This window comes from Callorhinchus milii, unplaced genomic scaffold, assembly GCF_018977255.1.
Source record: "Callorhinchus milii isolate IMCB2004 unplaced genomic scaffold, IMCB_Cmil_1.0 Scaffold1, whole genome shotgun sequence".
Classification (NCBI taxonomy): Eukaryota; Metazoa; Chordata; class Chondrichthyes; order Chimaeriformes; family Callorhinchidae; genus Callorhinchus; species Callorhinchus milii.
The window spans coordinates 8,394,888-8,465,884 of record NW_024704742.1 but is presented as its reverse complement, the minus strand read 5'-3'; the positions used below and the strand labels follow the sequence as shown (position 1 = coordinate 8,465,884).

The 70,997-nt window shown below is 45.3% G+C and overlaps 5 protein-coding genes and 1 non-coding gene across 8 annotated transcripts; 2 read left to right on the top strand and 4 right to left on the bottom strand.

Moving 5' to 3' along the window:
* Window positions 1-12,814: 12,814 nt before the first annotated feature.
* LOC121849702 (apolipoprotein L3-like) lies at window positions 12,815-13,535 on the top strand. Its single transcript, XM_042338259.1, is given in 2 exon segments — window positions 12,815-13,021; window positions 13,023-13,535. Coding segments are annotated over 2 exon segments (678 nt in total). The 5' UTR covers window positions 12,815-12,856.
* Window positions 13,536-19,873: 6,338 nt separating this feature from the next.
* On the bottom strand, window positions 19,874-30,909 carry LOC121849701. Its single transcript, XM_042338253.1, has 4 exons — window positions 30,860-30,909; window positions 28,850-28,938; window positions 25,771-25,795; window positions 19,874-20,972 (listed from the first exon to the last, which is right to left on the bottom strand). Exons 1-4 carry the CDS (start codon window positions 30,907-30,909, stop codon window positions 19,874-19,876), a joined length of 1,263 nt encoding a protein of 420 aa, XP_042194187.1.
* Window positions 30,910-38,715: 7,806 nt separating this feature from the next.
* Window positions 38,716-38,787, top strand: trnav-cac. Its single transcript has one exon. It is a non-coding gene; the product is annotated as a tRNA-Val (tRNA).
* Window positions 38,788-40,570: 1,783 nt separating this feature from the next.
* LOC121849467 lies at window positions 40,571-41,303 on the bottom strand. Its single transcript, XM_042336759.1, has one exon. The coding sequence runs from the start codon at window positions 41,219-41,221 to the stop codon at window positions 40,595-40,597; it is 627 nt and encodes a 208-aa protein (XP_042192693.1). The 5' UTR covers window positions 41,222-41,303; the 3' UTR covers window positions 40,571-40,594.
* An 80-nt stretch (window positions 41,304-41,383) lies between these two features.
* On the bottom strand, window positions 41,384-47,672 carry LOC103190599. The gene is made up of 5 exons (XM_042338227.1): window positions 47,618-47,672; window positions 46,528-46,591; window positions 45,721-45,745; window positions 42,891-43,519; window positions 41,384-41,424 (listed from the first exon to the last, which is right to left on the bottom strand). The coding sequence occupies exons 2-5, from the start codon at window positions 46,547-46,549 to the stop codon at window positions 41,384-41,386; spliced, it is 717 nt and encodes a 238-aa protein (XP_042194161.1). The 5' UTR covers window positions 46,550-46,591; window positions 47,618-47,672.
* A 6,692-nt stretch (window positions 47,673-54,364) lies between these two features.
* On the bottom strand, window positions 54,365-60,178 carry LOC103172254 (apolipoprotein L4-like). 3 transcript variants are annotated; one of them, XM_007885051.2, is made up of 4 exons: window positions 60,119-60,178; window positions 58,042-58,069; window positions 56,844-57,019; window positions 54,365-55,402 (listed from the first exon to the last, which is right to left on the bottom strand). In XM_007885051.2, exons 3-4 carry the CDS (start codon window positions 56,879-56,881, stop codon window positions 54,745-54,747), a joined length of 696 nt encoding a protein of 231 aa, XP_007883242.1. In that variant the 5' UTR covers window positions 56,882-57,019; window positions 58,042-58,069; window positions 60,119-60,178; the 3' UTR covers window positions 54,365-54,744. The 3 variants fall into 3 exon arrangements, with proteins under 3 accessions (XP_007883242.1, XP_007883241.2, XP_007883244.1); XM_007885050.2 differs by having other exon boundaries at window positions 56,956-57,019; XM_007885053.2 differs by lacking the exons at window positions 56,844-57,019; window positions 58,042-58,069; window positions 60,119-60,178 and adding an exon at window positions 55,768-55,789.
* Window positions 60,179-70,997: the final 10,819 nt, after the last annotated feature.

Genomic DNA, 70,997 nt, shown 5'->3' with positions numbered 1-70,997 from the left:
GGAGCGCTCAACAGTGCGGAGTCTGACACTGAGTCAGGGACAGAAGGAGGATGACCGTAGGGATGGTCAAAAAGGAAGGTCTTCAGGTGTTGCTGGGGGGGGGGGATGGTGTTTGGCGGGCTGGTCAGTGGGCGGTTGTTAGGGGGACTAGAGTGTGGGGGTGCTGATGTTGAGGGGACTGGTGTGTGGTTAAAAAAAAGATTTTCGCGGAAATTTTTCGTTCGAATTATTGATGAGACATTGCGTCTGTAGAGGGGGAGGGACAGAGGAAACATCTCCCTCTACAGAGGCAGTGTCCTATCATTAACAAGGCCGCCCAGGCCTGTACAGAGGGACATGGTTCCTCTGTCCCTCCCCCTGGGCCACCTGATTGATTCACTTTCCTGTCGCACTGTAATTTTACTAGGATGTCGTAATTTATAAGGATGTTCCCAGGGATGAGTGGATACGTCTATCAGGAAAGACTAGACAGTTTGGAACTTTTCTCTCTCGAGTTGAGATGATTGTGAGTGAAGCTAATGGAGGGGTTTTAGATTATGAAAGGATTTAATAAGTTAGATGTTGATGGGTTGTTTTACCTGTTAGTAAGTCCAAAACTACAGATTATAATCTAAAATTGTCAGCAGGAGATGTTAAACAGAGTTTAGGGGGGATTTCTTCACACAGAGGATTGTGAGCTATGGTTGCAGCAGAAAGCATCAATCTATTTAAGAGAAAACTTGATTCATACATGGGAGAGAAAGGAATAGGGCTATAGGAGAGGGGAAAGGAACAGGCAGGTTCATGTACTTCTCTCATACGCTCAAATGTTCACTCACTCACTGCCTCCCTCCCTCCGTCCCTGATTCCCTCACTCACTCACTCGCCTGCTGCCTCATATATTCACTCACGCACTGACTCATTCATTTGCTCACTCACTCACTGTCTCACTCACTCACTCACTCCTCACTACCTTGAGCGGTTCAAATGAACAAGTCCCTTCAGCCCACATAATTGCATCCTCAGGACTAGTTCGGTTGTGTGACCTGTTTCTGTGCTGTATCATTCTCTGTAATACCTTCTAAGTGGTTATAAATCTTTTCATACATCATTATTTCATCCTCTATCTGATTTTCATTTCTATTTGGCAAGTTCTGTCCCAGATCCCTCTGCAAGTTCCTTTGATTCCTTTACTATAGAATAGACATCCCATGCAAGGAGTTCTGAATCAACTGTGAGTCTGCAGTGTGCCTAATGTCTGTTTGCTTGTGGTTCTGCACATTGCTTTGCTCACTGCTTTGCTCACTGCTTTACCTGCAGCTCTTTCTACTGCTTTATTGGCTGCTGTCTTTGCTGCACATCTCGCTGCTTTGCACACTTTAGAAAGAACCTTCACTCTTTTTGCTAAGGTTTCAGCTATCGTCTCAAACGTACATTGGGAACCATTGCATATTGCATATTGCATATTGCATATTGGGAACCATTGCATATTGGGAATCATTGCAGTGATGTAAGAATTGAATAGTGTTAATACACTGATTGCAACAATCTGCCATTTCTGTACTATCCTTTTTATATTGTTCCATGATTTCAACTTGTTTCTGTTAATATTATACATACAATTAGATCTGTTGTTCCCACACAACTCACACAAGTGATCAGTGACTTAGAAATTGAGGCATTTACCTCTGTGCCTTCCTTAAAATATTGCCTGTCGCATTTGAATGTATTTTCTATCTAAATTACATGCATTACTCCTTCCCCATAGATTGTAATAATAATATTCATTGTTTCATTTGATACAGAGTCTTTCAAGTCTTTCAAAGCGTATGTGGGATTCTATGTTTTGTGGGTGAATGCTCAGCCAAGTTGGACCAGGCAAGGTCCCATGAACAGCCATGGACTGAATGAACAATTTTACCCCCCGCCCCATCTGCCTTACCATCGCTATTTTGTCTCCCCAGCTCTCAGGAACTCTTTCCCTGAAGTCCCTCCAACTCCCTCCCTCCCCGCTTTCAAACAGGTCAACAGGGCCAGATTAACGCGGGAGAGTTTTAGGGGCTACAGCCCATAAAAGAAGTGAGTTGTGACAACGGGGATACAGCAGCAGCACTGCACAGTGTAACGGGAATGGTAGGCCACCTAACCATGTATATCGGCTAAACTAGATGAATAGCAATAATAATATAGCACTTTATCACATATTCAAGACATGTCAAAGCGCTTCACAGAATGTACTGTAAAGTGAATTGACTGTGTATTTTGTGGGCGAAACGCAGCAGCCAATTGCACACAGCAGTGACCCACAAACAGTCATGGATTCAAATTATTTTTTTTGCAAAAGCAATGACTAAAAACCGGGTTCCTACTTACTGCTAGGTAAAAAGTAAGGAAGTAAGGAAACTTGCCCAAAGCTTTGCCCTGCCCGGGAATCGAACCTAGGTACTCTCACTTACGAGACAAGTGCTCCAACCACTGAGCTACACGACTGCAAACAAGTATAAGGTAAAGCAAACAGGAAATGCGGTAGACATGTCCGAGCAAACAACTTTGAAAAAAAGACAAGATAATGTGCTAAAACACACATACTTTTAGGACACGTGAGGCATAGGTATCTGATGTATATTTCACTGCCACAGGCTTTTGTTTTCCTCCAGGGTGCTAGCTTGGGTCATTTGTTGATAAAAGTGTGGGAGCGATTCCATAGGGGACATTGTCCCAAAAATGGGGTCCATATGGGTCATCCTCGTGATAGTGGTACACCTCATCATCCAGACCATCCCAATCTATGTCCCCATCAAAATCTAACTTTTGTTTGTAACTTTCTGCTACTGCTCGGGCTTGGAGGTTCCATCCCTTTCTTCCTGAATACTTCTCTGATGATGTCAATGATCAGCCGGACGTTCCACTGGCTTTCTCAAAGCCATCCGCAGCACCGATTGAGCATCGTACAATTTTTCTTATACTTCCCTTAACTTTTCCTTAAGGTCTTCATTTTCTCTACATCCATTTGCAAAGGCTACACATCGTGATGTGGCCAGTCCTAACTGGCTCTGCAACTCTCCGATCTTTGCACTTAACTAGAATTCTACTACACTAGCTCCATGCTGTAGGAGCTTAAGGCTGGAATTTTCAACCTAAAGTCTTGCACTCTGATAGGGATGATCCCCCTTCATTATGGGGATCAAGCCTTCCTTTCCGGCTATTTTGCACAAACCCCTCGCCTTTATATCACTTGTGTCTTACTGGGCTCCTGGCTGGTTCGACAATTTGTAAGAGATTCAGATGGAGACGACCATTACGGTGGTGCAATAATCCAAGGTTTATTAATTTATATTGATTCCACTGGGAAGTGCGATGACCCCCTACACATCTCCAACTATTTCAGTTACATCTTTCTTTTATGTGTTTCTAACTCCACCTCCCCTCGTCGCAGAGATAGACCCCACCCTTCACAGGCTGCTTTGCAGAGAGAGAAATATGAACAACTTCTCAGCAGCCTTCCGCAGCCTGCTTGTTTTTCAGCCTTGAGATAGGCAGGTGTTGAGGCGAAAGCCATTCAATCAGAAACTGACCTCAACTGGTCCAGCGAAGCTACTTTCTAACCCCTGCTAAACTAGTCATTAAATCAAACAAATCTTATTAAAGGATTGTGGGTAGGTTACATTTTAAATGTATATAAAGATTAATTAAAAGCCTTAAAAAACATTAAACATCAAAAGTATAATCTTACACTCGCAAGACATGTGCTCTAACCACTGAGCTACAGGACTGCAAAAAAGTAAAGCAAGCAGGAAATGTGGTAGACATGTCAGAGCAAACGACACTGAAAAAAAGACTAGACAGTGTGCTAAGATTATTATTAGGCTCTGTGTGGAGTAAGGAAACTTGCCCAAGGTTTCGTCCTGACTGGAATTGAACTCAGGTCTCTCATTTGCAAAGCGAGTGCTCTAACCACTGAGCTACAGGACTCCACATATAATATACATATATATATATAAGAACTCTGTAGAGAAAGGAAGGACTGGAGAATGACCAATGTTATAACTATTTGTAAAAAATGGTGGTAAAGCTAATCCAGGAAACCCAAGGCCAGTGACTTGATTGTGAGCAAAATGTTGGAATCTATAATAAAAGATAAAGTGACTAGTAATCTAGTAGTTAGAGGAATGAGCTGGACAATCAGTGATTTGGACCTGAGCCAGGAGTGGGACCAGGAAGAGTGGAGGGCAAAGGTAGGAGAGTGACTGAAGGTGCAGTTGAAGAGGAAGGTCTTGAGATATGCCTTGAAGGAGGGAAGACAAGTTGGGAAGACATCCTAAGGTACCGGACAGTCAGAGTTTTGGACCCAAGCTGGGAGTTGGGATCAGGGAGGGTGAGGGCAGGGGGGAAGCAGAGGCTAATCGAAAGCACAGTCGAAGAGGAAGGTCTTGAAATGGGTCTTGAAGGAAGCAAGGGAGGGGACGAGGCAAAGGGACTGCCGGATGGAGTCGCAGAGAGTGGAGACAGAGTGTCAGAAGGCCCGCCCGCCAATGGTGGGGTGAGTGAAGTGGGGGGCATGAAGTAGGCCGGAGCCCACTGAGCGGAGGGATCGGGCAGGATGGTAGGGGGTTAGGAGGTCGCAGAGGTAGGGGGGAGCAAGATCATGGAGGGCTTTGAAAGTGAGGACCAGGATCTTGAACTGTATCCTCTGTATGATGGGAAGCCAGTGGCGTTGGGCGAGGATGGGGGTGATAGGGTCACGGAGCCTGGAGCGGGAGATAACACAGGCTGCAGAGTTCTGGTTGATCTGCAGCCTATGAAGGGAGGAGTTGGGGGCCCAACAAGCCAGGAGTTTGCAGGCATACTTTTTGGCTCCCATCAACATCTTCACTCCTGCGGATCTAAACTCCTCAACCTCCCTGGGCTTTCCCTCATACTCACCGAACCAGTGCACAATCTAGGCATCCGGTTCGACCCTCAGCTGTCCCTCCTCCCCCAAATCTGGTCCCTGACCAGGACCACCTTCCTACACCTCTGCCACATTGCCCATATCCAACCGTGCCATACCCCAAATGCAGCCGAATGTCTCGAGCATGCGGTTGTCGCCTCCTGCTTGGATTATTCAAACGCACCCCTCGCCGGTCTCCCCAGCTCCACTATTCAAAAAATCCAGCTCATTCAGAACTCTGCTCCTCACATATTGACCCGGACCAAACTCAATACCCACATGTCACCAGTTCTGGCCCAGAATCAACTGGCTCCCCATCACCGAACGGATCGACTTCAAGATCCTCACTCTCGTGTTCAAATCCATTCACTCCCTGGCACCTCCCGACCTCTCTGACCTCCTCACCTCCCAATCCACCACCCGGCACCTCCGCTCGACTGGCACTGGCCTCCTGCTCGTCCCTCGCACCCTCCGCTCCACCATCGGAGTTCGCATTTTCAGCCACTATGCCCCAAAACTTTGGAAGACTCTCCGTCAATCCCTCCGCATTGCCCCCTCTCTCCCATTTTTCAAGTCCCACCTTGAAACCTTCCTTTTTGACTGTACTTACGGTCACCTACCCCCACCCCGGCAGGGAGTCAGGCTCCATTATTGCTAAGTGCTCTGAGATGCTGTCCTGCGTGGAGCAATATATAAGTGCATGTTGCTGTTGTTGCTGTAGTTCTCGGACTCATTAGGCCGACTCTTCTTGTGGATGGACATCACAATTGGAACACTGAATGTTTTTGTGCCTCAAAAAGAATCATGTAGACCAGCACTGGGAGGGCAGGTCCAAGGCTAGTTGGAGGTTCCTGGCTTTGATCTTCACTGCATCCTCCCCCTGACACCCCCCCCCCCCCCCCCACCCCCACCCATGTCCCTGCATGTTTATACATATAGAATATATTTGTTTGGCTGCAGTTGTAAATTGTAGGCTACATTATAGAATAGATATTACACTATGAAGAGGGTGCAGTGTAGGTTCCGAAGGCTGCCAAGGCACTATATCAAATGCAAGGAATATTATTATTATTCACTGAGTAACTCCTTTCACATTTCATTACCAGCTTTGCTTACTTTGTAAATGTTTATGGAGTCACATGTTCATTTCTGTTGGTTACAGTGAAAGTGAAAGGAATGATGAGCTATATATTTGCTGAATGCTGCTTCTTGAACTCATTGCAGCTGACTTAGAATTCTTCCATTGCATCACCAGCCAGTTGGTCATCCAGTGACCCAGCCAGTGACCCAGCCAGTCACTTTGTGACCAGCCAGTTACCCAGCCAGTGATCCACCCAATGATCCACCAGTGATCCACCCAGTGACAGAGTGACCCAGCCAGTGACCTCACCGTTAACCCAGACCAAAGGAAGAAGATTTGAGGTGAGATTGAAAGTTTCAGACTGGATGTGTGGCAGGGATTCTGGGATTAGATCAGATTGTCTCAAGGGCTTTTGTCTGAACCTGTCTCAAACTGTTCCAAACCACAACGTGTCACATAGCTCACGTGCAGACGTTGGCTTGTGTCTCTTCTGTGTTTACTTTACTATCCTGGTCTTCGTGTCTGTCTTGTGCGGGTGCTCAAATTGGACTATTGCACTGTTGTGTCTTCATTGTGTGGTTATCCACACATTAAAGCATTTACATGTTTAAGTCCTGTTTCTCTCCATCACAGAGAGTGAGTGAGGGTTCTCTCTATCACGGAGAGTGATTGAGGGTGTGATTACTGATACTTCAGTAAATGTGAGGCTGAGCAAGAGCAAAGATAATTCCCCAATATCTGAGAGTCCACAGGACACAGTACTAGGCTGACATCTCAGGGTATTTGAGGAAAAATCAAAGGAAGTTGATGTAACCTTGTGTGGGTCACTGGTGAAGAGACATGTTGAATATTGATCACAATGAGGGATTTCTAAACACATTCCATTTCTTGAATAAGAAACAACATTGTAATGTTCTGAAATGAATCCCACTCAATGTCTCAAAACTAGAAACAACCAAACCAGGCTGAGAAGCTCTGCCCGTCCTCTAATCCTGCTCAGTGGGCAACACTTTAAGGCTCTAAAATGACCTTTCTGAGTAACGCAGTGAATCGTGTTTGGCTCAATCTGAGTGAGCACTGTCCCATCAACAATAACAAAAATAACAGCTTGTATTTATATAGCCCCCTGAGCTGATGATAGCCCAGGTAGCCTGATCGGCAGGACCGGTTACTGGGTGCAGGGATTCTCCTCAGAATTAGGTGAACAGGATGCATCCCTCCAGGGAGAGAGTGCGCATTCCATTCCAACAATCTATCTCTGGGGTTTCCAGGGGTTTGGGTTTGAGCCTTCACTGGGTTGATAGAAGGTTCCAACAACTCTCTGCGAACTTCCTGATGGGCAACACAACTCAGCATTAAAAAGTGGAAAATGTGTGAGAGCATTGCCACCATCTTGCTAACCACAATTCAGACACACATCCCTTCCTATTGATCACTGATAAATTCAAGCTTAAATATAGGAGGTGATTGACATAATGATCAGAATGACTGTGTTTGTGTCACTGATGATGGGGAGAGATTGGATTCACATTGTTTTTCTTAATTTCAAAAGGTTGTTCAGAAAAATCATTGACCACAGGAACGGTTCACACAATGGCAGAGATTTGCAAACCAGGTAATTAATCTATTGGAATTGATGACAATATTAACTTTTTATTTTAATCCTGTGTCCACTGCACCGAGTGAGATAACAACCTCCTGCCGTCCCTCTGAATCAGGGACACCGTGTTTCTGTGTGTGTGTGTGTGTGTGTGGTGGGGGTTTTGGGGGACAATGTCTGTGTGTGTGCTGGGGAAATGATGTCTGTGTTGGGGACAGTGTGTGTGTATTGAGGACCGTATTTGTGTTTTGGATGGTGTCTGTGTGTTGGAGACGTTGTCTGAGTGTCTGTTGGCGACAGTGTCTGTGTATGTGTGTGTGTGTTGGGATGGTGTCTGTGTGTGTTGGCGACAGTGTCTGTGTGTGTGTTGGGGACAGTGTCTGTGTATGTGTGTGTGTGTTGGGGATGGTGTCTGTGTGAGTTGGGGATGGCGTCTGTGGGTGTGGGGGTGGGGACAGTATCTGTGTATCTGTGTGAGTGTGGGTGACGGTGTCTTTGTGTGAGTTGGGGATGGTCTGTGTGTGTGCTGGGGACAGTGTCTGTGTGTATGTTGGGGACGGTGTCTGTGTGTGTGTTGGGGACGCTGTCTGTGTGTGTGTTGGGGACGCTGTCTGTGTGTATGTTGGGGACGGTGTCTGTGTGAGTGTGTGTGTTGGGGACGGTGTCTGTGTGTGTGCTGGGGACAGTGTCTGTGTGTATGTTGGGGACGGTGTCTGTGTGTGTGTTGGGGACGCTGTCTGTGTGTGTGTTGGGGACGCTGTCTGTGTGTATGTTGGGGATGGTGTCTGTGTGAGTGTGTTTGGGGGAACAGTGTCTGTGTATCTGTGTGTGTGGGGGGAACAGTGTCTGTGTATCTGGGTGTGTGTGGGGAGGGGGGATGGTGTCTGTCTGTTGGGGACGGTGTCTGTGTGTGTTGGGGACAGTTTATGTGTGTGTGTTGGAGGGGCTTCGGTGTCTGTGGTGGGGTGGATGTCCCAAGGCGCTGGACTGTCAGGAAATTGGACCCAACCTGGGGGTTGGGATCAGGACAGATGGAGGGAAGGCAGGGTAGGGATAGGAGAGTGGCCAAAGGTGTGGTCAAAGAAGAGGGTCTTTAGACGAAGGAGACATAGGAGGGTGTGAGGTGGGGTGGAATTCCAAAGGGTGGGGGTCGAGAGGCTGAAGGTCTGAATGCTGAAGGTGGGGTGGGCCGGGCGTGGGATATAGACCGGTCCTGAGCGAAGAGAGTGGACAGGGTGGTATGGGATTAGCAGGTCACAGTAGTGAGGAACAGGGCCATGGAGTGCTTTGAAGGCAATGGGGAGGATTTTTAACTCTATCTCTGGGGGTTGGCAAGCCAGTCGAGCTGGGCGAGGGTGAGGGTGATGATCATGGAGCCCGGTGTGGTAGAGGACACAAGCTGCAGAGTTCTGAATAATCTGCAGTTTGTGGAGGAAAAGTTGGGATGACGGATAAGCAAGGAGTTAGCCTAGTCGAGCCTGGATGTGATAGCCTGGATGGGAATGGTGTCTGTGTTGGTGTGTGTGTGTGTTCATTGTATCAGCCAGGATTGTGTCATGTTCACTGTTAGTACCAGATTATAACCAGTTATATTTTTTACCACTTATTTACCAGATGCAGATGTTGATAGAGCATCCTGGTATGTACATATGTTAAACTGTGGGTTAATAACAAAGCCATCTATCCTACTCCTCTGCTCTTTCACTGTATCCTCTAATATTTGTTCTTCATATGTTCCTATTGAATTCTCTTTCAAAATACCACAATCAATGCTGCTTCAACAGACACTGCTGGAAATTCATTCCATGTTCTGAGAATCCTTTTCCTAACTTTCCTAACTTCACTTTATCTTTTGTCCAACTCTGTCTGATTGTTGTTTCTTGTTCTATTGCCTCTCATCATCCAGTCAATACCACCCCCCCAGCCCTGGTGTGGGATTCAGACCCCAGACATCACCCTCTGGTCAGGCCTTGAATACTGCAGACAGCTCTGATCACTGTGACATAAAGGGACTGCCAGACACTAGAGACAGTGCAGAGGAGAGCAATGTGGCTGATCCCCAGTGTTAGAGGAATGAGCTGTGAGCAATAACTAGACAAGCTCAAGCTCTGCAGTCTTGAGAGAAGACAACTCAGGGGGGAACTCATAGAGGTTTGTAACATTTTAAATGGGATTGAAAAGGTAAACCCAGATCAATACTTTAGGACACATCAAGACAATATAATAAGAAGGTTAGAGATGTAAAGGCAACTTCAGGACAGACAGCAGGATTTTTTCTTTCCCAAGAGGTTAATTGATGACTGGAACAGAGTGGCCAGGAAGGGTGGTTGATGCTAGGACATTGGACTAATTTAAAAAGCAGCTTGATGCTGTGATGGAGGGATAGGGTAGGTGTTTTGGAGGGATGAGATCAGATGGACCAAAGGTCTTTCTTCATCCAAACCCACCTTGTGATCTCATAACATTCAGAGTTCAGGAAGCCACAATAGTTTCCATCTCCTCAGCCACTTTGGTTTTGGTTCAATCACATGTGTGACACATGGAGATACCCATCACCGTGCTTAAGAGTAACAAAACCAAGCTGAGATTTCCATGCACCCACCTACACATGGAAATGCCAGAGAAAGATTCCTAATTCTGGGAAGTATTAGGTGATGGTGGGCAAGACACTTGGGGACCCCAAAGTGTGCTGGAGTTTAACCAGCATAATACTGTCTGGCAAGCTTTCCTGCTGCTTGTCCAGCAAAGATCACTCTACCTGTTAGGCCTTTCGCTTACATGGCTGAGTGCGAGGATTCCCTGTCCCCAGTGACTGATCGTCCCTTGCAAAATACTATCAAATCATTTCAGCAGGAATCATATTGTCACTGCAATAAAGATGGCAATAAAATTAACAGTGTAAACAACACTCTGTGATTGAGAAAATAACAATACTTTCAGGTATCTCAAGGCAACAGGACAAGATGATAGGACAGTGTCAGGGTGTGAAGGGCATGTTCAGGACAGACACCAACAAGTATCTTACAAGGAGGGGGAATAATGACTAGAATCAATTATCAGGAAGGTGGTTGAGGCCAGGATATTGGACTCATTTAAGAAATAGCTTGTTGCTGTGATAGGGAAATGTTTGGGTAGGTTTTCAGGAAAGATGAGATGAACATGTCATTGTCCCATCTTGTGCTTTTCTACTTTGTGATAAGCTAGGTGGACTGGATGGTCTTTTCTGGCTCTGTTCATGTCTTTCTCTGACCAGTTTGGGAAGTGAACCTCTATCCTGGGCAGTTTCCCTCCTCTGTTAGCACAAAGCCCTCCGTGACCTTGCCCCACCCTACCTCTGTGACCTCCTTACACCCTAGCAACCCGCCTGCTCCCTCCTCTCAGCCGGCTCTGGCCTGCTCCACATTCCCCTGACCCACCCGCCCCACCAATGGCGGGAGAACCTTCAGCCACTCTGCCCCCAATCTCTGGAATTCCATCCTCCAATCACTCTGCCTCGCCCCCTCCTTAGCCTCCTTCAAGTCCTGCCTCAAAGCCCTCCTCTTCAACCATGCCATCGGCCACCCCCCTTTCCCTCCCCTCCCTTCCCCCTCCTGACCCCAGTTTGGGTCTGAAATGCTGTACACTGTCCAGTGCCTTTGGAAGTCCTCCCGACATGAAAGGCACTATACAAATTTAATCTTCTTGTTGTTGAAGCTTGTTGGGTTCTGAGCAATGAGCAGAATCAGACCAGATTATTTTTTATAGCCTCTCTTTAAATAAGGACCCAAGAACTGAGCAACCAATGACACTCAGCAACTCATGCTTTAAAAATTCTTTACTTAATATGAAATGCAAAGTTTGTTAGTTCAAATATCACAATACAACAGAGGTGTCAATAGCGTAGACACATGTCCATATTAAAGTCAATTGGTTAATTCACAAACAACAGGCAGAAGTCAAACAACAGGCATCGGATGAAAAGTCTCTTGCTTCAGACCAGAAACCTCCTGCTTGGGTTTATTGATCAAGAAGTCAAAGTTGATGATGGACAGCTGAGCCGTGCACTTTATTCAACAGTAGTTATATATTGTCCATCTTCTCTTCCCGTTACCTTTAAAACAATTTCAGACGTTCTGGAATTTCTGCAGTTTTCCTTCTTCCTGAAATTGTTGGAATTAACGAAAGTTGATGAAATGATGGAATAGTTTAAATCTGGTGCATTTTAAACTCGAAGACAGTACATTGGCTTCACCACTTCATATCATCACATGAAAGATGGCTTTTTATGTGGAGAGCACCTGATATGTTATGTCTTAGGTTGAACAAAGTGTAGTTTGGCCATACACCTTTAATGATCAATTTTCTATAGGCAGGATAAGAATAAACAATCTTTCCTTTCTTACATCCATGAAGCAATTGTCTCACATAAAAGGAATAACAGAATACAATCAGTACAATTGTTATTTGTTATTGAACACTTTAACACGACACTGATTAAACATGAATCTGTTATGGGAAAACCTCTTCAACTACCTCATCGTTAACACAACACTAATTAAAAGATGAATTTGTTATGGAAAAACATCTTCAACAATCATAAACAAGTCATCTTGACATTTTTCTAGTTACATCATCACTTTTAACCATTAATCAAGATAATTCTTTTGACTACATAGGTTAACATATATTCACAATTTCAGTTATGAAGCGAGATCACAACAAGCTCACACTGTCAGTCAGGTTCCAAACCACTTCCCTATTGGTCAGATCCTGGGTCTTGCCCTGTGCCCCTCCACTCTGCCCAGTGCCTCCTTCATTCCCTGCTCTGTGCCCCCTCCATTCCCCGCTCTGTACCCCCTCCGTTCCCTGCTCTGTGCCTCCTCCATCCCCCGCTTCTACCCTGCTTTCAGGCAATGCATTCCATACCCGAACAACTCGTTGTGTGAAAAAAATTATCCTCAAATCCTCTCTGGTTCTTTTGACAACTATTTTAAATCTGTGACCTCTGGTTACTGACCCACCTGCCAGTGGAAATAGTTTCTCCCTGTTCACTCTATTGAATCCCCTCATAATGTTAACCTTTATTAAATCTCCTCTTAAATTTATCTGCTCCAAGGAGATTAATTCGAGTTTCTTTAGCCAATCCCAGTTTTTCTAGCAAGATCAGGCCATGTTTCAGGCCAATGATGTGTGAACGCTCCTGACATATAATTGTATTTATAGCAGGAATAATAAAGCTGAGGACTTACAATGTTTTTCAAAGAAGTTTCCTGACTGGAAAGAACGGATGGATCAACACGTGACATTACTCCAAGAGATCGCAAATAATATTGACGAGTGTCACAAAGGTGCCACCATTGCCAATATTACAGGGTCTTCTGTAGGTGTTGTTGGAGGGGCTCTAACGATTGGAGGATTAATTGCTGCCCCTTTCACATTGGGTACATCATTGGGTACTCACGGGTGTGGGAGTTGGGGTGGGTGTAGCTGGTGGTGTCACTAACATCGCAGCTAATGCAGTAGATTCTGTTTCACAATCGAATAAACAAAAAAGAGTTAATGAAATCATGGAAGAGTATAAAAGGGACAGTGAGGAAATGGCAGATTGCTTCAGTAAATTCTGCAATGCAGTTCATTTCTATGAGAATTGCAGTGACGAATTAGTAAAAGATGCTTTCATTGGTGTGACTGAGGTCTTTTCAAAAAGCACAGGTGTTATTGCTACAGTGGCTGCAGCAATGTCCAAACAGTCCTTAAGAACATTCAAGGCGGTTTCTGGCGTTCTGTCAGGACTCTTTGTTGTGTGGGATATCTACTCTATCACAGTGGATTCCATTGACCTTAGCAAAGGAGCTGAGACAGAAATGGCTAAACAAATACGAGCTGTGGCTCAAAAGATAAAGGATGAGGTAAAGAAGTATGAAGAGGTTTATGAAACTTTAAGTCAAACTGTAAAGCAAAACTAGCCCAATGTGCAGGACTCGTGGCTAACTTTGACTTCAGTGCCTGTCACAAACCCCATTTGGGCAGATTGTTAGTAGATTGCATTCTTGTTGTTTATGAACCTGTCCATTTTTCAACAATATATTAAATTGGTTACTCTTTCTGTGATCTATTTCATGTATTTATTTCTGATTCTATTGATTGTTCAGTCTAACCTATTGGTTTCCCTATGTCCTGCATGTAGTGTGTGTAAGCTTGGCTCAGTTGGTAACACTATCTGAATCAGAAGGCTGTGGGTTCAAGTCCCGCATCAGGACTTGGAACTCAACAACAACAACAACTTGCGTTTATATAGTGCCCCTTCACACAGGGGATCCCAGAGCGCTTGACAATGGGGGAGCACATTGCCGAGCCGGGGAGAGGGGGAGGTGACCATAGGCATAGTCGAAGAGGAAGGTCTTCAGGGGCAATCTGAAGATGGGGAAGGAAGGGGCAAGGTGGAGGGATAGAAGAAGTGTGTTCCAGAGTTTTGTGGCATAGTGGCTGAAATCCCAGCCACCGATGATGGAAATGAGGGCACAAGGGACATGCAGAAGGTTGGAACCAGTCGAGCGGAGGCAGTGGTTAGTGGGTTGGCGAGTAAGCAGCTCGGAGAGTAAGCAGGTCAGAGAGGTTGGGAGGTGCCATATACTCCTACACTGTAGTCTGCCCTGCACTGCAATATATCGACAGGCTGCCTCTCCTGTGCTAATGGATCTTGTGATACTCTGATTCCCAAATCCATGGTACCAGCTCTCTCCACAACCTGTCACACTCCTCTATACTGAGGGACAATTCCACAGGCATCTCCTTTACCTCAGCCTGAGCTCCCATTCATATATGACCCAGAGAGTGAGGGGCAGGAGATCCCACCACCCCGGTCTAACACGCTCTAACACACGCTCTTCTTGGTTAGGTGACAGAATCATATGTCAGCCTGGTTTATGATAGTAATCTTGGCTATGAGTCAGAAAGTTGTGGGTTCAAGCCCTTGGGTCGGTGATTTGGAACTCACATAGTCTAGGCCGCAGGGCCAGCCTTTTGGCTGCCGAGGGCCGGATGCCCTATTTGAGAAATGTCCATGGGCCACATAAGCAATATTTTCGTGTCTCCCTTCCAGAAATATAATATTTACACAGCGTCTTTTTCACATAGGAAGGACATCTCAAAGGGTTCGACACTGCCAGTTGAGCACCTGAGCTGGGGATGGGAGCTGAGGGAGGTGGGATGGTGAGACAAAAAGATAACTGAAAGCGTAGGTGGGGGCAAAATGGTGATGTGTGGGGACACGAAGCAAGCCAGTGTTTGCTGGGGAAAGGGAATGGTCACTTGGGAGGTCACAGAGGGAGGCAGGGCGGGGGGATGAAGAACGTAGAGGAGTTTCTCACTGGGGAAACAGGGAGCTTTCTGTGATGAAACTGCACAGCCTGTACCTCAGTGTCCCCCCGGTTACCTGCCCCCCCACCCACAACGGTCGAGGGAGGCTCTAGTAATCCAGCCTGACAATGAATAACAAAACACTTCTCTCCTCTCTCTCTGCTCTCTCACTCTCTCTCACATGCTCTCTCCCTCTTTTAATCACTCTCGCTCTTCCCTCTCTCTCATGAATTCTCTCACACACACTCTCTCTCAATTACTCTCTCTCACTCCCTCTCACACCCTTTCTCCCACACATTCCCTGTCACCCCTTCTCCCCCCTCTCTACCTCTCTTAATTACCTTTCTCAGTCCCTCTCTGTGCTGCACTTACACTCTCTCCCGCGCTCTCTGTAATCTCTCACACATTCTCTGTTTCTTTCCCCCGTCAATCAATCAATCTCTCCCTTACTCTCTTTCACTCACAATCACTCTCTCTCTCTTGCCCTCTCTCTCACTCACTCTCTTACTCCCCTTCTCTCACATCTCACTCAGACTCTCATACACAATCTCCCTCTCTCAATCTATCTCACACTTCCCCCCCGCTCCCGCTTCTCTGAATCAGCTGTGCAGGTCACTATCTGCAATGGCAGGAGGCAATGGCTGGTAAGGATGCGGTGGGGTCCAGCATACAACAACAACAACTTTATATAGCGCCCATCACTTGGGGTAGTGTCCCAAAACACTTGACATTGGTGGAGTCTGACACCAAACCAGGGGGAGAGGGCAGTGGGTGGGGGTGAAGGGGGGTTTGGAGGTGACCATAAACATGATCAAGAAGGAAGATCTTTCGGTGGGATTTGAAAATGGTGAGGAAGGGGACAAGGCGGAGGGATTGAGGGAGAACGTTTCAGAGATTCAGGGCGTAGTGGCTGAAGGCACGGCTACTGATGGTGCAGCAGAAGGGGACAAGGAATGAAAAGGAGGCTGGAGACAGCCGAGCAGTGGTGGAGTGGGGGGTTAGCAAATCAAATAGGTAGGGAGGAGGGGAAGAGCATGCAGGGATTTGAAAACAAATGAGAGGATTTTAAAATCGATTTATTCGGTAATTGGGAGCCAGTGGAGCCTGTTGAGGACTGGCGTGATGGTGTTCAGTGTGTGTGATAGGGAGCCAGTGGAACCTGGCACAGACTGGTGTGATGGGGGTACGGAGTTTCATGCAGGTGTTCCCTCCTTGTTCCCTCCTATCTCTGCGACCTCCTAACCCCCTACCATCCTGCCCGCTCCCTCCGCTTCACATCCCCCTGCCTCGCCAATGCTGTACCATTGGGTGGGCGGGTCCTCAGCCACACTGTCCACACCCTCTGGAACTCCATCCTGCAGTCACTCTGCCTCGCCCCCTCTCTTGTCTCCTTCAAGACCCATCTCAAGATCCTCCTCTTCGACTGTGCTTTCAATCACCCAGCCTCTCCCCCTACCCAGCACCCTCCCCAGTCCTGACCCCCAGCTCGGATCCGAAACACTGATCGATCATCCAGCACCTTGGGAAGTCCTCCCAATGTGAAAGATGCTGTACAAATGTAATTCTGTTGTTGTTGTTGATAGAAACATTAACAACAACAACAAATTACACTTGTATAGCGCCCTTCACTTCGGAAAGACGTCCCAGGGCATGCTTCAGTCAACTTTCCAACTTTAGGTGGTCCTAAAATTTCTCCTACCCTCCCCATTTTCTTGTTTACAATGTTAAATTGATGCCCTATAGTTTACTGACAGAAGAAATAAAGTCTCCCTATTGACTCTATCAAAATCCCTCATAATTTTAAAGTTCTTTGTCAAGCCACACCTCAACCTGCTTTGTTCCATTGGATAAAAGTCTCACTACCTACAGTCTCCACTCATTGACCAAACCTCTCATCCCTGATATCATCCCAGTAAATCTCCTCTATTGCCTTGACGTCTTTCCTGAAGTGGGGTGGCTAATACTGGATGCAATATTCTAACTGTGATTAGAAGTTTAGCATTAATTTTTGCTGTTATATTCTGTATAAAATATATATTCTCTGGACATGTCCTTATAAAACAATACACTGGCACAGTGTTAGCTGTTGTTGGGTTCAAAGGAATAGCCAGCAATGGAACAAACTGCTCTTTATTAACCAGGCTATCGGCAAGCAAAGGAACAGATCATTGTGTATTAGCCTGTCAACAGTTGCGATCAGCAGTGGAAACAACCATTCTATTCGCTAAAGTATGGAGTCAGGAACTGAAGTTGTTGGCTTAACAGTTCATTTATTTCTGAGGCAAAGTTTTGCATGAATCAACCATCAGGGTGCAATAGCAGTATTATACTCATGTACAGTAAATCACCGTAGTGACAGTATCAAAGTTCATAGGCAGCCGACAAGGAGTCTCTTGGTATTGGGGACGCTGATGATCAATCTTTTGCAACTTGTGTTCTTGTGTCGTCGACGTCTGTTCTTCTTTCCTCTTCTGATGTTACTTGAATCTCGGAAACCTGGGCTGGGAGTTCTCCCTCCTGGCTGAGTGAACGGTACACACTCGCACACTGAAGTGCAGCTCATCTACACACTTGCTCATATCCTGGTTATCTGCCCCAGTTATCAGCTTGTTTCACCCAGCTGGTTATATTAATCACATCAGCTTTGGCTGATTATCACAATGTGCATAACAGTAATTAACAGCAGATGACGACTCCAATAACAGATTCTTTCTTAGCCAATTAACTCTTCATAATCCATTACATGCCGCAGTCCCTCTGCCTTGTCCCCTCTCTTGCCTCGTTCAAGATCCATCTCAAGACCCTCCTCTTCAACCGTGCTTTCGATCACCCTCCTTCTTCCCCTACCCTCCACCCTCCCAATCCTAAACCCCAGCCCGGGTCCGAAAAATTGATAGTCGAGCGCCTGGGGACGTCCTCCATGAGGATCACACTGACAGTGAGCTGGGTACAGTGTAACATTGATGTCTATAAGGATTACATTTGCATTAAACTGGGCACAATCTAGATTTGATCTTGTCAGGATTACACTGGTAGAACCTGAAACAGTTTTTCAGTGATTAATAATAATTGCTGGTATTTGATATAGCGCCCTGCACATATTCAAGATGTCAGAGTGATTTACAGGATTGTAATGTGTACAGGGTTGTAAAGTGTAACAGCTGTATTTATTTGAGAACATATTGAAATTAAATTGACTCCTAAAATGAATCTTATTCCCACAAAGCAATTGGACCCAATTAACTGAACCGAAAAGCAAACTGCATCTAAAGTACCTGATCTCACTATTTAAACATTATTTCAGTAAACATGACCCTCAATCAATGTTCTCGTTCTATGCTCACACCCTTGAGTTTCTGCTGTATATGATGTCCTGCTCCAGCTCAGTACATGACCTAACCCTTAAGCACGCAGCTCTGTTTTCACGACCCTCAGTGTTGCAGATTGAAAGTCAGTAGGAAAAGGACATGTGAGCATCAAATGGAGGTAGGAGTGAACAGGACAACTCGGGCAGGCTGAGCGTACAACAACAACGACATGATTGCATTTATAGAGCGCCTTTCACGTCGGGTACGTATTCAAATCCATTCACTCCCTGGCACCTCCCTACCTCTCTGACCTCCTCACTCCCCAATCCACCACCCGGCGCCTCCGCTCAACTCATCACTCACACCCTTCCCCCCACCATCGGAGGTCGTGCTTTCAGCCACTACGCCCCAAAACTCTGGAACACTCACCCTCAATCCCTCTGCCTTGCCTCCTCTCTCCCCTCTTTCAAATCCCACCTGAAAACTTTCCTCTTCGACCACCTCCCCCACCCAGCTCGGAGTCAGGCTCTGCCATTGTTAAGCGCTCTGGGACGCTACTCTGAATGGAGGGCGCTATACAAGTGCAAGTGATTGTTGTTGAAAAGATGCTGATGTTGAGCCACATATTTTTATATTTTATAAAGATTTTCAAATATTTTGCATCGTCATTTTTAAAATGTTATAATTCCGCCCAAATAGTGTAATTTGTGAGGATCCTACAGAGATTTCAAGGCCACGTTGAAGGTTATGTTTTCACATCTTTCTTCACCTTCGATTGTGTGTCGCAGACCTTGTTCATCTCTGTAGGTTTCACCCCATATTATTCATTTGATTTGTTCTTGAAAGTTTAGCAGCTTTTCAAGGCGAAGACCCTGGGTCTGTAGAGGGGGAGGGACAGAGGAAACATCTCCCTCTACAGAGGCAGTGTCCTATCATTAACAAGGCCGCCCAGGCCTGTACAGAGGGACATGGTTCCTCTGTCCCTCCCCCTGGGCCACCTGATTGATTCACTTTCCTGTCGCACTGTAATTTTACTAGGATGTCATAATTTATAAGGATGTTCCCAGGGATGAGTGGATATGACTATCAGGAAAGACTAGACAGTTTGAAACTTTTCTCTCTCGAGTTGAGATGATTGAGAGTGAAGCTAATGGAGGTGTTTTAGTTTATTAAATTAGTTGATGAGTTAGATGTTGATGTTTTACGTGTTAGTGAGTCCAAAACTACAGGAAATACATCTAAAATAGTCAGCAGGAGATGTTAAACAAAGTTTAGGGGGATTTCTTCACACAGAGGATGGTGAGAATGTCAAACTCACTGCGGAAGCTATGGTTGCAGCAGAAAGCACCAATCTATTCAAGAGAAAACTTGATTCATACATAGTAGAGAAAGGAATAGGGGTACAGAAGAGAGGAAAGGGACAGGCGGGCTCATGTACTTCACTCTTACGCTCAAACATTCGCTCACTCACTCACTGCCTCACTCCCTCCATCGTTCATTCCCTCACTTGCCCGTTGCCTCACACATTCATTCACTCCCTCCCTCCCTGCCTCACTCACTGCCTCACTCACTCGCTCACTTACTCGAAAGTTTAAGATGAAGAAGACCCTTTGACACACATAATCTCATCCTCAGGACTAGTTGGGCTGTTTCCACCCTGCATCATTCACTGCAATACCTTCTAGAGGATTATAAAGCTTTTCATAAATCTTTACTTCATCCTCCATCTGTTGGGCCAATTTTCGGATCTGATTAGAAAGTTGTGTCCCCGATCCCTCTGCAAGTTCCAAGGAATCCTTTACTATAGAATAGATATCCCAACCAACAAGGAGTCCTGACAGACCCAGTGTGCCTAATGCTCGTTTGCTCATGGTTCTGGCCACCGCTTTACCTGCTGATTTACCTGCTGCTTTACCTGCTGCTTCTTTCGCTGCTTTGCTCACTGCTTTACCTGCTGCTTCTTTCGCTACTTTGCTCACTGCTTTACCTGCTGCTTCTTTCGCTACTTTGCTCACTGCTTTACCTGCTGCTTCTTTCACTGCTTTCCTCATTGCTTTACCTGCTGCTTCTTTCGCTGCTTTCCTCATTGCTTTACCTGCTGCTTCTTTCGCTGCTTTCCTAATTGCTTCTTTTGCTGATTTCCTCGCTGCTTCTTTAACTGCTTTATTTGCTGCTATCTTTGCTGCATCTCTCCCTGCTATGCTTGCTGCTTTGTGCGCTGCAATAAGAATCATCACCCTTTTTGTTAAGGTATCAGCTATTTTCTCCACTGTACAATTTGAACCATCAAGGCAGGGATTTAAGAATTGAATCGTTTTAACACACTGATCGCAGCAATCTGCCATTTCTGCACTATCCTCTTTATATTGTTTCATGATTTCATCTATTTGTTTTGCTATGTCCCCTTGTTTAAAAGCATCCACACCACTAGCTGCAATGTTAGTGACACCACCAGCTACACCTATGCCAGCTCCCAAACTTGCAAGCACCAATGATGAACCCATTGTAAAAGGAGCAGCGATTAATCCACCAATGGATAGAATTCCTCCGACAGCACCCATTGAGGACCCTGTAATGTTGGCTATTGTGGCACCTTGGTGAACTGTGTCAATATTGTCGGCAATATTGCACAGTGCTCCTTTGTATTCCCTCATCTTTTTTTTCCATTCAGGAAACAGCTCTTTAAAGCGTTGCACTTCTTCAATCCTCTTTTCCATCTCAGCTTCGAGGGCTTCCCTGTTTATATAATAAATACAATGATATCTGTTCTCAAATAAATTCTCACATAAATACACATTGTCGGCGAAATGACAGTTTAGAACAACACATAGTTTTGAGCTGAAACCTTAAAGCTTAACAAAAAAGGGCGCAATATTTTTGCTAAAGTGAGCAAAGCAGTGAGAGATCCAGCAAGGAGAGCAGCAGAAGACGATGATTTACAAATTTCCAAAAATAAATATTTCTTTTCCAGAGGCACAGGCATTAATAATAATAATAATAATCCTTGCATTTGATATAGCGCTTTCCACGTCTTCTCGACGTCTCAAAGCGGTTCACAGAATAGACTGTAAAGTGAATTGACCGTATATTTGTGGGTGAACGCGGCAGCCAATTGCGCACAGCAATGTCCCACAAACAGTCGTGGATTGAAAATGACCAATTTATTATTCTTTTGTTTTGGAGGGATTATTATTAGGCGTGTGGAGTAAGGAAATTTGCCCAAAGTTTCACTCTGCCTGGAATTGAACCCAGGTCTCTTGCTTGCCTAATAATAATCCCTCCAAAACAAAAATAATAATAAATTGGTCATTTTCAATCCATGACTGTTTGTGGGACATTGCTGTGCTCAATTGGCTGCCGCGTTCGCCCACAAATATACAGTCAATTCACTTTACAGTATATTCTGTGAAGCGCTTTGGGACGTCTAGAAGACGTGAAAAGTGCTATATCAAATGCAAGGATTATTATTATTATATTGCAAGGCGAGTGCTCTAACCATTGAGCTACAGGACTCCATTACTACTCTAGCTCCCTTCAACTTTTGCCTTTGACACTTTAACGCATTTTCTAGCCTGCTCCACATTCCCCACCCAACCCATCCCACCCTCTGAAACTCCATCCCAAATTCCCTGCAAGTCTCTCCCTGTCTCTTTCAAGGCATGCCTCAAGACCTTCCTCTTCCACCGTGCCTTCAGCCAACCTCCTACCCTCCCTACCCTCCACCTTCTCTGATCCCCCCAGCCCACCCCCTCTCGGGTCCTCATCGCAAATCCCTAACCCCTGATTGTTCAGCGTCTTGGGAAAGTGAAAGGTGTTTTACAAATGTAATTTTGTTTTGTAGTTTGTATTGTGAGAATTAATTTGATTTGATGTATAATTTTGATTCTGTAGAATCTTACTCATTATTTATTAAGCTTTACTACTTAAATAGGAATTTATGTCAGTTCATATTTCACCGCAGGGTCACAAATTTAAATAACGCTTATAATTGGTGTCCAAACAGGGAACCTGTGCTGTTGAAGTTGGACAAATACAAATTTTAATATTGTCTAGAAATTGAGTATTAGACCTGTCACGTTTAGAACAGTTGGAGAATTAGAAAAAGTATTCTAAAAACATGGCAGATTCAAACAGAGCATATGTGGAGAAAAGGTTACCTGAACATGTGGAGCTTTTTAAGGAGGCACTACCAGTGACACTCCGATTGAGACATATGGATGAATTGTTGCAGAATTAAGAGATAAAAGAATAAAAAAATAAAAAGGATAAAAGAATAACTGAACTGAAGCTGCATGGATTAAAACCTTGCAGATTTCTAAATACAGATCTCTGAAATCAGAGAATTAAGAGATTTAAAAGGGTTCAAAGAAACCCTGGAAACAGAGGTAAGAGAGTTGAAAGAAACTCAAATGGAGCTCAAACAAAACTGGATAAACAGTAAAAAAGAGTCCAAGAGGCCGAATACCAAATGATTGATTTTAGGGATAATCTGCAAAGAGAACAGTTCAAATAGAAGGGAAGAAATTGAATCTTTTAGATGCGGAGAGTACAAAGTTTAGAAGTTTACACCAAATATTATCAGGCACAGGCAACTAATATTTTGAGGCAAGTGCAGGAATGGGGTGACAAGATAAATGAATGTAAGAGCAAAATATTAAACAACTTGAACAACAGAACAGTGATTTACACACTGTAATTAGAGTGCAAGCAGCTCTGTCACAAAAAGCCAGAAAGGGGAATCGCACGTTGCATCCCAAAAAGAAATAGAAAAAATACAAGAACAGCACACAGTTAACATAACATGTAGGAGCAGGAGTAAGCCATTCGGCCCTTAGATCATGGCTGATCTTCTAACCTAACTCCAGCTAATAACCTGACTCTGCCTTATCCCCATATCCCTTAATCCCTTTTGCAATAAGAAATCTATCTATCTCAGTCTTGAATATGTTCAAGGAAAAGAGTTAAGAGGGGTATAATCAATACCATGACTGGACACAGTAACTGCTGAATCAAGATGGGAATTTACTCCCAAATACTGAAAAGTGAAAGCCTTGTCATTGTATCCAACCCCTCAACACAAATTGAAACCTAACCCAGATGGCGAGGATGAAGAGGTAGCTCGAGTAAAAATACCATATGACACAATGCAACTACAAGTAATGGCAAATATCATTCTCAAATTTGTTGGAAAACCGTATGCCTTTAATCATTTAATGAGGCAGAGCGCGGAGCTATACAAAATACACGTGATGTGATGATAAAGGACATTTCAGGTTACTAGTAGCGATATTGTCCACAACAATGTTTAAAACCTTATCAGTGGACATGAAATATGGGAAAGGCGTTCTGCCAACTTCCAAGGAAACATCTTAAATGCCATAGGATATGATAAAGGAGATCCCAATACAGTATTGGAGCATTGCAGACAAATACCAGGAGAACATCCAAAATGTTATAAAGACAGACAATGGGAACTATTTGAATATCGAATATTTGGTCCATAATAATCTGGATCACTTTGCAGAATAGCACAGAATGATCATTACCCATTCCTTACCACCGTACAAGTCTAGATTTGAAGAAAGCTGGGATAGGAACAATCAGTACTATGATGAGGCGTAGATCACAAGGAGAATGGTAATGAAGTGGGAGTAAGACAGGGTGAGAAAGAAAATTTAAGAAGCCATAAAGGAAATACATTGGTGGAAAATAAACCCAGAATGATGTGGAAAAATGAGGGACTCTCACAGGTTGGAAATGGAAACCCAAATTTTCACCTCCAAGAAGTCCTGTAGCTCAGTGGTTTGGAGTCCTGTAGCTCAGTGGTTAGAGCACTCGCTTTGCAAGTGAGAGACCTGAGTTCAATTCCAGGCAGAGGGCGAAACCTTGGGCAAGTTTCCTTACTCCACACAGAGCCTAATAATAATCCCTCCAAAACCAAAAACAATAATAAATTGGTCATTTTCAATCTACGACTGTTTGTGGGACATTGCTGTGCGCAATTGGCTGCCGCATTCGCCCACAAATATACAGTCAATTCACTTTACAGTATATTCTGTGAAGCGCTTTGGGATGTCCTCCCGACGTGAAAAGCGCTATATCAAATGCAAGGATTATTATTATTATTATTATTAAAGAAGGGAGAAACCGTAAGTGTAAAGAAACAAGTGGTTTGTTTCCAATGTGGAAAATCGAGACATATCAGTCCTCAGTGTAAATCAAACATAGAATGCCATGCTCCGGCAATGTCAATGAACCTTCAAAAGCAAGGTCAACAAAGCCAACTTCCCCAACCCCACTGCTGTCCCCTCTCCTCTTTTCAAACATGACTAAAGACCTTCCTCTTCGACCGTGCTTAGGGTCACCTCCTCTCTCCCCCCCGAATATGCGTCAGGCTTTGCCATTGTTAAGAGTTCCGAGACACTATTCCATGTGAAGGGCGCTATATAAATCCAAGTTGTTGATGTTAACATTAAATTCATGCAACTTAATTTGCTCTTCTACCATAATAAAACCACTTCAATGGTAATAACAAAATATAATAATCCTTGCATTGATATAGCGCCTTTTCACATCTTCTAGATGTCTCAAAGCACTTCACAGAATATACTATAAATCGATTTGACTATGTTTTGTGGGCAAAACACGGTAGCATGATAACAGGAGCATTTTCTTAAATGTAGTTTTAGATCTCCAAAATCAGAAGTTAGTTTTCTAATGTTGGGGTGAAAAAGGAAACTTTCAATGTTTTAATTATATTGACAAATATTACTATTACTGCGCCTTGCTTCCTCCCTTTCCTCCTTCAAGGCCGGTCTCAAGACCTTTCTCTTTGACCGTGCCTTCAGCTCCCCTCTCGACTCTCTACCCCCTCCTCGCTCCCCCCCTTCCCTCCCCTCCTCGCTCCCTCCCTTCCCTCCCCTCACCCTGACCATTTCCCCCCAGCTCGGGTCCCGACCCAACTGCCATGGGACGTCCTCCTGGTGTGAAAGGCGCTCTATAAATGAAATCTTGTTGTTGTTGTTGTATTACTAATAATAATCCTTGCATTTGATATAGTGCTTATCAATCAGTAAGACATCTCAAAATGCTTCACAGATTATATTGAAAAGTGGATTAACTGTATATTTTGTGGGAAAAATGTGGCAGTAAGTTGCACATAGCAGTATCCCACAAACAGTTGTGGATTGAGTGACCAATTTTTTTTAAATTGAGAGATTATTACCCCCAGAAAGCAATCCACCAATTGTCTAACAACCAGGTCCCTATTTACTGATAACTAAACAAAGGTGTGTGGAGTAAGGAAACTTGCCTAAATGTTTGCCCTGCCCAGGAATCGAACCTGGGTCCTATGTTCTACTCCCTGCAGGGTCCCACAACAATATCTGACCGTGATGCCTACAACCCAACCCAGACTTTGGTGAAATATAGAAAAAACACGATCAAACAGAGAGCAATGCAGAGAGATGAGAAGAAGAGATTCATTCACAAAATCAGGCAGTTTATTCAGGAACTGCCTCATATTTGTACGTACCTGTCTTCATTGCATCCTTTACTGTCTGTTAAACAATTGAGAAACAAACCATTATTGCTGGTTATTATAGAGTGAACATGACAGAATACTCATTGACCACCACAATATTGGGGTGTTATATTATTGCATTCATTATCACTCTGTCAAATATTCTACTCTTGGCAATGTCCTTCAACAATAACTGACCGTGAGTGAACAAACTTCACCCCTCGGGTACAAAAAGTTATCAAAAAGGCTAATGGGATGTTGTTCTTTATCACAAGGGGGGCTGGAATATAAAGGAGAGGAAATGATGCTTCAACTATCTAATAATAATAATAATCCTTGCATTTGGTATAGTGCTTTTCAGGTCTTCTCAATGTCTCAAACACTTCACAGAATAGACTGTAAAGTGAATTGACGGTATATTTGTGGAGTCATGTAGCTCAGTGGTTAGAGCACTGTCAGTTATCTAGTCTTATTCAGACCCCATCTGGAGTTCAGCGTTCCGTTTTGGGTACCACTCCTCAGGAAAAATATTTTGGTTCTGGAGGGGGTGCAGCGCAGGTTCACCAGAATTATATCAGGGCTTAAAGGGCTAAATTATAAGGACATGTTGTTCTGCATTCCCTTGAGCTTAGAAGGTTGAGTGGTGATCCAATTGAGGTGTTTAAAATGAGGACGGGATTTGATAGGATTGCTACAGAGAAACTATTTCCTCTGGTGGGGGAAACTGGAACAAGGGGACATAATCCTAAAATTAGAGCTGGGCCATTTAGAAACAAAATCAGGAAGCACTTTTTCACACAAAGGGTTGTAGGCCAGAGTCCACTGATTGGAGGGAGCGGACAGGTTGGTATTGGCTGAATAGGTCACAGAGGTAGGAAGGAGGAAGGTCGTGGAGGCCTTTGAAAACAAGGACGAGAATTTAGAACTCTATCCTCTCCAGCAGTGTAATCTAATTATACAGAGCTCTGAATAATATACAGCTTGTAGAGGGAAGAGCTGGGGAGCTGACAAGCAACGAGAAGCATTATAATCAAACTTGGATGTGATGAATGTATAGACAAGGGTCTTAGCAGCCTGAGGGGAGAGACACCAGAGCAATGTTGCGGAAAGGCAGAATGGGTCATGGCACGGATGTGAGGAATAAAGAATAGTTGAGGGTCAAACAAGATGCCAAGGTCCTGGACTGACTCAGTGAGGTGGTGTGGCATCCTTGGAAAGTGATGCTGTCAGTGCCTGAGGTGAAAAGGCACTGATAGGAGCCAATCAGGAGGGCCTTGGTCTTGTTGACAGTCAATTGGAGAAAATTTAGCTCTCATCCAGAACTCGATGTCTGACAGACCATCCATCAGGACAGCAGTGGTCCTGGAGTCGAGGGTGGAGGCAGAGATATGTGGAAGTTGACCCCATGTCTGCGGATAACGACACCAAGAGGGAGCGTGTAGATATTGAAGGGGAGAGGACCAAAGGCAGAGCCCAGAGGGACACAGATGTGGGGGCTGGAGGAGAAGCCGTTCATGCAGAAGTAGAAGTTCAAGTAGAAATTGTGGGAAAGATAAGATTTGAATCAGGCAAGGACAGGATCATGAAGATTCACCAAACGAGAGGCAGGGGAGGAGGATAGAATGGTCAACAATAATAATAATCGTTGAATTTGATATAGCACCTTATCACGTCTTCGAGACATCTCAAAGTGTTTCACAGAACACTTTGCATGTCAAAGTCAGCAGAGAAGTCAAGGAGAATGAGGAGACAGAGGGAGTCTTGGTCACAGGTAGCCAAAGAGAGCAGGTGGTGGGTTTCATTTCGGTCATAATGTGGGAGAGGAGGGGGAGACAGGTTCGAAGGTGTGGAGGGAAGGATGGGTAGGGCCCCAGGGTGTGAGGGGGATATGGAGGGAGTAGTAATTGTAAGGGCAGAAGCAGCTGAGCGGATCCCCTTAAATTTGGTTTTGAGGAAGTCCAGCATCTCCTTGCAGTTGGCATTGGAGGATAGGATGGGTGAATCATGAAAGGGTGGTGAAGAAGAGGAGCCTGAGACTGTTGGCCTCAAAGATTATCTTGGAATATGAGAACGATTTAGCTGAGGCAAGGGCAGAATGGTAGGCTTTGATGTGGTCCAGCCAGATCTGCCAATGGACCATTGCATTGTGTTTGGTCCAAGTCACCTTGTCAGCACGCACCTGTGCCTTGAGGGAGTGGAGGTGGCTGGTGTACCGGGGACTTGCGTGAGTAGGAGATAGTTCAGGAAATGAGGGGGACAAGGGCATCAAGAGAGGTGGAGAGGGAGTTGTGGAGGTGTTCCAATATTCCTAACTGTTCAAGTATGGAAAGAAACAATCAGAATTCCTCAGTTTGTGGTACAGAAATACTGTCCACAACACAACATTCACAGATGCTCTATCAAACAGTAAGGCTGAGCGACAAGTTGTCCAACATAGAGCATACTAACAAAAATCCTTGCATTTGATTTAACACCTTTCACATTTGGAGAATGTCTCAAAGTGCTTTAAAGGATATAAGGTAAATCAGAGTTGCTGTGTATTTTGTGGGTGAATGCAGCAGTCAATTTGTGCACAGCAATGCCACGAACAGCCGTGAAGTGAATGACTCATTTTATTTGGGGGATTGTTAGTGAGGACACCAGGAGAAACTCACTTTTCTTTTCAAATAGTTCCGTGGAATTTTACTATCCATGAACACTGGGCTAAGACAGGCACCACAGGTCAGTGACTGAATGAGGAATGGACCCCAATATGGGGGAAAAAAACATGTGTGATTGGATAAAAGGGCTGAGAATTCTTACAGTGTCAGCTTTGCCAGTCCATATCTTCAAGACACCGGATGAAGAAATGAGATCTGACACCTTCAATAGAGGAGGAAGCCATGACTCAGGTCTTCACTGAGCTGCTGACCCTGTTCATTGGGTGTTCAAAGCTGATGGAAAGGGATAGGGATCCTACTCCGGGCAGTGTATGAATGGGATTACGATAGGTGTTCGTGGCTTCTGCACAATCCAGTCATTGCTGCAGTTTGTCTGTATTTGAACATCCCTCAGCAGTTTTCATAAACTGGAAATCATCGTGAAACCTTACCTGACATGAGAAACCATGCTGCCAGAAGGACTAAGAGGAAGAGAACGATGAGATTAGACCAGGATCCTGTAACCTCAACGATCATGTTTCTGAAGAGGTAAAGGAAATCAATATTACAGGAGTGCATCTCTATTCATTCAGTCCCTCAAGCCCATTCTGCCATTCTATAAGATCATGGCTGATCTGTTCCTCCAGTCCAATTATCCACCCTTGCCCCATAAACCTTAAAACCCGATCTACCAAATTCTAGCTATATATGAAAATTCTTGTAAATTGGAATGGAAAGTGCACACTCCCTGGAGGGAGCCACCCTGCTTACAGGAGATTTCCAGTAATTCTGAAGGTTTTCACATACCTTTCCCCCCTTTCAATCCACACTTCCACACTGCCCATACCACAGAAACAGCCCTGGTCAAAGTCACTAGTGACATTCTGAACATCTGTGATCAGGGCTCCCTCTGCCTCCTTGTCCTCCTCGACCTCTCTGCTGCCTTCGACACTGTTGACCACTCTATCCTCATACACTGCCTCTCCTCTTTACTTAATCTTCGCAAACCTGCCCTTGCCTGGTTTGATTACAATCTCTCACACCGTCTCCACCATTGCCTCTAACGGTTTCTCCTCCAGCCCCCGCACTGTCACGTCTGGCGTCCCCCAGGGCTCTGTCCTTGGCCCTCTCCTCTTTAACATCTGCATGCTCCCCCTTGGTGACATCATCCGCAGACATGGGGTCAACATCCATATGTATGCAGATGACACCCAACTCTATCTTTCTCCACCCTCAACTCCAGGACCACTGCTGTCCTGACAGACAGTCTGTCGGACATCAAGTTCTGGATGAGGGGAAATTTTCAACAGTTCAATGCAGGTTGGGGGGCAGTGGGGGAGGTAACCTTATGCATGGTTGAAAAGGAACGTTTTCAGGCAAGACTTGAAAAAGGGGAGAGAGGAGGCAAGGCGGAGGGATTGAGGGAGTGTAGTCCAGAGTTTTGGGATGTAGTGGCTGAATAGAGATCCAGATAGTTAAGGCGGAGTGCGGCCACACCGGGATTTGTACATTGGGCGACAGAGAGACAATGGAGCCTGATGACATTGATGGATGCAACTTCAATTTTCTATTGTCCATTCCAGTTTTTCTGTTATATGAACAGGTTTTCTATTGTCTGGTTGGACGAGTCAGGTTGATGTTGATGATTATTCACTACAGGAAGTCAACACACCCTGAAGGGCTGAAGAGCAGCCATTTTTAGACACAGTCAGACAAAGTCAAATGAAGTGTAAAATGGTTTCTGAGGGGGTTTGATAATCTGTAACCAAACCCTATATCCATAATAGTAACAGAACACAGGCCTCAACCACACATCACACGTATCACTGTGCACTGATCAGCAATAATCTGTTACTGTTTAACCTCACAATCTGTTTCAGAATGTTAAATCCTCCAAACAAAAGGCAAAGTACTGTCGATGCTGGAAATCTGGTATAAACACAGAAGTGGCTGAAAACACACAGCTGGTCAGGCAGCATCCATGGGGAGAGGAAATTCCTCTATCCTCTGTTAAGTCCTCTATCGCATCTTTTCTCTGTCTCACCAAAAACAACCCCAATTTGTTGAGCCTCTCCTGAAACCACGGCTGCTCATAGAATTACATAGAGCATTACAGCACAGACACTGCCCATTCAGTCCATAGCCTGGTGTTTATACTCCATATAAACCTCCACTCTGATATTCATTCCCCTTGAGAATCAATGCCGTCCATAGCCTCTCTGTGGCTGTGATAATACATACACTATTCTAACTAATGAAGTAAGCACTTTCTGCTTTACAGTCAATAACTACAAAGCACAACTTAATTTGTCTTTTTATTCTCTTTTAAACCTTTAACCTACATATCCTTACGATCTCTCTGTTCCTCAACATCAGTAAAAGTTACTCCTGGTTACAGCACTAGGTGCTGAGACAATACAAATTGTTAACATTGATAGTTCAGCAACAAACAACCCATTTACCTGGTAGCCTGGGTGACCTGTGTGACTGACCGGCTGAACATGACATGCATAAAGGTGTGCGCAAATTTACAACACAACTTTCTTTCACTTTCACTTTGAGTATTTCTGTAACTAATTCACATATGAAATTATCTAATTTTATTCTAACATTGCGGCCTAGTTGTTCATTAAGGAACAGACTAATTCAGGACCTAGAATCACACAATTATACAGCACAGAAAGAGGTCTTTCGGCCCATCGTGTCTGTGTCGGCTCTTTAAAAAGAACTATGCAAATCAATCCCACTCCCCGCGCTCTCCCTATAGCCTTGCAAACTGTCCTCCCAAAATAATTGTCTATTTCTCTCTTAAAAGTTGTTATCGAAAACAGCTTTCACCACCCTTTCAGGCAAAATATTCCAGATCCGAACAACTTGCTGCGTGAAAAACTTTCTCCTCACCTCCACTCCCCTCTGTTTCTTTTAAAACTATTTTAAATCGGTGTCCTGGGGTTATCGACCCACCCGCCAGTGGAAATAGTTTCTCCTTGTTCACCCTATCGAATCCCCTCATAATTTTGAAAACTTCTATTAAGTCTCCTCTTAACCTTCTCTGCTCCAAGGAGAATAATCCCGGCTTCTCTATCCTCTCCTGATAACTGAAGTCCCACTTCCTGGTACCATCCTGGTCAATCTCCAATGCCTTGACATCCTTCCTGAAGTGTGGTGCCCAGAACTGAAAACCGTACTCTAGCTGAGACTTAACTAGTGTTTTATAAAGGTTCATCATAAATTCCTGACTTTTGTATTCTATGCCCCTATTCATGAAGCCTAGTATCCCATACGCTACTTTAACAGCTTCATCAACCTGTCCTGTTACCTTTAAAGCTTTACTTAGATGGCAACCCACATAAGTCTCTCTGTTCCTTCAATTCCTTTCAGATTGTACCATCAGTTTATATCGCCTCTCCTCATTCTTTGACCCAAAATGCATCACTTTGTATTTCCCCACATTAAACTTCATCTGCCACATGTCTGCCCATGTTACCAGTCTATCAATGTCCATTTGCAGTTTGCTACTATCGTCCTCACTGTTTACTACTTTTCCTAGCTTAGTATCATCAGGTTTGTTAGACATGATTTGTCTTTAACAAATCCGAGTTGGCTGTCCTTTATTAACCCATATTTTTCTAAGTGAGAATTTATTTTGTCCAGGATTACAGTCTCTAGAAGTTTCCCCACTACCGTAGTTAGGCTGACTGGCCTGCAGTTCCCAGGTTTATCCTTCTGGCACTTTGTGTACAGGGGAGTAACATTTGCAATGCTCCAGTACACTGGCACCACCCCGATGTCCGAGGAGGATTAAAAAAATGTGGCCAGAGCCTTCATTATTTCCACCCTTACACCCTCAGTAATCTAGGGTGCATCCAGTCCAGACCGGTTTACTTATCTACCTTGAGCACCGACAATCTCTTTGCCCCTCTTATTTCCTTTTTCAGTTCTCTTCCATACTTTCTATATTCTATTTGATGATCTTCTGTATTTTGGACCTTTTTCTGTTTATTCCCAATTTTTAATCCCAATTTCCTTATTTATCCAGGGAGGTTTGGATGCTCTATCTTTCCCCTTTGTGGAAATTATTATTTCTGTCCCCAAACTATCTCCTCCTTGAAGACTTCCCATTGCTCGTTAGCTGTTTTACCTGCCAATCTTTCTTTCAGTCCACCTTGGCTACGTCCCTTTTTAACTCACTGAAATTATCCCTCTTCCAGTTGAGTATCTTCACCTTTGATGCTCCTTGTCCATTTTCATAAGTACACTAAACCTAATGATGTTGTGATTGCTGTTGTCAACAACAACAAAATCACACTTATAGAGCTCCTTTCACGTCGGAAGGATGTCCCAAAGTGCTGAACAGTCAGGTGTCGGGGCCCGAGCATGGGGTGGGGTGGTGTAGGCGTGAGGGAAGGCATAGAGGTGAGAGGCAGACCAAAGGCACGGTCGAAGATAAGGGTCTTGAGACCGGCCTTGAAGGAGACAAGAGAAGAAGCGAGGTGAGGGGACCGTGGGATGGAGTTCCAGAGTGTGGGGCAGAGAGGTTGAAACCCCAGCCTCCGATGGTAGGGCGGGTTGGGTGGGAGACATGGAGCAGGCCGGAGCCTGATGAACGGAGGGAGCGGGCAGGTTGGTAGGGAATCAGCAGGTCAGAGAGGTAGGAGATGGCAAGGCCAAGGTGAAGACAAGTATCTTGAACTCAATGCTCTCCTACTAAAACCTGCTCCACTTGCCCCACTTCACTCCCCAGAACTAAATCCAGCACTGCTTCCTTCCTCGTTGGGCTGGAAACACATTGATCCAGAAAGTTATCCTGCACATCCTTTCCCCTCCTTGCACTGTTATTTTACCAGTGTATATTAGGATAATTGAAGTCCCCCATTATTAACATTCTATTGGTTTTGCATCTTTCTGAAGCCTGCTTGCAGATTTGCTCATTTATCTCCTTCCCATTATTTGGTGGTCTATACTATACACCTAACAGAGTAACAGATCCTTTTCTGCTCCTTAACTCTAACCAAATAGATTCTGTTTTTGGACACTCTAGCACATCGTCTTTTCCAGGTCAGTAACCGTGTCTTTAATCAATATTGCCACGCCCCCCCCCCCCTCGTTTTTTGTCCTTCACTATCCCTCCTGAATACATTGTAACCAGGAATATTCAGCTCCCATTCCTGCCCTTGTTTGAGCCAGGTCTCCTTTATTGCCATACATCATAACCCCACGTGGAAACTTGAGCCTGCAGCTCACCAACCTTATTCAACACACTCCGTGCATTTATGCACATGCACTCCAAGATCGTTTTAGTTTGTTCTGCATTTCTCTCTCATCTAATCCCTCCTTTTTCTACATTATTCCTTATTACATTGTTATTCTTCTCTCCCAGCCCTCTATGTAATTTGTTTGTTGTCTCTAATGCTACATCCTGATTCCCTTCCCCCCTCAAAATTATTTTAAAACCTTCTCCACAGCATAGTTAACCTCCCTGCGAAGACGTTGGTCCCTGTTCAGGTGTAACCCATACACCTTGTACTGGTCCAAACTGTCTCAGAGCTGGTACCAATGATTCAGGAACCCTGAAGCTCTCCTTTCTGCACCATTTCTCCACCAATGCATTCATGTGTTTCATCCTGCTGTTTTGATACTCACTTGCACGAGGCACTGGGAGTAATCCAGAGATCACCACCTTTGAGGTCCTATTCTTTAGCTTTTTCTCTAGCTTCTGACACTCTCCTTGTAGGATCTCAGCCCTTTTTTTCCCTACGTCATGGATCCCAACATCGACCACAACCTCTGGATGTTCCCCTTCCCCCTGTAGACATTTTCCACCCATTCCATGATGTCTTCAACCCTAACACCAGGAAGGCAACACACCATGCGAGAGTCACGTCTTGGTTGCAGAAATGCCTGTTTACTCCTTTCATCCCAATGACAATTGCATTGACACTTTTCCCTGTGTCCCCCTGTGCATCCAATTGCTTTTGACTCCCCTCCCGAGAGCTATCATCACCCTGACCGGTATTCAGTACAGAGAATCAGTTTGTGAATGCCACACTGTCAGGGGATTTCTGCATGGTCCGTTCCCTCATCCTATCATGCCAGGTGGTCAACCACCCACTCTCCATCTGAACCCTCTGTGGCTGTGGGGTGACCACCTCTTGAAATGTTCAATCCATGAACTCATCACCTCCCGTATGCTTTGTAATGACACCAGCCTTTCCTTGAGCTCAGAAACTCCAGCCGAAGACACTTCCTATACATGTGCTTGTCCAGGCCACACAAAGCATCCTGGAGTCCCCACATGGCATACATTGTGCATGCAACCTGTCTCAGCGGCCCTGACATTTTTTTATATTATTTTAATTTAACTTACATATTTTGTAATTATGCACCTCTTTGCCCATCTACATCGAATTCCCATTCTCACCAAATTTCTGAACAGAATTCTTACTCTGTTCCACCTCCCTCAGGTATGTCCTCACTCTCCTGGGCTCTCTGCTAAAGAGCAGAGGAATCTATATATATTTTTGATGTAGTTTACCTCTACCTCAAGATAGATTCCCCACTCTTCTGCTGAATGAGAATTCTCTCTTGCTCTCTGGTATCTCTCTTACTGAAGAATTCCCACTCTCACCAAGTTTCTTAACAGAATTCTCATTCTGTTCCATCTCACTCAGTTCCCTCCTCATGCTGCTGGGATCTCTGCTCAAGTGACGCTCTTGCAAGTCTTCTCCTTTATATAGGACTCCAACAAAAGCATACAATTTCGACTGGTCAGCAGCTTTAAAGTAGCTAATTATTTTGTTATCAACCTTTCCTTCTACACTGGTACAGTGCCCCCTCCGCTTTCAAAGCAATAGTCATCACCCTAATCACCCACCCCCCACCCCACATCTCAATATCCCTCCTTGCTCTCCAGCTACTGACCCATCTCCAAACTGCCCCTGAACTCCAAGGTGTTGGATTCAGTTGTTCCCGCACAGCTTCACTCCTTCCTTTCCCATCCCTCCTTCCTTTAGTCCCTCGAATCCAGATTCTGCCCTGTCAACCGAGTCTGCGCTGGTAAACGTTGCCAACTACATTCTCTCCATTTCCAATCAGACATGTCTTCGCCCCCTTGTTTTCTTTGTCCTCTCTGCAGCTTTGACACTGTCATGTCCTCCATCATGCCCAGGCTGATTATTCCATTGCCCTGCTGGACAGACTCCCCACCTCTCCTGCCAACAGTACAGATGCCAACCTAATTTGCTTGGCAGCTCTCTTGCTTCTGAATCAGAAAGGTGTGAGGTCAAGCCTTGAGCTCAGGACTTTAAGAGTTTAGGCTGACACTCTGTTTGAGGTTCCATCCTTTAAACCAATGCCCTGTCTGCCTGTTCAGGTGATGTTAACGATCACATGGCACAAAAAATAGAAAGCAAACTTAGCACAGGAGTCTACACTGACTCTCAGAGAAAAGTGTTCAATCAATCCCACTGCTCTCATCATCACTGTTTTTATAACTACAGTATCTTATATCTACAGCCTCCAGTCATTGACCCTCTGCTCATGGGAATAGTTTCTCCCTCTTGACCCTGTCAAACCCTCACCATTGCGTTCACCTATATCAGCTCCTCTCAACCCTCTCAGCTCCAGTGAAAGCCCACCTCTCCGAGCCCTGCCTCCCCAGCCCACCTCTCCTAGCCCCGCCTCCCCAGCCCACCTCTCCTAGCCCCGCCTCCCCAGCCCACCTCTCCTAGCCCCACCTCCCCAGCCAACCTCTCCTAGCCCCGCCTCCCCAGCCCACCTCTCCGAGCCCTGCCTCCCCAGCCCACCTCTCCTAGCCCCGCCTCCCCAGCCCACCTCTCCTAGCCCCGCCTCCCCAGCCCACCTCTCCTAGCCCCACCTCCCCAGCCCACCTCTCCGAGCCCCGCCTCCCCAGCCCACCTCTCCTAGCCCCGCCTCCCCAGCCCACCTGTACTAGACCCAGCCTCCCACCAGCTCACTTCTCCTGGAGCCCCAGCCTCCCTCTCCTAGCTCCACCTCCCATGAGCCTACCTCTCCTAGCCTTGCCTCCCCCAACCGTACCCCTCCTAGCCCTATCAAACCCCACCCACTTCTTCAATCCCCAACTCCCAAGCCCACTTCTCCTAGTGCCCCACCCCTGCTAGCCACCCTCTCCTAGTGCCCCACCTCTTGCCAGCCCACCTCTCCTAGCCCTGCCTTCTTGCCCACCTCTCCTAGCCCCGCCTCCCACTAGCCCACCTCTACTCGCCCCATCTCCCCCAGCCCACCTATCCCAGCCCTATTTCCCGTCATCCCATCTCTCCTAGATCCGCCTCCCCAGCCCACCTCTCCCAGCCCTGCTTACCATTTCCCGCCTCCCCGTGCTCACTGGCCTTAAGTAAATCCACTTTTGATTCAGTTTCAATCCCATGAGCAGAAGATAGTTTATTCGCTATCTTCTGGTTGCAGATCTCAAACAAATACAACAAATGTTGTTACTGACATTTACCGGCATTGAAAAATGCCAATAAAGGCATTGTAATTGCGCTTATCAGGAAAAAATTCCAGTTCATCGGATTGGATCTCTCCCCACATTGGTCTGGCGAAGCCGAGGATTTAGTGTACGGAGTCTCACTTTGCTCAGCCCCCAACCCACGTGTGCCGGTCGGTTATGGTAAGCACTTTGAGACATCCTCTTCATGTGAAAGCTACTAAAGAATGGCTGCTGATTCTTTTCCCAGCACTCCAGCCCCTGTGTTACCTGCACCGTTTGTCTCACAAACATCACTTGTCCTGAGTGTTTGTGTGTTCTTTTATGTATTATTTGTTCCTTTAGGTCAGTGTGGTCCAATAGGCGGCCCATGGCCGGCATCTGGCCTGAGACCATTTCCAACTTTGGACCACTCGCTGCTTCCCTCCCCACAAACCGTCCTCTCAGGGCAGCGGCAGGAGCTGGTGGTTGGGAGGAACTTGCGCAGGGAGTGGAAATAATACCCCCATTTCTGCAATTTGTCATGTGACCCCTGAGTGGCCATTTTCTGCTGCCAGAGTCGCTCAGCTGAGTGACAGAAAGAGAGAGGGAGGGGGGACAGAGGGGAGGGAGAGAGAGAGGAGAGTGGTGGGGGCGGGGAGAGAGGGAGTGAGGATAGAAGGGAGGGAGAGAGAGGAGGGGAGAGAGAGAGAAGGGGAGAGAGTGGGGGAGGAAGGATAGAGGGAAGACAGAGAGGAGAGGGGGTTAGAGAGAGGAGAGGGGAGAGAGAGGGGGGGGGGGGGATAGAGGGGAAGGAGAGAGAGAGAAGGGATACAGATGGGAGGGAGAGAGAGAGAGAGGGATAGAGGGGAGAGAGGGATAGAGGGGAACAGAGGGAAGGGGATAGAGGGGAGAGAGAGAGGAGAGAAGAGATGGGGAGAAGGGGGGAGAAAGAGGGGAGAGGGGGGAGAGAGAGAGGACGTTGGGAGGGGGAGCGAGGGACAGAGCGAGAGAGAAGAGGGGCGGAGAGAAAGAGTGGGGGTGCTAGTGAGGTGGAGAGGGGAAGGGAGATTAGGAGAGAGTGGATGTGGGGAGGGAGGGGTGGGGGGAGAGAGTGGGGGGAGAAGGAGAGAGTGGAGGGGGTAGCGAGAATAGGGAGAGAGAGTGGTGGGGGAGAGAAGGAGAGAGGGGAGGGGATAGTGAGGGAAGGGGAGAGAGTGAAGGGGAGAGGAGAGAGGGGAGGGGTTAGCGAGGGGAGGGGAGAGAGAGTGGAGGGGAGAGGAGAGAGGGGAGGGTAGCGAGGGGAGGGGGAGAGAGAGTGGAGGGGGAGAGAAAGGGAGGGGGGAGAGAGGGGGAAGGGAGGAAGAGAGGGGAACCGAGCGAGAGGGGGAGGGGGGAGAGAGAGAGGGAGGGGGACAGAGAAGGGAGGGTGGAGAGAGAAGGGAGGGGGAGAGTGGGGAGGGGGCACAAATGAGAGAGGACAGAGAAAGTGATTGAGAGGAGAAGAGAGTGATTGACAGAGAGATAGAGAGAGAGAGAGAGATCATGAGGGAGAGAGGGAAAAAGAAATAGAGAGGGGGAGAGAGAGAAACCTAAAGACTGAGAGAGCAGAGAGAGGAGAATTGAGGAGAGATGATTGGAGTGGGGGGTGTGTGGGGGAGAACGAGGTCAGATATCAAGTGAAGAGACGTGCAGTTCCCTCAGAGAAAACTCCCTCTTTCCCCAGTGAGAAACTTCTCTTTGTCCTTCATCCTTCCCCCACCTCCCCCCGCCCTGACCCCATCTCACCGCTCAGCCAATCCTTTGCCCAACAAACACCAACTTTCTTCATGTCCCCCCACCCCATCTGCCCCATCATTGCCATTTTCATGGAGTCCTGTAGCTCAGTGGTTAGAGCACTCGCCTCACAAGCGAGAGACCTGGGTTCGATTCCCGGCAGGTCAGGGCGAAACCTTGGGCAAGTTTCCTTACTCCACACGCCTGATAATAATCCCTCAAGAAAAAAAAACAATAATAAATTGGTCACTTCAATCCATGACTGTTTGTGAGACACTGCTGTGCGCAATTGGCTGCCGCGTTTCGCCCACAAATATACAGTCAATTCACTTTGCAGTATACTCTGTGAAGCGCTTTAAGATGTCTGGACAATGTGAAAAGTGCTATATCAAATGCAAGGATTTTTATTATTATTATTATTTTGCCCCCTCTCTCTGGAGTTCCATTCCCAGATTCTCTCCAACTCGATCCCTCCCTCCCTTCTTTCAAGCCATGTCAAGACCCAACTCTTTGACCACGCTTTCGATCATCTTTTCCCCTCCCTGCCCACCTCCCTTGGCTCCCACCCCCAGCTCAGGTGCCCAACCAATAGTGTTGAGCGTTTTAGACGTTCTTTCAACGTGAAAAGTGTGCTGTGTAAATGTTATGTTCCCCTCACTGAGTGAAACTGCACTAATGAGAATATGCACATGATGACAGGTAATCTCAATGCCTTATTGTGTAACAAAGGGATGCTTTCATCAACATCCTTTGCACTACCAGACAATAATCTGTTTGTATCTCTCCCTCCATCCTTGATCTTTACAGAGACTCGAGAAGCACCGTATAGAAAACTCAACAGTGTTTTACTGGTCCTTAAACCCTATGCCTAATTTACACGAACCAGAATATGACAAATGTCGCAATATTCAGAAATAGAAAATAGCCTGACACTAAACTGTGACACCAGCATCTCTATTCAAAGTTAATTTACAAAGACAAAACAACCCTGACCTGGAGGCGAAGCTCTTGGGTCAGGTATGTACTTCCTTAATGACATACAAGGCGAAGAGTAACCCTGAGTTCAGCAAGCCCCCTTCTTTTATATGTCCTAACGCTGACCCTTCCAATGTATCTCATCCATTTTCTATCCATCTTCCATCTCCTTCCCTTTCAGTGTATCAGTAGGTCCCCTCTAGGACCCACGTGATCCTTTCCTGTCTTTTTTTCAGTGACTCACCCAGGTCACAGACTTTGGGTCACCAAGGCTGTCCTTACTGATTGAAAATTAGATTTTGGTCCCTAGACATTAAAGGCGCTTAAAGCAAAAGCGTCTTGCTTTGCACAAAATCTCAATATGTACAGAATATCTACATTAATAACCCAATAAAAGAGGTAAACAAGGTGACCATGAGAGGGTACTGGCTTGTCCCTAACCTCCTTGGCTCACCATCAATGAGTGTAATTTCAACATATCTGTCTGTCTGCCTCCACTCTCTGGAACACCATCTCATAGTCCTTCTGACTGCCTCCCTCCTTCTCCTCTTTCAAGGTCCATCTAAAGACCCTCCTCTTTGACCATACCTTTGGTCATCCCTCCCTTCCCCACTTCCCTCAGCTCTTTGCCCAGCTAGGAAAGTTAAGAGCCTGAAATATCCTTCCAACATGAAAGGCGTTATATAAATGTAAATTTATATTGTATTGCACTTGTGACAGTAAGTGTCAGCCTAACCTATTCATTTTTTAATATATTCTGTGAAGCGCTTTGAGACTTCTCAAAGACATGATAAGGCACTATATCAAATGCAAGGATTATTATTATTATAATTATATTATTATCAGCCAATGTCAGCTTCCTGCAGCGGTCAGGAGCAGAAGCCTGGCTGGTTTAACCTCCTTGTCCCACAGACACTCATGTCAATTAGTAGCCAAACTGCTGCACATTGATTGATTTATTGAAATAATTCATATTAAATGCAAGGATTATTATACTGATTTAATTTTTCTTTTGAAAACGTTTATAAACCTCTTCACATGCTCGTATCTCATCCTCCATCATATCAGCCGCTTCTCGTATCTGCTTAGCAACTCCTGTCTTGTTAAGGTTAAAGGGAGAGAAATTGTTTGCTCCAGAGTAGACATTACAGAGTCCTGACAGCCCTCCTGTCGCAGCCCTGAACATTACTATCATCAGTTTGGTCGCTGCTGAGATAACTGTGGGAAAAGCACGCCAGTGCTTGGGGAATATCTCAAAGACAAGACTCAATGCACCTTCTCTTAATATTTCATCATTAAAGAACAGTTTCGCACTGTAGAGCTTCATCAATAGACCTGACATTTCTCTGCTGTCCTTTTTATAACGTTCTATGATTCTATGAACTCTTTTCAGTTTGTCTGTCTGTGCCACACCCATGTGTCTAGTCACATCATCCTCAGCTACACCCTTCCTGCCTCCCAGGGCCACAAGCACCAACCTCGTGCTCAGTGAGAAAGGGGCAATAATTATTGCTGTAATGGAGAGTTGCACTCTACTACACACAGTAATATTCACTGTGGGGTCTTGTTTGGGATAATTGACGATGTCGTCTGCAATCTCTCGCAATCCTCTCACGTGTCCTCTCATCCATTCTCTCCAGACCGGGAAATAGTTTTCAAAAGTTTCAATTATCTTTTCCAGAACAACTTTGTTCTCTTTCCTGTTAATGAGATAAAAAGCCAATCAGACAGAGCCATGTGACAACAAGTGATTCATTCACAATATCCGGCAGTGTATTCAGCAGCTGCCTCACATCTGTACGTACCTGTACTCGTTGTCACTGACTGTATCTGTTGAACAAGGGAGAAACAGGAGCCATTATCACTGGTTATTATCTGGTACCAACAGAGAGAACAGACACAATCCTGACTGATACAGTGACCACACAGGAGGGAATGTCCTCACCACTCGCGGGTAAACAAAGCGTTCTCCCCTTGGCAGCGACAGGAGCAGAGCAGCAATGTGGCAGCTCTACTGCTGTCAAGGTTTGGCTTCTTTCCTGACAAACACAGTGGGTCACACAGGAGCCGCGAGTGGGGAACACTCAGCATTGATGATATTGTGCAGGAGTTTCACCCGAATTTACTTTACAAGTTTCCTTATTCCACACACGTGTTTACCTCGCAGTAAGTAGGAACCCGGTTGTAATTTGATTGGTCGCTCAATCCACGACTATTTGTGGCTCACTGCTGTGTGCATTTTGTGTGCACGTTTTGCCCATAAAAACACAGTCAATCCACTTTATAATATATCCTGTGAAGCGATCCACCAATCGGGCTCCGCCACTGTTAAACACTCCGAGATGCCGTGCGGGGTGAAGAGCTCTATATAAATGCAAATTGTTGTTGTTTGAATGACTTGATAAGGCACTATATCAAAAGCAAGGATTATTATTATTCTTTCAGAGTGTGCAGAATTTGGCAAATTGTTGAAGTTGGTTCTAACTTTGAAGCCCATTTTTTCAGTTCTTAAAATAACTTATAGCAACAAGAACAATAAATGATATTTGTATTGTGCCTTTCACATCAGGAGGATGTCCCAAACCGCTGGAAACCCAGCTTCAAAATTAAAGCCCGGGATTAAGAATTTGACAAATTGTGAGCACTCAGAATTTCTGTGTTAAGAGAAAAAATTTAGCCCCAAGGCAGGAATTTCTACCCAGTCACTTCTCTCCTCCTAATGCTACAGTGTTACACATCTCTCCCCACACACACACACACACACACGAACACACAGGATTTACTGTAAAGTGTATTGACTGTGCATTTTGTAGGCAAAAGTGGCTACCAATTTGTTCACAGCAATATCCCACAAGTGAATAACTAATTTTTTCTGGGGCATTGTTTTCCTGACCCTGAGAAATTCTTTGCCTTTTCAAACAGTGCCAGTGGAATTTAAACATCCACCTGAACATGGCACAGATAGACCTCGGTTTAATGTCTCAACTAAAAGGTAGCACATCCGACATTGCAGTGCTCTCCCCAACCCTGCGCTGCTCTCGAGTTTCAAACCCGGATGATGAACTCAAAGTCCTGATGTGGAGCTCAATCCACAAAGTTCTGAGTTAGAGTTGAGAATACTTTCAAACGAACGGTTTCTCTCCCCTCACATGTAAAGTGCAATCCCTTCTCTTCTGCACACACATAAGAAGATTTATTTTGGTCAGATGTACTCTGCTATCTTCCTGCACCCACCATGAATATTACATCACTGAACCCTGCCTCAGCTGTGCTGTACATTGAAATAGTTGCTGTACCTTCCAGATGTTTATAAACCTCTTTATACGCCATCACTTCATCCTCCAGCACTTCAGCCACACCATGAATGTGTTTAGCAATATCTGCCCTGGCTCCACGGTTGAGATTAACATTGTTTGCTCTGGAGATCAGAGACAATATGAAAGGCAGCCTTGTCTGAGCTGCTGACCCGGCCTTGGATGTCACTGTCTCCTGTTTGCTTATTGTTTCAGCCACAGCAGCAAATCCAGCCAAGTGTTCAGTGAGACTCTCAGCTCCACCAGGAAATGTGGTTTCTGATTTCTTACCATAACGTTTCAAGATCCGAACTGCTCGTGAGAGTTTCATGTAACACTCTGCCATTTCTCTGCTGTCCTTTGTATATTGCTCAATGATATCATTAACCCTTTTGCGTCTCTGTGTTTGGGTAACAATGTCCGTGTCACAAGCTGCAGTGTTGTCAGCCCCACCAGCCACACTCTGGCCGACTCCCACTCTCGTGCCTGGTTTGTGAATCGAGTATATATCGTATGCGATCTCTCGTAGGTCTCTGATGTAGCTGATCATCCACACTCTCCACACAGGGAACAAGGTGACAAAATCCTTCACATCCTGCTTCCTCTGTTTAACTTCAGCTTCAAACGCTTTCCTGTTAGGACAAACAAGTGTATAAGGAAGAGATAAGGAAGGTGACCAGTAAGGGACCAACGATCGTAATTGGTGATTTTAGAAATTAATTGGGATACTGATAATAAATCGAAGCTCTCGCAACAATGCTCTGTGGTTATGAGTAGATCAAACCAGATGTTAGAATGTATCAAAAGGTAATAATAATGAAAATAATAATCCTTACATTTGCTATAGCTCTTTCTCAATTCTTCAACACATTTCAAAGCACTTTACAGAATATACTGTAAATTGAATTTAGTGTGTATTTTGTGGATGAATTGCAGCAGCCAATTGCGCACAGCAGTGTCCCACAAACAATAGTGGATTTTTTGTTAAGGAATTATTATTCCCGGAAAAGTGATCCACCAATCAACTAACAACCGGGTTCCTACTTAATGCTAGATAAACAGAGGAGTGTGAGTAAAGAAACTTGCCCAACATTTTGACCTGCGGGGAATCAAACCCAGGTCTTCTCAATAGCAAGACGAGTGCTCTAACCACTAAGCTACAGGACTCCAAGATCAATAGCAAGCTGAAGTAGTGGTGTAATCCTGCCACTGTATAAATTGTTGGTGAGACTATACTTAGAGTATACTGTGTGCAGTTCTGGTCACCGAAGTACAAAAAGATATGGGAGAAATTGAGAGGATACAGAGGAGGGCAACCAGAATGGTTGGGGAAATGGAGGGACTCACTGGACTATGAGAACAACAAAATTACATTTATATAGTGCCTTTCACATGGTGAGGACATCCCAAGGCGCTGGACAATCAGTTTTTCGGACCTGAGCTGGGGGTCGGGATTGGGGAGGCTGGAGGGCAGAGGGGAAGCATGGTGATCGAAAGCATGGTTGAAGAAGACGGTCTTGAGATGGATCTTGAAGGAGGCAAGGAAGGGGGCGAGGTAGAGGGACTGCAAAATGGAATTTCAGAGGGCGGGGTCAGAGTGACTGAAGGCTCACCTGTCAATGGTTGGGTGGGCGAGGCGAGGGAAGTGAAGCAGGCCAGAGCCCACTAAGCAGAGGGAGCGAGCAGGTTGGTATATGGTAAGGAGGTCTCAGAGGTAGGGGGGCGCAAGGCCATGAAGGGCTTTGAAGGTGAAAAACAGGATCTTGAGCTGTATCCTTTGTGTGATGAGATGCCATTGGAGTCGGGCGAGGTTGGGGGTGAAAGGGTCACAGAGGATGGTGCAGGAGAGGACACGGGCTGCAGCGTTCTGGATGATCTGCAGATTATGGAGGCAGGAGTTGGGGAAGCTGACAAGGAGGGACTTTGAATAGTCAAGCTTGGATGTTATGAATGCGAGTATGTGGGTTTCGGCGGCCTGTGGTGTGAGACAGTGGCAGAGCCGGGCAATGTTACAGAGATGGGGGAAGGCAGAGCAGGTCATGGCATGGATGTGGGGTAGAAAGTACACTTGAGGGTCAAACAAGACACCAGGGCACCAGACTGGCTTATTAAGGTGGAGTGTGCATCCATGGATAGTGGTGCTGTCAGCGCCTAAGGTGTTGAGGCATTGACAGGAGCTAATCAGGAGAGCTTCATTCTTGTTGACTTTCAACTGAAGAAAATTAGCTCTCATCCAAACTTGATGTCTGACAGACATTCTGTCAGCACAGCAGTGGTCCTGGAGTCAAGGATGGAGGCAGAGAGGTAGAGTTGGGTGTCATCCACATACATGTGGAAGTTGACCCCATGTCTGGGGATGATGTCACTAAGAGGGAGCATATAGATATTGAAGAGGAGGCGGACAAAGACAGAGACCTGAGTAACTCCTTATGAGATGGTGCGGGGGCTAGAGGAGAAATTGTGGAGAAGAAGTGGAGACGTTGTGAGGGGTAGGATCTGAACCACTTGAGGAGTGCCTATTGGGCATGTTCACGCTGGAAAAGCAAGATTAGATAGTTTGGTACATATTTGCATGCGACTGCTAGGAAGGTTGAAGGCGAACTAGATGGACATTGGTCTTTTTTTCATCTAGCGTTTCTAATGTTCTCGTGGTCTTATGTAGTTCTCACTTATTCCCACATATTACATGTGACAACATTCCTTCCCGTGTCTCCGGTAATGTGAGTCACACACAAACGCTCACACACACACACTAACACACACACGCGCACACACACACAAACACACACACATCAGACAGTTTATTCAGCAGCTGCCTCACATCTGTACGTACCTGTCCTCGGTTACATTGACTATGTCTGTTAAACAAGGGAGAAACAAGAGCCATTATTATTGGTTATTATCTGGTATTAACAGAGTGAACAGACACAATCCTGGCTGATACAGTGACCACACAAGAGGGAATATCCTCACCGTTCACAGTAAATTTATTTTTGGTGAGTGGGTGTCTGATTCTTGTGGAAACCCAACATCGTGCTCCTGAGTATCCAAACCAGACTGAGTTCCACGTCTGCATGTCACCTTCACCTGGAATTTACCCTGTGTCTAGAATGTGCTCTTTCCCTCTACCTAGAAGGACAACCCCTGCTTATCTAAATCCAGAGAGTACAGGCTGGCAAGGGCCAAGGTTTAGGGACCCCAGATTGTGTGTTGGGGTAATTGCTGGAGTCTAACCAGCTAAAACCGCATAGCTTGCCATTGAGAGCTCTATCTGACAAGCTTTCCCACTGCTTGTCCGCCTTGGACCACATTTCCCATTAGAGCTTTGGCTTCCAGGGTTAACAGGAGCTGAGTGGGAAGAGTCTTTGTCCAGTGACTGTTCTGCCCTTCCAACTCCTGCCGATGATTGTGCCATCATCAGCAGGGTCCTGGAGTACTGTGGACCCGCCTGGCTCAAGAACTAGATGAGAGACGGTCATGGAGGGCTGGTTCGATTCTGACATTCCGATGCCAGGAACCTCACCTTAGAGCCAGCTCAGCCCTGAGAAGACAGCAGGAGCTTGTTACCTGACTCGCAGTGGGCACAGGATTGGAATAGAAGTTAATACAATATTTTCATCGATTCCAATAGTTTAATTACCTGGTCTGGAAATCTGTGCCATTGTGTGAACTCTTCCCTGTCATCAATGATGTTTCTGAACAACCTTTGGAAATGAAGAAAAACAATATGAATGCAATCTCTCCTTATCATCCCTTTCCAATCTCTTCCTGACAATAACCACAGTCATTCTGTCAAAGGCTCAAAACTCGTCTCTTCACAGCTGTTTGTGGGACCTTGTTGTGAGCAAATTGGTTCGTATGTTTGGATAGGAACTCCTCAATCTTCCTCAGATTCACCAAACCAGTGCGCCATCTAGGCGTCCAGGTCGACCCACAGCTTTCCGCCCCCACGTCCTGACCAGGATCGCCTTCTTCCACCCCTGACACATTGCTCACCTCCGACCATATCTTACCCAAAATACAGCCAAAACCCTTGTGCATGCATTTGTCACCTCCCACTTGGATTACTCAAATGCGCTCCTCGCCGGTCTCCCCAGCTCCACCATTCACAAGCTCTTTCAAAACTCTGCCGCCCACATGCCGACCCGAACTAAACTCCGTACCTACATCTCACCAGTTCTGACCCGGGCTCCACTGGCTCCCCATCACCAAACGGATCGACTTCAAGATCATCACAATTGTATTCAAATCCCTTCCCTTCTGGCACCTCCCTCCCTCTCTGACCTCCTCACTTCCCAATCCATCACCCAGCGCCTCTGCTCGATTGACACCATCCTCCTGCTCTTCCAGCACACTCTCCGCCCCACCATTGGAGGTCGTGCTTTTAGCCACTGAACCATGAAACTCTGAAACACTCTCCCTCAATCCCTCCGCCTTGCCCCCTCTCTTCTCTTTTTCAATTCCTGCCTGAAGACTTTCCTCTTCGACCGTGCTTAAGGACACCTCCTCCCATCGGCTCAGTGTCAGGCTCCGCCACAGTTAAGGGCTTTGAAATGCTATCCTGTTGGTTTTTTTACCACCTTCACTCCCACCATTACAGATCTGTGTATCTGCACCTATGATCTCACTGATCCTCAACATCATTTAAAGTGTCACTTGTGATGATTATCCTGATCCCTGCACTGAGAAACAGCTGTTAAAGTCTAGAATTGAACTATAAAATAATTTACCTGTGTGCTGGAGCACTGGTTGTCTGGCGAGTGTCTGTTGACTGGTGAGATCAGCAGCTGAATCACTGTGTGACCTGAACAAGTTCCTTGAACTCTTTCAGTTGCTGTAACTTGTGAGTGTTTGCTGTGGTTGGATTCTATTCCAGATTGGCACATAGTGTTTCAAACAAGAGCCTCGCCACATGTCTACCTACCATTCAAACAGATTTCACCAACTCATAAAAAATAATCAGAGAAATTAGAGAGACAGAACCCAGCTCCCAAATCAAGATTATATTTCATTTTGTTTTCCACATTCCACACAATCTTACATTTTACATTCTCTCAGAATGTTCTCAGGAATGCCATGAACAAGCTATCAGCACAGGCAGAACGGAAGGAAGCTTCTAAAAGGACCTAGACAGATTACTGGGGGTGACTAATAGCCAATAAGTTAGATGTAGGAAAGGGATGATTTGAGAGTCAGGTGGGTGGCAAAATAATAACATAATCCTTGCATTTGTTATAGCAACTTTCACATCTTGAAGAAACTCACAGTGCAGTGACTGTGTATTTTATATACAAAAGTAGCAGCAAATTTACATTCTGCAGGAATGGCTAGGAAGTAAATGAGGGATTTTTATGGTTTTATTGCTCCAGATGGAGTCTGCGTTGCTCCCTATCCTCTCAGGACATCAATCTCAATCATATTATGCTCATTGTGTGCCAGGTGCTCTGACCAAGTAACCTGCTCTCCATCCTCACACTGTTGCTCATTATTAGATCTGATAGGACCATCTCTCTTGTAGATTCTGAACCATTGGCTCATGTATCCATCCAGCTTCATGCCCACAAATATACGTTCGCCCTTTTTACTTGCATTCTGCTGCTCCCTGTTAAGGCCTTCTTGGAGCTGAACTCTAATAACTGGCACAAGAACCTCAGAATCAAGTCGATCCTCTGTGGCTGAGTGAGGCGGGTGTGCAGTTCTCCAAGGCACTGCTGATGGCAGCCCAGCCAGCCTGGCTCACCACACACAGTGCTTTCAATGGCAAGCTATGAGGATTTAGCGGTTAAACTCCAGCAGTGCCCCAGTTCCCTCTGTCCAAGCCTTGTCTCTGTGAGTCAGGGCGGCATAGGGAAGGCAGATGGTTAAAGCAAAGCTTTTCTTTATAAAACCTGATCATGGAAACTCCCAAGGACAGTAAATAGTGAGTGAGGATTATTCTCTTTCAGACAGTTAGCAAACAGAAACGATTTTTTTTGACTTTGGAATTTGGACTGTGTTTGTATCATTTAAAACTAGAATGTAGAATAGTTCCTAAGGTGTATTTGAACAGTGTAAACAGAGCTGAATTGGAGTTTCACCAGACCATGTTACTCACTGTCCTCCTCACTGCTGTGTAATGAGTGAGGACCCAGTTTCCCTGTTTGTAGATAGTCAGAAAGTGATCCCCAGTGTGTCGAGGCCGGGATACATACCCCAGGCTGACCCTTCTCAGCCGCTTTTCTGAAGCCTTGTAGCTCATCTCCTGCAGTGCCACTTGCTGGCCAGTTGTAGACTGATTTACACTTGGGTTTGTCCACCTGTGACGCTGTTTCTCTGACTCTCGCTTGTTGCTGGTGTTAATCCCTTAACACTGGCCCCCAAACAACAGGCCCTCACACAAACCAATCCCCCACCCAACACCAGCCCCGCCAACACCAGCCACCAACTCCAGCCCTCCCAACTCCAGCCCCCCAACACTAGGCCCCTCAACATCAGCCCCACCCCCAACCACCACAACACCAGTCCACCCCAACACCAGCCCCCCCAAACCAGCCCCACCCCCATCCCCCTAAACAACAGCCCCCAATAACAGCCGCACCTCCAACCCCCTAACACCAGCCCCAACTGCCCACCAATCCCGCCAACACCAGCCCCCCAATATCAGCCCCCCAATACCAACTGCTCACTACCCCCCCAACACCAGACACCCCCAACAGCAGACCCCCCCCCAAAACCAGTCCCCCCCAACATCAGCCCCCAACACCATACCCCCTAACACCAGACACCCAACACCAGTCCCCCAACACCAGCTCCCAATACCAACTGCTCACCAGCCCCACCAAAACCAGACCTACCCCAACACCAGACACCCCCAACACCAGCACCCCCAACACCAGACCCCCAACACCAGACCCCCCCAACACCAGCCCCCCAACACCAGCCCACCCTCAAGCCAAAACACCAGCTCCCCTAACACCAGTCCCACCCCCAACCCCCTAAACACCAGCTCCACTAAACATCAGTTCCCCCTAACACCAGCCCCCTAACACCAGCCCCCTAACACCAGCCCCCAACACCAGCCCCCACCAACACCAGCCTAGCCCCATCCCCCTAAACACCAGCACCCCCAACACCAGCCCCCAATACCAGTCTCACTCCCAAACCTCTCAACAGCAGGCCCCCAATATCAGTCCCCCCAACACCAGTACCCCCAACACTAACTGCCCAACACCAGCTCCCCCCAAAATCAACCCCAACAACACCAGCACTCCCAACACCAGCCCCCCTGAATCCTCCTCCAACACTAGCCTCCAGCACCAGTCCCCCAATAACAGCCCCCAACACCAGCCCCCCAACACCAGCCTCCTCCCCTCCCACTCACCGCTGGCCTCTGCATCTGCTCGGCTGGGTCCAGTCTCCTGCTTGTCCCTTCCACTTCACCATCAAGGTCATGCTTTCAGCCTCATCTCCTCAAGACTCTAGAGATGTCTGCTTCAATCACTCTGCCTCACCCCGGCTTGTCAGCTTCAGATCACACCTTAAGACCTTCCTCTTCAACCTTCCTTTGTCGCTGGCTCAGTGTCAGACTCAGCACTGTTGAGCTTTCGAGACGCTATCTCACATGAAGGAAACTGTAAAGGCAAGTTGGTGTTCATGTTGTTTTGTGGGAAAGCCCAATAGCCAATATGAACACAGCAGACAGGACCTTGGTTTAACATTTCATCCAAAGGACGACACCTCCGAGAATCCATATTTCAAACAGGAACTTTTATGTCAGCAGGATGTCTCAAAGGGCTTCACACCATGGAGTGACTGTAAGTATCCAATTTGCACACAGCAATAGCCCACACACAACCATGAAGTGAATGACCAATAGTAGTTGTTGGACAGGAAACGGAAAGAGAGAAACTCCTCTTTTTGATTTTTGCTGCAGGATCATTAATGTCTACCTGACCAGGCAGATTGGACCTCAATTTAACAGCTGAAGCGTTCTGAGAGACTATTCTGTGTGAAGTGTGAGGTATCATCAATAGCGGGCTAGTTAATGCCCATTGTTGTTGTTAAACGATACTACCTCTGACAATACAGCACACCTCCAGCACTGAAGTGGAATGACAGCTTTGAGATCTATGTCTCCCACCTAGGATTGAACCAAGCTTTTGACCCGTAGTCAAGATTGCTACCGTAATCCAGGTTGACATGTGATCCTGACAGCTACTCTGGAAGCTGTGAGAGTGTGTGTGAAATTTGGGGGGGGAAAGGATTGAGCTGTTCCCCTCCCCCCCTGGGGTAGGGGCTCTCCTGCCCCTCATTCACTGGGTCAAAAATGAATTGGAGCTCAGACCAAAATGTAGTAGGTTGCTCTGGAGATGCCCCTCAGTATAGAGCACTCTGGCTCTCAATGGCAAGCTATGGTGTTTCAGGTGGTTTAACTCTAGCAGATACCTCCACCCATACTGTGGTATCTTAGTTCAATAACAACAACTTACATTTATAAAAATTATAATAATAATCCTTGCTTTTGATATAGATCCTTATCACATCTTGGAACCATCTCAAAGCACTTCACAGAATATCTGTAAAGTGAATTGAATGTTATAGAGCCCTTCACGTCGGACGGCATCTCCAATCCTGGCGAGGGATTTGGACCCACAACCAAGTCTCAGAGGCCTGAGAGCTGCTAACCTAGTCAAGCTGGCACACGATACAACAACAACAACAATATTACATTTATATAGAACCTTTCATATTAGGAGGACGTCCCAAGGTGCTGTAGATAGACCTTTACATCAAACTTTTATGACAAACATTCTGGTGCATGAACTATCAGTGTAGAACCATCGCACTACTCTCTATTACTGGTCTCCCAATGATCTGCCCTGTAACCTTGTCCTATGCCCCGTGGAATCTCTGAAACTGGTATCAGGAATTATTGCTCAGCCTCACATTTACTGGAATATCAGTGATCACACCTTCATTTATTTCCTCACCTTTGTCCTGTCCCACCATATTACTGTTAAATTACAGTCATATTCCTCAGAGCTAATGCTGACTCTGTACAGTAAACGTGAAAGTGAAAGAATGTGTTGGGAGTTTCCGTGCTGGTAAAAGTGCTACACTAAATATGATTGATTTTGGACAATCATTTCAACACTTTATAGGATCCCAGCAATTTGACTGTATTTATGTCAAATAGGAGATGCTAAATGTCTGACTGCCAATGATTGGGCGGGAAGTGTGGGGGACCTGAGGCAGGCCAGTGTCCGCTGATCGGACGCTGCAGACAGGCTGATAAGCGATTAGGAGGTCGGTGAGGGTAAGGGGGAGGAGCAAGACCATGAAGGGCTTTGAAGCTAATTTTGAGGGTTTTGTACTCAATTCTCTGATGGTTGGGAAGCCGGTGAAGCTGGGCAAGAACAGTGGTGATTGGTTCGTGGAGCCTGGTGAGGGAGAGGACATGAGCTGCAGAGTTCCTAATATCCTGCAGCTTGTGGAGGGAAGAGTTGGGAAGTCCAGTGAGCAGGCAATTGGAATAGTCAGGCCGAGGCATAGAGAGTAAGGAAAGTAGCCTAATAATAATAATAATAATAATAATAATCCTTGCATTTGATATAGCGCTTTTCACGTCGGGAGGACGTCCCAAAGCGCTTCACAGAACACACTGTAAAGTGAATTGACTGTATATTTGTGGGCAAACGCGGCAGCCAATTGCGCACAGCAATGTCCCACAAACAGTCGTAGATTGAAAATGACCAATTTATTATTGTTTTTTTTTGGTTTGTTTTTTTTTTGGAGGGATTATTATTAGGCTCTGTGTGGAGTAAGGAAACTTGCCCCGCCCAGGAATGGAACCCAGATCCTCTCACTTACGAGGTGAATGCTCTAACCAATAAATTACAGGACTCCACAAACATCAGTTCTAGGAAAGCTATTGGAATAAAGTAAGGGATAAAGTAAAGAACACTTGGACAGGTATAAGATGATTAAGGAAAATCAGCATGGAATTATGGAAAAGTGCAGGTCTTGCTTGACATACCTGATGGAATGTTTTGAAGAGGTCACATTAGTGGTGGATATGGGATGGTCAATGTTTACATTGATTTTCAGAAGGCATTTCTGATATAGTTCCACAAAAGAGGCTGTGGTATGTTGTGAGGATGGCAGCAGAAATGTGGTAGTTTAATTTAGTAAAGTGCAAGGAGGTTCATGTTAGATCTAAGAATGAGTAGATACATTCTTGACAGATAAAGACTTGGCAGATTAATGAACAAAGGAATCTTGGTGTTTCCGTTCAGAAATCTATCAAAAATAGCACAAAGGTGCAGAAGGTAATCAAAAAGGCTAATGTTGGCATTTATCACAATGGGGCTGGAATATAAGAGTCAGGAAGTGATGTTACAATTCTATAAAATGCTGGTGAGACCTCATTTGGAATATTTTGTGATATTTTGGACACCAAACCCTAGGAAAGATATATTAACCTTTGAGTGTGCAACGTAGATGTACTATTTTGGGCAGGTCAGCCAGGTGTTTGACACGTATGGAAACCTATCACCATGCTTAAGAGTATCCAAACCAAACTAAGAATTCTATGTGTAGAGTCACCTGCAACAATAAAATAATAATACTTGCATTTGATATAGCACCTTATCACATCTTCGAGACATCTCAAAGTGCTTCACAGAATAATGTGTAAAGTGAATTAACTGTATATTTTGTGGGTGAAATAAATAAACCACATCTGTAATGGGTTCAATCAATTTATCTACTTTATAAATCGATAATAATGGTAAAATCTCAAACAAGTACAGTGAAATACAGTGGTAACTTTATATTAAGATACCTATTATAGTGGTGACTGACTCAAAAATTATGGTATTGATTGGTTATCTCCTCTGGGAGAGTGGTGACTTGCTTTTGCTAGCTTCTTCAACAACAACAACATGATTGCATTTATAGAGCGCCTTTCACGTCTTCAGGCTTCTCCACTGAAATTTGCTTCCATTTTTCATTTCAAACTTCCATTCTTATACCCCATAGTTTACAGGAGCCAGAAGCTGACTGACCCCATTAGAATTCAGTTAGATTGTCCAACTATATTCACAAACTGGATCATCCAATCACCTTTCCATTCGTAGGATATGTACATGCATCACATACATCGCCCTAAAGCAATTTGTTTTTTTTTCATATTCTGATAATGAGTGGGGGGCGAAGTTGAGGCCAAATGATAATAATTCTACTGTGACCCCTAAGGTCATAAAACCTTTCCTTAAGAACACAAAATTGCATCTTATTTTCTTGGGATCGATTGTTGGGCTCCTACTCTCACAGAATGATAGAAAGCATTTGGTGCTAACAGCTTTTGTCCTCATTAGCACATTCCAAATAACAACAACAAATTGCATTCAGATAGTACTTTTGAATGTTGGGAGGACGTCCCAAGGCACTGGACATAAATTGTTTGTGGAGCAGGCAGGGCCTGCCGAGCAGAGGGAGTGGACAGGTTGGTGAAAATTTAATAGGTTGTAATGGTAGGGAGGAGCAATACCGCACATGGCTTTAAAGGTGAGGACAAGGATCTTGAACTCTATCCTCTGGGGCAGGAGAGCCAGTGAAGCAGGGAAAGGATGGGATGATTGGCACTCAAAGCAGGGAAAACTATAATGGAGGATACGGAGGCAGAGGGAGAGAAGATGTAATTGTGACTTTGACAAGCAATGTCTCTGTACTTGGGCAGGGTAGAAATCAGACCAGAGGGGATCAAGCAGGGAATGGAACAACGTTCAATATTTAATTTGATTCTGACATCAATCACAACCTCACTCTCAGGGCTGCACCTCAGTGATGCATGGCGTTTTGCCTCCTGCTGTTTGCGTCACAATCTTGTATTGTACTCCTCGTCCAGCTTATCTAATGTAACCTTCATGAGATCAGCTTTCTCTCGGATCATTTTTGCAGCTTTCTTCTTTTCTATTTTGTACTTAACCACATTTCTGATCAGCGAGGTGACTTCTCCCAGCAGGGGCAAGCATGACAAAGTGGACTTGGCAGCAAATTGAATACCTTTTGTGATCAGCTTCTTGATCCTCTTCCTTGTCTTCCCGTGTTTCATGTTTGACTCCATGCTGCGGCTCACCTGGAAACAATTATCTATTTCTGTAAGGGCTGAGCTACACTCCTTCACAATCTCATCAAGTTGTCTTTTCTTATTTTTTCTTTTGAAGGACGATCCGACACGAGCTGTGAAGTTAGTGACATTGCCAGCGATGACCATCCCAGCCCCCGCAGCCGTGAGTCCCAACGATGCCCCCAGGGTAAAAGGAGCAGCGAGTGCTCCTCCGACTGCAAGAATCCCTCCAACTATTTTCACAGCAGACCCCACGACTTTGGCAGTGTTGCTTCTATCTTGACACTTGTCAATATCATCGGCGATCTCTCCTATTTCCTCGATGCAGGTACTGATCCGTGTTTTCTGGTCAGGAAACACTTTCATAAAATGCTGTAGCTCTTTATCATGCACTTCCTCCAGATCCCTGCTCATAAGAAGATCAAGAATTATTTTAAACATTGAATTTACAGGAGAGGGGAAGACATCGCAAAGTGCTTCACAGGATTCACTGTAAAGTGATGACCTTATATTTTTGTGGGCGAACACGGCAGCCATTTGGACACAATTCCCTGGCCGTGGCAACCACCTAACACCTCTCATCTCAGGACTTTCCCACTTATATCCAGGAGCACTAAGGTACAGAATGAAGCTCCTCACTCGACTGAAACTCGTAGTCACAACACAAGCATCTACTGTATGAGTGAGTTTCAGATTGATGCTGCATGTCTTGTGTCCAAACGTTTCAATCAAGTGAGGTTCTTTATGGTTTATTCACATTGATGTGAGTACCTGCCTGTTTGTCATCCTCCCCAACTCCTCCCTCCATAGGCTGCAGATCATCCAGAACTCTGCCATCCGTCCTCTCCCACACCAGGCTCCGTGACCCTATCAGCCCCATCCTTGCCCGACTCCACTGGTTTCCCATCAAACAGAGGATACAGTTTAAGATTCTGGTCCTCACCTTCAAAGCCCTTCATGGTCTTGCTCTCCCCTACTTCTGAGAACTCCTAACTCCCTACCATCCTGCCCGCTGCCTCCACTCAGCAGTCTCTGGCCTACTTCACATCCCCTGCCTCACCCACCCCACCATTGGCGGGCAGGCCTTCAGCCACTCTGCCCCCAACCTCTGGAACTCCATCCCACATTCGATCTACCTCGCTCCTTCCCTTCTAAAAGACTCATCTCAAGACTCTCCCCTTCGACCATGCCTTCGACCACACTCCTTCCAACCCTGCCTCCACCCTCACCAATCCCGTCCCCAAGCTCTGGTCTGAAACATTGATTGTCCAGTTTCTTGGGACATCCTCCCGATATGAAAGGCGCTCTACAAATGCAATTTTGTTGTTGTTGTTGTCGTTGTTGCCTCCCACCAACAGTCACATGCCAATGTAATTTTCCCACCAATATCCAGGCCGCTCTTCACAGGGGGTGAATGTTTGGTGGTAGGTACTAACATAAATACTTCTACAGTAAAAGAAGAAAGAGACCCTAAATAGTGGAGTCCTGTAGCTCAGTGGTTAGAGCACTCGCTTTGCAAGTGAGAGACCTGAGTTCAATTCCAGGCAGAGGGCGAAACCTCGGGCAAGTTTCCTTACTCCACACAGAGCCTAATAATAATCCCTCCAAAACAAAACAATAATAAATTGGTCATTTTCAATCCACGACTGTTTGTGGGACATTGCTGTGCGCCATTGGCTGCCGCGTTCACCCACAAATATACAGTCAATTCACTTTAGAGTGTGTTCTGTGAAGCGCTTTGGGACGTCCTCCCGACGTGAAAAGCGCTATATCAAATGCAAGGATTATTATTATTATTATTATTATTAGTGGTACGCAGAAGAAGGGAATTTCAAACATTAACTTACCTTTGATTGGCTTCTTCGAAGTCCTTCCTGTAATACATCTTTCTCCTCACATACTCATTGCTGTATTCTTTCCCAGCCTTGCTGGTGTGCTGTTGCTATATTCCACACTTACCTCATCTCCTCTATGCTGGGAACACTCTCTCTCTTTCTCTCTTTCACATGTACGCCTCCCAGCTCTGTAAAAAGCCGGCACAGCCAATCTTCAGCAAGTATATACAAAATTGGCCAGCTGGCAACACTCTTCACGCCACCATCATTGGCCGTGCCTTCAGTCACTACACACCCAGCATCTGGACCTCTCTGCCTCAATCCCTCCACATCGCCCCCTTTTTATCTGTCTTTCAATCGCACTTTAACACCATCCACCCAGTGAGGGTTAAACCCACGCCTGACAGGTATCTAATAACTATCTAGTAACTATTCTCTTTGAGGTGGGAGTGAGCAGGAAGTAAGATGAACTGACTCCAAGGTCACATGTTTGGTAATGGAATGTCAGAATCAATCCCACATTCTGTGACGGTCTCCAGTCCGGTCACTAAGCCTTCCAGGGGACGGGCGCATAGCATTCCAGGGGACTGCTGATGACAGTACAGCCCGCCTGGCTTATCGGCAGGACTTGGAAGGGGAAACCAGTCACTGGGGGCGGGGAGCCAGACTGCAATATCAATGGCAAGCTATGCAGATTTAGCTGGTGAGACTCCAGCAGTACCCCAACACGCAAACTGTGGTCCCAAGCCTTGATCCTTACCAACCTGCACCTAAAACTCTTCAGCAATAATGAAACAGATTGTATTCCTCCAGGGTTAGCAATCCATTCCAACAAATGATCTCTGGAATTTCCATGTACAAGTGAGATGCATGGTACTCTGTTTGGTTTGGATACTCTTTGGCACCTTGGGACATCATTCAAATGTAAAAGGCGCTATAGAAATGTAATTTGTTGCTGTTAAGCATAATGATGGTTTTCTCCATGTGGTAGATACCCAACTGACCAAAAAACAATTCCTACCTTAACTCCTACCTCTTTGACTGCGCCTATTGTCACCCATCTTTCCCGTTATCCCTTCCTTAGTGTCTAACCCCCGCACTGTGAAGCCCTCCAAGATATTGCCCTATGTAGCTGCACTGTGTAAATACAAGTTAATGTGAGAGAATTCATCCATTCAGCACCTAATCTACGCTTTCAGCTCACACTTACCTTTCTTCATCTGCACTGAATTCCTTGTCTGTTAAAGAAATGAGACAAATAATGATTATTAATATTAGCCTAATTGAGGTGTTTATAATTCTGAATGGATTTGATGAGGAGGATGTTGTTAGGTTATATATCAATTAAAATATATTATTTGTAGAGTTAGAGCACTGGAAAAATCATAGGGTTAAACAAAGACAATTTGTGTTAAAAAAAAGACTTTGAGGTATTATCAGGTTGTAGTGGTGATGACCAACTATAAAAACATGCAGCACGGAGAAAAGAAAGTTCGAGATACGAAAGGGAACATTCTAGAAGAATGAGGTGTGTATGTGTGGCAAGAGAATAATAGTGTGAAACCCACTCTCTGTCAGCAACACTAGAAAAGGGTTTAGTGACTGTGATGGTGGTGACTGTGATGAGGGGGTTTTAGATTTTAGAGGGGCTTTAGATATTAGGGGGGAATTTATATATTGTGGGTACAATTTAGATATTATGGGCACTTTAGTTATTCGTGGAGGCTCCATAGAGTGTAAACACTGGCACTAGTTGGGTTAAATGGTTTCACTAAACAACAAAAAGATGTATACTTCTAGAATCATCTCTGACCTCAAAACAACAATAATAACTTGTGTTTACACAGCGCCCATCACGCAGGACAGCATCTCGGAGAGCGGCACAGCTGCCTGGACACCGAAAGAGGGTGAGATACTGTAGGTGTGGGACACTGAGGGAGGGTGAGGTGACTGCAAGTGTGGACACTGAGGGAGGGCGAGGTGACTGCAAGTGTGGACACTGAGGGAGGGCGAGGTGACTGCAAGTGTGGACACTGAGGGAGGGCGAGGTGACTGCAAGTGTGGACACTGAGGGAGGACGAGATGACTGTAGGTGTGGGACACTGAGGGAGGGCGAGGTGACTGTAGGTGTGGACACTGAGGGAGGGCGAGGTGACTGTAGGTGTGGATACTGAGGGAGGGCGAGGTGACTGTAGGTATGGGACACTAAGGGAGGACGAGGTGGCTGTAGGTGTGGACACTGAGGGAGGACGAGGTGGCTGTAGGTGTGGACACTGAGGGAGGATGAGGTGACTGTAGGTGTGGACACTGAGGGAGGGCGAGGTGACTGTAGGTGTGGACACTGAGGGAGGGCGAGGTGACTGTAGGTGTGGACACTGAGGGAGGACGAGGTGACTGTGGACACTGAGGGACGGTGAGGTGACTATAGTTTTGAAAGACTTGAGGTGAAGGATGTGTGAAGTTTGAGGTGCAAAAACTATTATTCTAACTTTCGCCATTTTTCTGCTGATATCTTAATAATAATTCTTCCATTTGATACAACACCTTATAATGTTGTGAATGCAATTTGTAATAAAGGGCATCAATTTAACCTAAATAGTAAATGAGCAAATGGGGAAGTTAGGATTAATTCACGCACAGAATAGTTAAGATATCGGATGCCCTGCCAGGAGCAGTGGTTGAGACAGAAACCATGTTGGATGAAGAGAGAAGTAGACAAATACCATAAAAATAGTCAGCTACAGGGGCTGGACAAAGAACAAGTAACTGGACTGAAAGGACTGCTCTTGAATGAGTTGGCGCAGACAACAACAACAAATGACATTTATTCTTATTGGCTATGTTTATTAACTTGGGGTTCTGTATCGGCTCGGTGAGGGAGAGACTCCATCCATGAAAACAGCCGCATGTCTTATATGGAGGATTGTTGGCCAGGATACCTGGAGAAAACCCCAATTTATTTAAAATCGTGACATGTCATCTTTAACGTCCAACCAAACAATCAGACAGGACCTCGGTTGAACATTTCATCTGAAGGACAGCTCCTCTGACAATGGAGTGCTTATGCTGCACTGGAGAGTCAGTCTGGACAGTGAGTTCAAACCCACCCACCCTGAGCTGGAGCAAGAGGAAGCGGGACTGAACCAGGATTTAATTATTTGGGGGGACCAGCCAGAGGGACGACAATGGTCTCACCCACACTGTAAGTTGCTATGTTCCTTTGACAGCTGTGGAGATCAGCAAACGTTACCTTTTCAGCTACCGCCCGTCGCGTCGGTAACACTTACCCTTCAGGTCATCCCACCACAGCTCCAGCGTGAACAGTCAGGAACGGTCTCCAGAAAATCTACATGTAAATAATACTGTTACTGTAGTGAACACATGACATAATAATACCACGCTCTACAGCAGGGACGGGCAATTATTTTGGCTGGGAGTCCACAAGTGTTGGACAGCTTCGCGGGCCACACACTTAATAGAGAAGTAAATGCTTAATAATAGCTCAAAATCAAGTCTTGCACTTGCATAAAATAAAGTCTATATAATTGACATTCATTAAAATTAGGTTAAATAAAAACAACTCATTGAGCAGACATTTATTCAATATTTATTCACTTATTCACACCGTGATCAGAATGTGAGAATGTGAGAAGCTCACTCAATGGGAAGAATGAAAGCGCTGATGTGTGTTAACCAGTCAGGCATCGTCTGCGTTGTTGCAATGTGGATTATTGCTGCAAGGTGGTCATCAGTCATCATAGATCTATTTTGATTTATTAAATTTCATCACCAGAAACGTCTCCTCGCGTATGTATGTTGATCGAAACAGCATAAGCATCCTCTGGGCATAAGTCTTTATCTTTGGAAAGGTATATTCATTAAGAGAGGCGTAAAAACTGGGAAGCGGCACTGATTTGAATTGCTCCGCAAGTAATGGATCACATTACAGGTCAATAAGCTCGAGTTGGAGGTCAAATGAGGCTTTGTCAACATCAAATGAGAAAGGTGAAGAGACCAAAGACAGGTCATTTTCAATCAAACTGAAATCCTGGAATCCGCGAGAAAACTTGACATGTAAGTCAAGTAGTGACGAACTATACTTTTTAAGGCTTTGATCGCAAACAGTAATCTGCTGTAAAGTTCGAAAGTGGGCAAACTGCCTGTTTCCTATCTGACACGACAAAAAAATAATTTTGTCATAAATGACTTGACACTGCAATTCAAATTGTGCACAAAGGTCCCCTTCCGTTGCAGTTTTGAATTCAGTTCATTCATGTGGCCCATGATATCAACGGCAAATGCAAAATTCGCATTGCGCAGCTGTGAGAAATCTGAATCTTTTTGTTTCATGTCCAAAAATAAATCAATCTCTGTTCTAAGTTCCCACACTCTTTTCAAGATCTTTCCTAAACTAAGCCATCTTACATTTGTGTAATACAGAACATCCGTGTGCTCGGATTTCAATTCCCCAAGCAGAGCTACAACTTGACTGTGGTTTCATCCTCTTGCTTGAATGTAGTTGACCACTTTCGTAACTGTGTCCACGACATTGCTTAGTTTTAGAACACTCTTACAGAGGATCTCTTGGTGGATAATGCAGTGTAGAAAAACAATAATCTGTTCTGGATTTGTTTCTTTGACTTGATCTTGAATTCTTTTCAGTAACCCAATATTTCTGCCTGTCAGATTTGGGCTTCCATCGTTGGTCACATTCACCAATTTTGTCAACATACCTAATTGCTTACTTTATTTTTTAACTGCAGATACAGGTTCGCAGAGATATCCTCGACATGTGTCACAATAGTTCGCCTTGACAAGCTAATGTTCTCGAACTGGTTTTTCTTGTCTGGGCATAAAATCGAAGCAGAGTCAACAATACATTCCTTTATAAACTCTCCTTCAGAGAATGGTTTGCTGTTCTTGGCGATTTTGTGTGTAATCATGTCACTCACTCACGGCCTTGCTCCCTCCTACCTCTCCAACCTACTATCCCCCTACCTACCTGCCCGTACCCTCCGTTCCTCTGGCTCCGGTCTGCTCCACGTCCCCCGCCCCAACCGCCCTACTATCGGTGGTCGGGCCTTCAGCCTCTCAGCCCCGAGGCTCTGGAACTCCATCCCCCAGTGCCTTCGCCTTGCTTCCTCCCTTTCCTCCTTCAAGGCCGGTCTCAAAACCTTTCTCTTTGACCGTGCCTTCAGCTCCCCTCTCGACTCTCTTCCTCCTCCTCGCTCCCTCCCTTCCCTCCCCTCACCCTGACCATTTCCCCCTCCTCTCTCCCTCCCTTCCCTCCCCTCACCCTGACCATTTCCCCCCTGCTCGGGTCATGACCCAACTGTGCAGCGCCTTGGGACGTCCTCCTGACGTGAAAGGCGCTCTATAAATGGAATCTTGTTGTTGTTGTTGTTGTTGTTGTAATCTCATCCTGGGAGACAAATTGTTTTGTGAAAATGCTTTGCTCTTTTTGCATTCGAACAACCATCTCATCAGTTTTCTTTCCTTTTTCTTTGGCAGAAACATTCTTATATTTGCAGCTATGTTCGCTCTCAAAATGGCAATTCAAGTTGTAGTCTTTGAGCACTGCCACACTTGCTTTACAAATTAAGCACAGCTTTTCCACCCACACCGGTAAAAAATATTTAGAAGTCCATTCTTTGTTGAATATTCGGCCTTCAGCGTCCACTTTCCGTTTCTTTGATAAACTCATTTCGAATTAACGTCCTCTTCAGTGAAAAGTATTCCCACAGTTGCCGCGCATTTGAAAATTTGCTGATCCTTACATTCCTGACATGAGCCTGATTTAACACTGAAGGGAGCGTGCGCAGAACTAAGCAGTGTGATTGGCTGATGTTCCCGGTCTGATTCAAATGCGAAATATGTGTGACTTTCTGGGTCTGAACAAACTATAATTGTTTCTATTGCTGAACACAATGGCAGGCTGGATAGAAGCATTTGGTGGGTCGGATGTGGCCTGTGGGCTGTATTTTACCCACCCCTGCTCTACAATACATTAGTAAATACACACAGCCATTAAATGCAATGTGTTTCACAAACACAGGCACACAGATTAAATGAAACCCATGCAATGTACACACATGACAAATAACACACAAGTATTAAATGAAATGTATGTCACACACACTAAATAAAATATGTCACCTGCTTTCTGGAGCCATGTCTTGATCGCATGATAGATGATGGCTCCGGACACGAGCCCAAGCCCAAGATGTAGATTGTTACAAACCGTTACCAAGATTGAAAGAATCATTTTGAGACTAAGAGAAAATCAGACTTTAAAACTCATGCCTTGGGACTGAAACCTTGTATATTAACATTTGTTCCTGAGCGGACGAACAGATACATAATAATAATAATAATAATAATAATAATCCTTGCATTTGATATAGCGCTTTTCACGTCGGGAGGACGTCCCAAAGCGCTTCACAGAACACACTGTAAAGTGAATTGACTGTATATTTGTGGGCGAACGCGGCAGCCAATTGCGCACAGCAATGTCCCACAAACAGTCGTGGATTGAAAATGACCAATTTATTATTGTTTTTGGTTTTGGAGGGATTATTATTAGGCTCTGTGTGGAGTAAGGAAACTTGCCCAAGGTTTCGCCCTCTGCCTGGAATTGAACTCAGGTCTCTCACTTGCAAAGCGAGTGCTCTAACCACTGAGCTACAGGACTCCACAAAGGGTAGAGGGAGGAGGGGGGAGAGAGAGAGAGAGAGAGAGAGGGAGGGAGGGAGTGTGTTCAGTGATGAGTTTCGGGAGGTAGAGACATAGAGCCCAATGTCCCCAGATTGAAGGAGATGGAGGAGGTGAACTTGGGGAGGTAAGGGCGAGGTGGGACAGGTTTCAACAGTCGGCCTTGAAGAGTGAACGAACACACATCTCGGAGTTCCTGAAACTTTCTTCCCGCATAGAAAGGTCTTTCCAAGTCAGAATGAATTCACACAAAATGTTTAAAAACCACTGAAATTCTCTCTTTTATATCACAACCTTGCTTCTGATGAAGAAAGCCTTTTGGCCCATCTGATTTCCTCCCTCCAGAACACCCAACCTAGCATCCCCATCACAGCATCAAGTTGTTTTTTGAATGTGTCCAATGACCTAGTCTCAACCTGGCAACCTGTTCCATTTATTAATTCCCCCCCTGGATAAAGATAGCACACAGAATAAGAGCTCACAATTTCATCAACTTTAACATAACACCTTTCACGTCAGGAGGCCATCTCAAGGCACTTAAAAATGCTGATGTGACACTACTTATAGGTAAAATCAGCAGGCATTTTGTGCATAGCAAAGTCCCACAAACAGCCATGATGTGAATAATAGATTAATGTGGAGGATTGTTGGTCAGGTCACGAGGAGAAACTCCCTTCTCTTTTCTAGTTGTGGCACAGAATCTTTAAAGTCTACCTGACCTGGACTACTGTCACGGTACAAAGTGAAGGTTTAAGTTGAAGCCTAGCTCAGGTGCTGTCAGGCTCACCTCTGAGTCAGAAGGTTGTGCTGTGCAGGAAAAGTGCTGCATTGTCACAGATGCCATCTTTCAGTGAGATGTTAAACTGAGGTTCTGTCTGACTGTTCAGGTGGACGTTAAAGATCATATAGCACTATTTGAAAAAGTAGAGGAGTTTTCTCTCCCTGTGTCCTGGCAAACAATCCTCCAAATGAAACCAATCATTCACTTAATAGCTGTTTGTGGGACATTGTTGTTTGCAAATTATCTACCACATTCACCTACAAAATCCACAGTCACCCTACTTTACAGGAATGTTAGAATTATTGAGATATCTGATGGTGAAAGCTGATTCTATAGAACAATAAAGGGACTTGATAAATCCAGAGCAGTAATATTGTTCAGGTTGGAGGTGTCTATAGGCAAGCCAGCACCAGCACATACACAATAGGATGAATGGGCTATCTCTGTACCTTTACATTCTGTGTTGTTACTGCTGAGGTTCTTTGAAAACAGTCCTTTTACTGGAGTCATACTGATTGTTAATCCAACCACTGCAATGTAAAAAGCAAATCCATTTACCTACCGGATTGGATGACAGATTGGTTGGCTGGTTGGAGTATTGTCTGTGTTGCTGTCTGTATCACTGCCTGGCTCTGTCACTGCTTAGTTAAAGCTGTTTGGTATCTGAGTAACCTACAATGACCAGCATCTGCTCAATAGATGTTTAAACGCGCTTCTTGCACTTTCAAGTTTTCTACAACCAATGAGGATATACAGGAACATATGAAGCCATAAATTCCCCTAGAGTTTACCTGAGCTGAACGTCTCAAATAAGTTTCATGATATCTGTAAACAACAATCTATGCTGATAACGAGCCCTTTACTTTCTGAGGACCCAAGGTAAACTGTACAAGGAACTAAAGTCGTGCATTAATTGAAAGATTATTCTCTCAATCTTGTATATAACATTGAGAACAATAAAATCCAAACTCTCAACCTTTGGTTACCAAACGCAAAGCAGCTCCACAATCAAGGAAATAGTTGTTGAAATCCAGAGATTGGAGAGTTGAACTGAAAGTTGGCAAGTGATGTGTGGTGGCCAAACACCGAGTAATGAGAATGAGAGGGGAATAACAGGGAAAAGCTAAATGTTCATAGTTTACAGGATGAGACAGGGGAGAAGGCTTCTCAGCCAGTGTTACTGCAGTGAGGGCCGTGGACAGCTCCTTCACTCAGTTCAGCACAGAAACTGAGAGCTCCTCAGACCCACTGTAAACACACTGACTCATTCTGTTAATAATTGACCAGTAATGAACCCACTCTCTGAGCGTGTCTCTAAACAGGGCAGTCACTTTACACCAGCTTCACACTGGCCTTCAGGGTTACCTCTCCTTCAACCCCACCCAGCCTCTCACTGCTCACTCCCTCCATAACCTGAGTGTCGACTCTCGTGTGTGGGCATGTGGGAGTGTGGGCATCAGTGACAGGTGGCACTGCTCTCCTGACTGCCCTGCAGTCAGGTTACTTGTCCTCTATTCCTGACTCCTTGAGGGAGCAGGGAGCAGAGTGTTCTTGAGCAGAGAGCCCAGCAGTGTGAGGAGGGAACAGAGTGAGAATTCTGGTAAGGAATTTGATGAGAGTGGGAATTCTTCAGCAAGAAGAAATTCAGCAATTCTTCTGGAATGCATTGCCTGAAAGGGTGGTGGAAGCCGATTCGATAACAGCCTTAAAGAGAGAAGTAGATAATTATTTGGAGAGGACAAGTTTGCAGGGCTATGGGGAGAGAGTGAGGGAGTGGGATTGATTTGGATAGCTCTTTTCAAGCTGGCACAATAGGCCGTATGGCCTCCTTCTCTACTGGATACTATGATAATGTCTGCAGTCCACATTACCCCGTTCCCCCGAGTTCATACGCTCAGTGAATCTCTGTTCACATACAAAGATATTCTAACTACTGATTTCTTAATTACTTTTTCTGAGCGCCCTGAGGGGAAGATGCCTTCACAGCGGGCATGTCTATATATGCCAAAGCCCCTCACATGAGGACCTAGAGTTACAGCTGGTGCTGAGTCAGCCTGGAACGCAGCATTGGACGTGGACCTTGAGAATCTAAACCAGATGCTGGGCTGTATTAAAAGGGCAATATTGAGCTGAAATAGCAGGGTAATCCTTCCACTTTATAAATCACTGTTAAGACCACAATATAAGAGATATATTGCAGCAATTAAGAGGATAAGGGGAGGGCAACCAGAATGCTTGAGGGGATGGAGAAACTGGACTATGAGGAGCGACTGCCAGGATGGTGGAAGCTAAACTAGATGGAACTTGTTCTTCTTGAGTCTAGCAAATTCTAAAAAAAGAAATCAAGTTGGCTGATACATGATAACTTGTCCTGTAAAGGTCCTCCCACCATGGTGAAGGCAGATGTTCCTTCAGATAGCTGGTGAGAAAACTGTGAGGCTTGGCGCAACAGTGTGTAACTCTATGGCATTACTTGGAGGCATTATTTGCATTCCGAGTTTTGTGACCCACTCTAAATGTGTTCGTACATTTAGGGCCTGGAATCCCTCTTGATCCAACTGGTGGAACCATCACTCAATGGGAAGGGATGTGTCGTGGATCATGAGTTTCTGTGTGTCAGATGCCTGGCTGATCATGGAGATGGATTTCTTTGTAGGTCAGATACCAACTGATCATGGTGATGGGTTTCTGTGTGTGTCAGACCTGCCTCTAACCAAAAACAACTAAAACCGTGTTATACGATCATCTCCCCATCCAACCCATATTCATATCCATTGTGGGGTCTCCCCTCTCTCTGCTCAATGTATATCTGCCCAACAAAGTGAGCTGGGTGAAGGGGAGCTGTAGCCTTCCTGCACCTGCATGCCTCTCTCTGCTCCTCCAGCCTTCACAACCTCCAACCCTTCCCATCCCAGCCCCTTGTGCAAGCAAAGTTTACTTTACTTTGTAAGTAAACCTTTACGACAAAGGTCCTCAGCCTAAAACCAGGGGAAATTTTCATTGTTAACCTAACTTTCTGTGAACATGTGGAAATCCCTAATCACTGGACATGTGTTAGGCTCATTACAATAGATGAGTGAAGCTTGCTGATATTGCATCACTTATACATCAGTTGAGGGTAAACTTTTGGAGCAGTTTTGAGGGACGGGTAGTGATGACTCTGATAGGAGTGAGTTCATCAGGAAATATCAGCATAGACTGTAAAGTTCAAATCTTGTTTGACCAATTTAATAGAAGTCTTCAACATAACAACCAAAGGGCAAAGCTGTGGATGTGTGTGGATATCTAGAAGGTGCTTGATAAGTTGCCATGTAGGATGTTGGTGTTGACATTCAGGGCCTGGAATCTGAATACAAAATTACATTCAAACGAGAAGACGTCCCAAGGCGCAAGGTGATTTGGGGAAAGGTGGCGGTTTGGATAGCGAGCTGGTTGTGTTGGGTGTGAAGGTGCGGCCAGCAGTGGAGCTAATCACTCTTTTGAAGCCTGAGACAGAAGGTTTGGCCAGAAAAGCCCATTTCATTCTGTTTAGCCAAAATGTCAAAATCCTGAATCTGTGACAAGAGGAACCAAACATTGTATTTTATGTTCAACAATTTATTTACTTACTAAGGCAGAAAATCATCTAACTTCACATTGATTCGATAAGCAGGTTACAGTAGGCAAAGTATGATAGTCAATATTGTGCTGTTATGATACAGAAACACTAACAAGTTCACTTCTTCTCTTTCCAATTTAACTCTTTCACATGACAAGGCACTGCACACTGATACATTCTCCTGACATCTTGTCTGGAGTTATACCGTAACATCTGTCACACTTAGAGATTCTACGACTCCATTTGATTTAATTAGGATCGTAGTTCCACAGATCAGCCTGACACTAGCCAACAAGCATCAGTATACTTAACTTCACTGAGACAATAATTAACTACTAATTAATTTCTGATCACAACAGTTGAAGGATAGGAAGCAGAGGGTGAGGATAAAACCATGTTTTCCCGGTTGGCGGCAGATAATTAATCCGATTCTCTCTCTTGTTTATTGTTCCTGTTCAATGCCCAGATTCTGGATAAAACTCTTCATTGTGGCACTAGTGTCGAGGCCTTTTCTGTGATCTCCTGCAGCTCCCAGTGTCCTACCCACTCCCTCCACTTCTCCCACTCAGGTCAATGTGTTTCTCAGCCCCTCTCTCACCATCACTAATCCAGGGGTCAGGCACTGTGTCCCTGTTCTCGAACTCTTCCCCAAAACCAGTTTGCTTTGTGTCTTCTCTTCCTGTCCCAATGGCCTCTTGTGTAAAAGGTGCTGTAAGTGCAGTGGGTTATATTGGGTTGTGGGGGAATCCCAGCTTGTCCTCACCCGGCATCAGGAGACACCAGGCTGAAGTCCCTCCTATTCCACAGTTACTGAGGGCAATTATAACCAAACTGTTGTATATTGATTTAGTTGTTCTTTGCATCATTTTCTACAGGTTTATAAACCTCTTCACATGATCGTACCTCAGTCTCCATCATATTAACCACTTTTCGTACCTGTTCAGCAATTTCTGACTTGGCTCCGTTGCAACAGTTGTTTATTGCAAAGCAAACATCGCACACGATTGCTAAGAGAAGATGTAAAGCAGCCCTCACTGGGTTTACCCTGCCGGTGGCCTCCATGTCAACAATGAGTGGAAAAGCACATGAGCCACTGCAGAACATCTCAGCTTTACCAGTAGATGTGTCTCTTCCTGATTTCATGAACAATTGGATTCTAGTGTTTAGTTTATTGTAGCAATCAGCCATGGCTCTGCTGTCTGTTTTATATTCTTCTATTGTTTCATTCACTCTTATCACTTTCTCTGTTTGCGAAGCAGTGATATTGCCACGAGATACAAAGGTGATAACAGTCCCGATTGCAGCTATTACAACTCCCACAATGGTGAGGATGAGTGTGAACACCAACCTCTTCATCAATATCTTCTCAAATGTTGTGCCAATGATTATTGCCGCAATAATCAGTATCACTCCGGCAATACGCAGTATGACGCCCATAATGGTCAGAGCTGTAACTGATCTGTGAAGGTTGTCGATGTGGTCCGCAGCCTCTCGCAGGGCTCTCAGGTGTCCTCTCACCTGTTGTCTCCACACAGAGAGCTGTGATTTAAAGCTCTGCACATCATCAGTCCTCTTTGCCAGCTCAGTGAGGAAGGCTTTCCTGTGAACACAAACACAGCCAACTCTCAGCTACTGCCCACATCACACACAGCACCAGACACAGGGAGCCCAGTGGGGTCAGGGCAGCCTTTCCCACAGAGGAAAGTAGTTACAGATTTCTGAAGAGAAAGATCATGTGTTTTCTGGAGGGATGATTAATCGTTGACTCTGCCCTCTATAATCGTATTCGGTGATTTCCAGAAAGCAGGGGATTCAGAGAAGTTATAAAGAGCTGGTCACATGATCATTTTATTTCCATGTCAGTCTCTGTACTTTATTAATATGCTATAATATAATTAGTAAATTAGTAATAATATTTATCAATAATAAATAAGAACAGAGAGACTGGGCTTCATATAAATAAATATTTGAAGGTGGCAGGACAAGTAGATAAAGCTGTTAAAAAAAAGCATACGGGATACTAGGCTTTATAAATAGAGGCATAAAATACAAAAGTCAGAAAGTTATGATTAATATTTATAAAACACTGGTTGTGCCTCAGCTAAAGACTGTGTTCAGTTCTGGGCACCACACTTGAGGAAGGATGTCAAGGCATTGGAGAGGGTGCAAAGGAGATTTACCAGGATGGTAATAATACTAATAACCCTTGCATTTGATATAGCGCTTTTCACGTCGGGAGGACGTCCTAAAGCGCTTCACAGAACACAATGTAAAGTGAATTGACTGTATATTTGTGGGCGAACGCGGCAGCCAATTGCGCACTGCAATGTCCCACAAACAGTCGTAGATTGAAAATGACCAATTTATTATTGTTTGGGGTTTTTGGAGGGATTATTATTAGGCTCTGTGTGGAGTAAGAAAACTTGCCCAAGGTTTCGCCTGGAATTGTACTCAGCTCTCTCGCTTGCAAAGCGAGTGCTCTAACCACTGAGCTACAGGACTGACAGGACGTCAGTTATGAGGAGAGACTAGAGAAGCCAGGATTATTCTCCTTGGAGCATACAAAGTTAAGAGGGGATTTAATAGAAGTTTTTAAAATGATGAGGGGATTCGATAGTGTGAACAAGGAGAAACTATTTCCACTGGCGTGTGGCTCGGTAACTCGAGGACATTGATTTAAAATAGTTGTTAAAAGAAACGGGAGGGGAAACAAGGGGAAATTGTTTCACACAGCGAGTTGTTCGGATCTGGAATGCGTTCCTGAAAGGGAGGTGGAAGCCAATTTGATAACAACTTTTAAGAGAATAGATTTTACATTTTACACCAGCTTCAAACTGGGCCTCAGAGATTACCTCGTCCCCAACCCCACACAGCCTCCCACTGCTCTCTGTAACCTGAGTGTCAAATCTCGTGTGTGGGAGTGTGGGCATCACTGACAGGTAGCATTGGTCTCACTCCTGACATCCCCTGCCCTGCAGTTAGGTTACTTATCCTCTTTTTCTTTGCCCAGGGAGCAAAGTGTTCTTGAGCAGAGAGCCCAGCAGCGTGAGGAGGGAACTGAGCGTCAATTGTATTT

Coding starts and splice junctions, on each gene's coding strand:
- LOC103172254 (XM_007885050.2), bottom strand. Junction 55,403..56,955: donor CCCAGCATAGAGGAGATGAG/GTAAGTGTGGAA, acceptor TCTTATGAGCAG/GGATCTGGAGGAAGTGCATG.
- LOC103190599 (XM_042338227.1), bottom strand. CDS start 46,549: ATGGCACAGATTTCCAGACCAG. Junction 45,746..46,527: donor GGCACAGATTTCCAGACCAG/GTAATTAAACTA, acceptor CTTGTTTAACAG/ACATAGTCAATGTAACCGAG. Junction 43,520..45,720: donor GTCAATGTAACCGAGGACAG/GTACGTACAGAT, acceptor TTGTCCTAACAG/GAAAGCGTTTGAAGCTGAAG.
- LOC121849701 (XM_042338253.1), bottom strand. CDS start 30,909: ATGCATGTCATGTTCAGCCGGTCAGTCACACAGGTCACCCAGGCTACC. Junction 28,939..30,859: donor CAGGTCACCCAGGCTACCAG/GTAAATGGGTTG, acceptor TTACCTCTTCAG/AAACATGATCGTTGAGGTTA. Junction 25,796..28,849: donor AGCATGGTTTCTCATGTCAG/GTAAGGTTTCAC, acceptor ATTGTTTAACAG/ACAGTAAAGGATGCAATGAA.
- LOC121849467 (XM_042336759.1), bottom strand. CDS start 41,221: ATGAGAGGACACGTGAGAGGATTGCGAGAGATTGCAGACGACATCGTC.